Source organism: Camellia sinensis, chromosome 1, assembly GCF_055761805.1.
Source record: "Camellia sinensis isolate YWXY chromosome 1, ASM5576180v1, whole genome shotgun sequence".
In the NCBI taxonomy this organism is placed as follows: domain Eukaryota; kingdom Viridiplantae; phylum Streptophyta; class Magnoliopsida; order Ericales; family Theaceae; genus Camellia; species Camellia sinensis.
This window is the reverse complement of record NC_138961.1, coordinates 81636440-81708528: the sequence shown is the minus strand read 5'-3', so window position 1 is coordinate 81708528 and position 72089 is coordinate 81636440. Positions and strand designations below refer to the sequence as shown.

General features: G+C 37.5%; 1 protein-coding gene across 4 annotated transcripts; it reads left to right on the top strand.

Annotated features, from left to right (window-relative positions):
- Positions 1-14571: 14571 nt before the first annotated feature.
- LOC114303408 (uncharacterized) lies at positions 14572-46192 on the top strand. 4 transcript variants are annotated; one of them, XR_014336684.1, is made up of 9 exons: positions 14572-15113; positions 20601-20660; positions 37138-37589; positions 37702-37789; positions 37878-38117; positions 41203-41423; positions 44806-45212; positions 45305-45499; positions 45577-46192. XR_014336684.1 is itself a non-coding variant. In XM_082880386.1 (6 exons), exons 2-6 carry the CDS (start codon positions 20655-20657, stop codon positions 30603-30605), a joined length of 1173 nt encoding a protein of 390 aa, XP_082736512.1. In that variant the 5' UTR covers positions 15065-15113; positions 20601-20654; the 3' UTR covers positions 30606-30798. The 4 variants fall into 4 exon arrangements, 1 of the variants encoding a protein (XP_082736512.1); XR_014336682.1 differs by having other exon boundaries at positions 44806-45499; XM_082880386.1 differs by lacking the exons at positions 37138-37589; positions 37702-37789; positions 37878-38117; ... (2 more) ...; positions 45305-45499; positions 45577-46192 and adding exons at positions 29156-29323; positions 29417-29953; positions 30029-30127; positions 30243-30798 and having other exon boundaries at positions 15065-15113.
- Positions 46193-72089: the final 25897 nt, after the last annotated feature.

Below are 72089 nucleotides of genomic sequence, written 5' to 3'. Positions count from 1 at the left end.
GAGCTTGTCCTTACATGATTCATGTCAAATTTAGTGGATTGAGTCATGAAATAGCTTTATATGTTGATTTGAGTTAGAATTCATGCATGCATGTTAGTATTGTTGGATTTTGAGTTGAGTTCATGGCAAATTGTCACGTGCATGTCCATGTTTCGAGTGTAGGCCATGTTTTCATCTTATTTTTGGATCAATTGGCTCCTTAGAGCATCAAATTGAAGCTTTGAATTGAGTTTAATTCATGCATGTTTGCATGTTATTCTTGTTTATGAAATTGGTTTGAAATTGGTTTGAAATTGAGTTTGGATTAAACACCCTTGGGCTTTGATTTCTCAAATTGAGTTTTGAACCATGTTATTCCATGTGTTTACAAGTGTTTTTCCAGAAATTAGCCCAAGAGGATTGAAAATTATGCTTTTGAGCTTGAGTTTGAGCTTGGAAGTGCAATTTGGGTTTTCTAGATTTTGCACTTCCGCTCGAGCGGGGAAAGTGGCGCTCGAGCGTGGAATCCGAGCATCAAGTATTTCTATGCACTGTTTTACAGCCCGCTTGAGCGGAGTAATGGACGCTCGAGCGAAGGCATGTGTCTCATGCTTGAGTGGGCGTCGAGCGTCCGTCGAGCGGAGATTTCACACATCCAGTACTTTTACAGTACGCTCAAGCGGGAAAGTTGACGCTCGAGCGTGTACCTTTGTTGCATGTCCGCTCGAGCGGGGAAACCTGAGCTCGAGCGGGACTCTGTTTTTCTGAAAATTCTGAAACTGCCTTTTGAGTACATATTTGCATCCTCATCCCATCCTAGGCATTCTTAGGCCTAGTTTAAGGCATCTGTTGAGGATATAGATGTAGAACACACCGAGGCATTTAGGGATTAAGTTATTATCTTTCCCAGCTGTGTAGCTTAGTGTGTTCAATCTGTTACCTGTGTAGGGTTGACGACTGGGGACGCGCTCTAGCTTTACTGTAGCCCAGAACTCTATGAGTAACGATTGTGTAAAGATATGTTCACAAATGACTATTTTCTGAACAACTGAACTGTACTGTTTTCTGAACTGACTACTGTTAATTGAATGAATGTATGTCCTATATTCTGAATTGTACTGTGGCATCCTTAGCACCTACTGTTTATTGTTACTGTTACAGAGATCTTTGTCGGTTCTCTTGTTGGAACCACTACTGTTCACTGACTGATGGCCATCATTACTGCTCGATCTTTTAAGACCTACTGTTTACTGTACTGTTATGCTAATGGGTGTACCACATATGACTGTACTGACTGAATGACTGAAATACTGTTTAAATAAACTGTTTTCATACTGTAAGGACATTCATTCTTAACCTCTTTACGCATTATGTTATTCACTGGGCTTTAGCTCACTGCTCATATATATATGTAGGTGTTTAGGCACCAGACCGCGGCTAGGAGCGTTAGGGTTACTCCAGTTTTGTCAAGCCAGCCTATGTGTCTCACCGCGAGGTTCCGAGCCTATCATGCTAAGGCTTAGGGGTGTTTTAGGATTCCCCCTTCTGTACTGTACTGTTTTGGGGGATTGGATCCCCGATCGAAATGAATGCAAATATTGTACATACTGTTTTGTACTGTTCATGTATATATGTATGAAAAGTCTTTTTGCATGCAGACTGTCACAACTCATTGGGCATTGTTTATATACTGTATTGGCTTCCGCCAGGCCCTGTACTCTGTTTTACTGTATTACTGTTCAGCAGGCCTTCAATAATCTTGGATTACTGGCTGGTTACGGTGCTAAACCCATAGGGCCGGGTTTGGGTCGTGACAGAGTGGTATCAGAGCGATACTTACCACGAGTTATACCGCACACACGTGTCCAAATGAGCTATAGGATGTCCTAGAAAAGTGATTAGGGCATTTCATGAGCATGATAAGTGTGTGCCTGTGACATGACTGAATATATGTTAATATGTTAATCTGTTCAAAAAATGACTGTCTATGATAATAACTGTCATAACTGCTTATAGTGAAATGGATAATGCAAACGCTGCAAATGAAACTGAAACCTCATCCTTTGAGGCCAGAATGGCCAGACTGGAACGAATGATGGAACGGATAACTGAAAGACTGGACCAACAACTGAACCAATAGCCCCTACCTCCTCTTCCTCCGGTTGTACCGGAACAGAATGTGAATGTAAATGATGGGGACATAATTGCTCTCATCCAGAAGTTCAGCAAAATGAAACCGCCATCCTTTCAGGGAGGCCTTGAACCGTTAAAAGCTGAAGCTTGGGTTCTGGAGACTAAAAAATTGTTTGAAGTTTTCCCGTGCTCTGAAGCACACAAGGTACTGTTAGCCACCTTTACATTGCAAGAAGAAGCTAGAAGGTGGTGGATGCTCATCTGTGATGAAAATACCGTTCTGACTTGGGCTCAATTCAAAGGAGCCTTTTTTGAAAAATACTTCCCTCAGTGTGTTAGGGACAGAAAAGTAACTGAGTTTGAACAGCTGAGACAAAGGGCAAAGTCTGTGGCTGAATATAAGACGAAGTTCACTGAGCTTGCTAGATATGCACCGCATATGGTGGATACTTATTATAAGAAGGCCAGAAAATTTGAAGGTGGCCTTAATGTTGCAATTCTTGACCGGATAAATGTTCTGAAACTACCGAACTATGTAAATGTTCTTGACAGAGCCTTGATGACTGAATCAAATATTGAAGCACTGAAAACTGAAACACCATTGTCTGAATGGCGGGGTAAAAGGCAGAGTTTTAAGTTTAAGAAAGGCAAGCATAGTCCATTGAACAAGAAACAGAATACGGGGTCAACGACTACGTCTAGTCAAGGAAACCGGACAATACCGCTCTGTTATGAATGCGGCAAAAACCATAAGGGAGTTTGTTACAAATTATCCGGAGCTTGTTACAGGTGTGGCAAAGTGGGCCACATGGTTAAAGACTGTCCCTCTGCTCCACAGGCCAGTAGTAAAGCTACACCAAGCGTAGCAGCCTCGACTGTTGCACCAAAACCAAACCCCAAAGCTACCGGGAAAGAGCCTATGAGGCAAGGCCGAGTGTTCGCACTAGTACCGGGAGATGTGCAGAATACCGAGACCGTTGTGTTAGGTATTCTCTCTGTTTATACTCAAAATGCATATGTACTGATTGATTCGGGGTCTACGCATTCATATGTGTTGCATGCTTTTTCGCGAAAACTGAATAGACCCTTAGAACCCATGAACTATCTGTTAGCTGTATCTTCACCCGTCGGGGGATCTATGACCTGTGCATATATGTATCTTGCTTGTGAAATTATTGTTGGAGATGCACATCTGTTTATCGATTTGCTGCCATTGAACATTGATCATTTTGATGTTATATTGGGGATGGACTGGTTAACGAAATATCATGCCACCATAGACTGTGTAACGAAACAAGTAGTTTTTTGTCCACCTGGTTTGCCTGAATTTGTGTTTAATGGGGTTGGAGTAGTACCTCCCCCATATCTGATTTCATCTGTGAAAGCGGTTAAACTGATTAGAAAGGGATGTAAAGGATATCTATGTTCTGTATTGACTGTGTTTACTGATGATAATGCTAATGTGAACTGTATTCCTATAGCCAGAGAATTCCCAGATGTTTTTCCAGATAATCTGCCAGGGGATTTGATTGACAGGGAGATTGAATTTACGGTTGATGTGATTCCCAGAACACAGCCAATATCTAAAGCTCCTTACCGAATGGCTCCAACTGAACTGAAAGAACTGAAAGTGCAATTCCAAGAACTGTTAGACAAAAATTTCATCAGACCTAGTATCTCACCGTGGGGCGCACCTGTTTTGTTTGTAAAGAAGAAAGACGGCTCACTGAGACTGTGCATTGACTATCGTGAACTGAATAAGGTAACTGTAAAGAATAAATACCCATTACCGCGTATTAATGACCTGTTTGACCAGTTACAGGGTGCTAAAGTATTTTCGAAGATTGATCTCAGATCTGGATACCATCAGTTGAAAGTTAAATCAGATGACATTGATAAAACTACTTTTAGAACGAGGTATGGACATTACGAATTTTTAGTTATGCCTTTCAGAGTCACGAACGCACCAGCTGCATTTATGGACCTTATGAACAGAATTTTTAAACCATAGCTTGACAATTTTATTGTTGTATTTATTGATGACATACTGATTTACTCCAAGAGTATAGAAGAACATGAACATCATCTGAGACTTGCCCTACAAACCTTAAGAGAACAGAAACTGTATGCTAAACTGTCTAAATGTGAATTTTAGCTTGACCATGTTATGTTTTGGGGGCATGTTGTTAGCAAAGATGGAATTTCTGTTGATCCGCAGAAAATCGAAGCCGTAGTGAACTGGCCTAGACCAACCAACGTGACTGAAGTCCGAAGCTTTTTGGGTTTGGCTGGATATTACAGAAGATTTGTTAGAGATTTCTCCAAAATTACCTTACCATTGACTCAACTGACTCAAAAGAGGATATCATTTGACTGGACTGACCAAAGAGAATCTGCTTTCCAGGAGTTGAAAACTCGATTAGTGACTGCACCTGTTCTGACCTTACCTTCAGGTACGGATGGTTATACTGTATTTAGTGATGCTTCTCATAAGGGTTTGGGATGTGTTTTAATGCAGAATGGGAGAGTAATTGCCTATGCTTCTCGACAACTGAGACCGCACAAAAAAAACTACCCGACCCATGATCTGGAACTTGCTGCAGTAGTGTTTGCACTGAAAATTTGGCGTCACTATCTGTACGGGGTGACATGTGAAGTATACACCGACCACAAGAGTTTGAAATATTTCTTCACACAAAAAGAACTGAACATGAGACAGCGGAGATGGCTAGAACTAATAAAAGACTATGACCTACAGATTTTGTACCATCCGGGAAAAGCCAATACCGTTGCCGATACATTGAGTCGGAAATCAATTGGAAACTTAGCCTGTTTACTCACTGGACAGAAAGAGCTGCTTTGTGACCTTGAAAAATCTGAAATTGAAATTGTTTTGCGAGAACAAGGTGGAACCTTAGCTGCTATTTCTGCTCAACCGGCACTGATCGAAGAAATCAAAGAGAAACAGCAACTGGATGACTTCTTGAAAAAGATCATCGAAGAAAGGAAAACTACACCTAGACCGGGTTTCAAATTTGAGAATAATGTACTGAAATTTCAAGAAAGACTGTATGTACCGAATGATACTGAACTGAAAAGAAGAGTTCTGCAAGAGGGCCACAATTCAAAGTTTTCTATCCATCCGGGGAATACGAAAATGTACCAAGACCTGAAACTGAATTTCTGGTGGCCGAGAATGAAGAAAGAAATTGCCGATTTTGTATCAAAATGTCTTCATTGCCAACAAGTTAAAGCCGAACATCAACGACCCACAGGCTTATTGCAGCCCTTACCGATACCGGAGTGGAAATGGGAACATATCACTATGGATTTTATCGTTGGGTTGCCTCGCTCCAGTAAAGGTATGGACTCGATTTGGGTTATTGTTGATAGACTGACGAAATCTGCTCACTTCTTACCTGTTAAGACAATTTATAATGCGGACAAATTGGCTATACTCTATATTGATGAAATTGTTAGACTGCATGAAGTGCCTGTGTCCATTGTTTCTGACAGGGATTCGAAGTTTACATCGAGGTTTTGGCAAAGCTTACAAACTGCACTGGGTACTAAATTGAGACTGAGTAGTGCCTATCATCCTCAGACAGATGGCCAGTCAGAAAGAACCATCCAGACTCTAAAGGATTTATTGAGAATGTGTGTCCTTGATTTTCAGGGAAATTGGGACAGCCATTTGCCATTGACTGAATTCGCTTACAACAACAACTATCATTCAAGTATTGGTATGGCGCCTTTCGAGGCATTGTATGGCAGAAAATGTAGATCTCCGATTTGCTGGGCAGAAGTTGGAGACGGGCCTTTGCTTGGGCCCGAGATTGTGTATGAAACAACTAAAAAAGTGAAACTGATACAACAGAGACTGAAAACTGCGCAGAGCAGACAGAAGAGTTATGCTGATGTCAAAAGACGAGACAGAGAGTATAAAGTGGGTGATCACGTGTTTGTGAAAGTGACATCGATGAAAGGCCAAACTCGTTTTGGAGTCAAAGGCAAGTTAGCACCGAGATACGTCGGACCATATGAGATTATTGAGAAAATCAACCCGGTGGCGTATCAAGTTGCGCTTCCTCCTGAAATGGAGCATATACATAACGTCTTCCACATTTCTATGTTGAGAGACTACCTCCGGGATCCTTTTCATGTGATAGAGCCTACTCGTATAGTGCTGAGTGATGACTACACTTATGAGGAACGACCTATACAGATTGTAAACAGACGGATCAAGAAACTGAGAAACAAAGAAATCCCGCTGGTAAAAGTTGACTGGCAGAACCATGGTGGTGTGTATACCACTTGGGAAAGGGAAGAGGACATGGCTAAAAGATATCCTGAACTGTTTCCATTGAATCCTGTTTTCTTCCAGAACGAAGGTAACTCGAGTTTAGAGGACTAAACTCTTTATAAGGAGGGGAGACTGTAATAACCCTCACCACTGCTTACCGATAAACATTGATTACCATTGAACTGAACTGATTATGACTGACAATTGAACTGATTAAAGTATTGAACTGACTGACTGAAAACTGGAACTGAATTGACTAAGTATGCATGCTAATTTGTATTCTATCTGCTTGATTGATTATTTGATCTGTTCGTATTTTAGTGTTTAAACTGCTAATTGAAGGCCTTATCGGCGGTCGAATCCGGAATTGATTGATGTTCTACGACCCTCATAATTAATGTGATTTTATGGTGTAATTATCTGAAAACTGATTAGGTATGATTAAACTAGATTAATTGAGTTAAATTGCACCACTTGGACTTAATTACCATTAGACCACTTAGTGGCCACTACTTCACACATGTTGAGCCTTGTGTACACTTAAATCAAAACATTTCACCAGCTCCTTCATTGCTTAGTCGACCTAGAGAGAGAGAGTGAGAGAATTGTGTAGTTCTTGAGAGTTTAGCTTGGAGAGATTGAAGAATTGAAGTGTAGATTGCTAAATTGAGCTCCTAGTCTTCTAATTCAAGACCTAGGGTAGAGTAATTACCCTCTTGTTTATGAATTGAGCTTGTCCTTACATGATTCATGTCAAATTTAGTGGATTGAGTCATGAAATAGCTTTATATGTTGATTTGAGTTAGAATTCATGCATGCATGCTAGTATTGTTGGATTTTGAGGTGAGTTCATGGCAAATTGTCACATGCATGTCCATGTTTCGAGTGTAGGCCATGTTTTCATCTTGTTTTTGGATCAATTGGCTCCTTAGAGCATCAAATTGAAGCTTTGAATTGAGTTTAATTCATGCATGTTTGCATGTTCTTCTTGTTCATGAAATTGGTTTGAAATTGAGTTTGGATTAAACACCCTTGGGCTTTGATTTCTCAAATTGAGTTTTGAACCATGTTATTCCATGTGTTTACAAGTGTTGTTCCAGAAATTAGCCCAAGAGGATTGAAAATTATGCTTTTGAACTTGAGTTTGAGCTTGGAGGTGCAATCTGGGTTTTCCAGATTTTGCACTTCCGCTCGAGCGGGGAAAGTGGCGCTCGAGCGTGGAATCCGAGCATCCAGTATTTCTCTGCACTGTTTTACAGTCCGCTCGAGCGGAGTATTGGACGCTCGAGCGGAGGCGTGTGTCTCATGCTCGAGCGGGCGTCGAGCGTCCGTCGAGCGGAGATTTCACACATCCAGTACTTTTACAGTACGCTCGAGCGGGAAAGTTGACGCTCGAGCGTGTACCTTTGTTGCATGTCCGCTCGAGCGGGGAAACCTGAGCTCGAGCGGGACTCTATTTTTCTGAAAATTCTGAAACTGCCTTTTGAGTACATCTTTGCATCCTCATCCCATCCTAGGCATTCTTAGGCCTAGTTTAAGGCATCTGTTGAGGATATAGATGTAGAACACACCGAGGCATTTAGGGATTAAGTTATTATCTTTCCCAGCTGTGTAGCTTAGTGTGTTCAATCTGTTACCTGTGTAGGGTTGGCGACTGGGGACGCGCTCTAGCTTTACTGTAGCCCAGAACTCTGTGAGTAATGATTGTGTAAAGATATGTTCACAAATGACTATTTTCTGAACAACTGAACTGTACTGCTTTCTGAACTGACTACTGTTAATTGAATGAATGTATGTCATATATTCTGAATTGTACTGTGGCATCCTTAGCACCTACTGTTTATTGTTACTGTTACAGAGATCTCTATCGGTTCCCTTGTTGGAACCACTACTGTTCACTGACTAATGGCCATCATTACTGCTCGGTCTTTTAAGACCTACTGTTTACTGTATTGTTATGCTAATGGGTGTACCACATATGACTGTACTGACTGAATGACTGAAATACTGTTTAAATAATCTGTTTTCATACTGTAAGGACATTCATTCTTAACCTCTTTACGCATTATGTTATTCACTGGGCTTTAGCTCACTGCTCATATATATATGTAGGTGTTCAGGCACCAGACCGCGGCTAGAAGCGTCAGGGTTACTCCAGTTTTGTCAAGCCAGCCTATGTGCCTCACCGCGAGGTTCCGAGCCTATCATGCTAAGGCTTAGAGGTGTTTTAGGATTCCCCCTTCTGTACTGTACTGTTTTGGGGGATTGGATCCCCGATCGAAATGAATGTAAATATTGTACATACTGTTCTGTACTGTTCATGTATATATGTATGAAAAGTCTTTTTGCATACAGATTGTCACAGCTCATTGGGCATTGTTTATATACTGTATTGGCTTCCGCCAGGCCCTGTACTCTGTTTTATTGTATTATTGTTCAGCAGGCCTTCGGTAATCTCGGATTACTGGCCGGTTACGGTGCTAAACCCATAGGGCCGGGTTTGGGTCGTGACAATACTGTCATTTGCCTTCATTAACCTCACTTTTGCTGCTGTCAAACTTTTCTTTCCCAATTGGTTGGTCAACACTCTAGTTGTTGTTTAATGTAGTTTGGATTTTTCAGGTTTACACTAACATGTTACCCTCTAGTTGTTATTTGAAATTTCTATTGGGAAAATTTTCATCCACAATTTCTGCTGCTTGTACCAATTGTGTCCTTGTGCTTGTGTATGCAGTTTTCTCTAGCATTTGAAATTTCTCTGTCTAGCATAGACTCCCATTAATTTGTGTCTTCGTGTCCTTGTGTGTAAATTTCTTTGTTAATTGAAAATTATCTGGCTCGTCGCATTTTGTTGCTTGTCCCAGTGATGTCCTTGTGCTTGTGTATGTAATTTCTCTAGCATCTGAAATTTCTCCGGATATGATAGAATCCCATTAATTTGTGTCTTTGTGTCTTTGTTATTTAAAAATAATCTGGCTAATCACATGCACACAACTCACATAATTAATACCCTTTTTATAGCAAGATTGCGTGAAGAAGTTTTTGAAAGCATGCCATGAAAGAGAGGCACAATCATAACCCTAATTTAAATTGATCGATGCACAAAGCACAAATTGTAACTTTGTATATGTTGAGAATGCTCCACAACAAACCAATGATTCGTAAGTTTCATACAACATCTACTAATGATATAATTTAATTTGCATGTTTCTCAAAACTAACAATACTTATAATTTGTATGCAGTGTGGATTGTGGCATCTTTGTATGCTACATAATGAGACAATACATCAACCATAGACCTATTAGATTGACATTGTCAACAGAAGATGTAAGGTTAATGAGGGCAAAAATCATAGAAAGATTTGCGACCGAAGTTGCCGATCATGGACATAACCAATTGAAATACCACCAGAAGAAGTACCAAAAGTATAGTAATGAAAGAACCCTAGTAAAAAGAAGACTAATTAGTAAATGACTAATATAATTAGGAATATCCCTTCAATATTTTTTTTGTTATATTGAAGGAATGATAATGGTTGATATACATGTATATATATATATATATATTTTGACTAATGTAAACTTCAAAATTTCATTGTTGTCAATGGTTAAATATATTTTTTCATAATGCATGCTAAGTTGTGATCATTAACACAATGTACACAGAGAAAATTATATTTGTAAAGAAATTTCTCTGGCTCAAAGTTATCATAATTTCACAGAGAAAATTCTAGTAACAGAGAAATTTATCTCTTAGGGTGCTTATTTGGTCATGTAATTTGTAGTGCATTGTGTTGGTACAAAACAATGCACAAAGTAATTTACACTATCCAATTCAAAAAACACAATGTACAAAGTAATTTCCTCTACGGTTGGGAAATTTTTCTTGATGAATTTGACTAGTATTATAAATACACTCCCAAAGTATGTTTTGCATTGATCTAGAAATTACAGAGAAAATTCAAAAAATGTTCAGAGAAAATTACTAAACACAATGCACAATAGAGACATTATTTTTGTAATAAGATCCGTACGCATACAAATTTCTCTCTGTTAAGCAACATTAAAAAATGCAACATAAATTCCTCTAACATCCTCAAATATATTATTCAATCAACAAAATGTAACGTAAACAATTAAAACGAGTGAATATGCTCAACTATTTAATAAAGGTTCCTTACATGTCCTCTTATTATGGCAACCAATACTCCTACATCGACTACACTTGATCACACTTTTAAACTCTCCAATAGAAGCAATTATGTTCTTCTTCAGTCTTCTAGCTAGTCTCTTACTCAATAGAGATAAAATCATAGCATCATCAATGGTATAGAAAGGTATTTCAACAGTTAGAACAGGGCCAATCGAAAACAAGTATGCTTTACGATACATATCAGCATGAAAAAATGATTCAAGGAATGAATTCAAATTCTTTCCATTTCTAAAAATCGCAGCAATAACATGTTGATATAGATACCCATTTATTTCCCATTTCCGACATGAACAAGTTTTCAAACCTAGATTAACGAAATAATGCACTTCAAACACATTATCGGATGATAAACTCACATTCCACGTCCTTCCATCCATGAAATCCTTCTCCGACACACTATCCATATGAGGACAAAAAACTTTATTCCATTTACTAGAAAGTAGCCTCATATCAGACCTCATATTCATGATTTGCAATTATATCATATCCACCAAATTTGTTAGTGACATGTGCCGAGCTTCTCGTATCCATGAATTAAATGACTCAACAACATTTGAATACATTTCGCCATAATGTTTCCCCTCAAAATATGAATCACTTCAATTTTCATATGGTAAACTTCTCAAGAAAACACTCATAATGTCTCATCCCACACTTTTTAATTCATTTAACTTGAAATGAAACGACACCTTTGTTGGAACATATATACATTCTGAAAACTTGGACACGATCGTCTCCCTAACCAAATTTGTGTTTTCATATAATAAGTTATCCCTCAAATTTCTCTTTAGATATTCAAGGCAAAATGCATTATAGCAATTAGGGAAAAACCTTGCAATTCATTCTGCAATACCACAATGTCAATCTGATATGAAACTTACCACCCTCTCCAGTTTCAATAATTGACACAAATGTTCAAGGAACCAACACCAATTGTCTTTATTCTCAACGTCAACAATGACAAAAGATAGAGGATAAAACCCTACAAACCAAATAGAAGCAAGCATATTAGATATACACATGCAAAGAGAATTCACACATTGAACGACCAGAGAAAATTACAAATAGTGGCCAAATCAAGAGAAAATTTACACAGTGGCCAAATCCAAAGAAAATTCACACACATGGTGGCCAAAATCCAGAGAAAATTCACATAGTGGCCAAATCTAGAAAAAACTCACACAGTGGCCAAATCTAGAGAAAATTCACAGTGTTAGAGAAAATTCACAAAATTTACAAAAAATGACTACAAACATAGAAAATTCACCTAGTTTCCATATCTACAGAAAATTCACATACTTAGAGAAAATTAGATATATTTCTAATTACCTTCATTTCCATCTTTCCCTGTCGCAGCAAGCATAACTCCTTTGTATCGTCCTTTAAAAAAAAGCTCCATCAAGGAACAATAATGATCGACAATAGTTGAAACCAGCAATGCATGCATGAAAAGTCACAAACACTCTTTTGAAATGCTTGTTATCTTCAAAATCCAACTCAAAACGACTACTTGAATTATTCTTCCATGCCTCATCAAAATACTAACGTAATTAATCAAATGACAAACAAGAATCCCCATATGTATTACCTTTGCTTTTTCAACCCCCAACCAACCACAATTATAACTAATTGAGACCCCATATTTGTCTTTCATTTCTTTGATAACATCCATTGGACAAGTTAAAGGCTTCGCACTTGCCTCTTCAAGTATTAGCCCAGAAACTAAGCTGGAAGTCATCCGACCATGTTTACTAGTACAAACAGTCACACCACACATATGGTCATTGTTTAAAGTTCTTATGTAAAAGAACCCATTTGTTTTTTCAATTAAAGCATGTGCACGCCACATACATCCCCTTGATTCCTTATATGCACATTCTATTGTAACCCTTAGCTTGTCATTTTTAACATACATAAACTCGAAACCAACCTTAATAGCATATTTGCACAAAATAGTACTGAGCTCAACCATGCCACCTTTAAACTTTTGTCCAACACTTCTAATATTATTTCACCAACCAGCTGACAATAACACATTTTCTTGGCGAGAACAAAACTTAGAAAGTGAATTCCTTTCAATAGCCATAAGCCTATCATATTCACCATGCGCAACATCTACCCAACTAGACCACACTTCATCCTCTTGATTAGAAGTACTGCACCTAACAACTGAAACATTAACTATATCAACACCACGTGTACAAACAACCCTCAACATATTCAGAAAATCAATATTATTTTCGAATCATACAATTTGGATGCCCCACAATACAATATGAAATAGAGATTGTCTTAGGTTTCAAATTCTCTCATGTTTTACACAAAATGCAATCAATTCCTCAAAGTTCAATTCACATGAAACATTAATGATAATATTATCATTCCCATATTTGCACAATAACAACACTGCACTATCCATCTAAACTGGGAAAAAAAAACACGAAAAATAACTTGTTCAATATAAAAACACATAAAAAGCACAACATAAAAAATAACATAAACATACAAACTTATACAAAAACAAAAACACATTCACATCAAAACACAAAATGCTAACTATTTATTAAAAACACAGTAAAAATCACAGAGAAAATCAGATTTTATCATAAAATATTCAATTAATTCCCCAATCCATATATTTAATTTAGAGGACATTAAAAATAAAAAATAACAAACTTATAATAACATGTCCAAATAAAATTATGATTTTTTCTGGATTATAATAACAAACTTATAATTTTCTCTGGACTACAAGTAAAAGTCTAAAGAAATTTATGAACTTATATTCACTTTTAAGATCATAAAAACAAAAACACATTAACACAAAAAGACAAAAATGCTGATTATTCCACACAAACATAGAGAAAATCATAGAAAAAATTTGTTATGCTCACAAAACATTCAATTGAGAAAATAAAAATAAAAAATAACAAACTTATAATAACATGTCCATAAGAAATTATAATTTTCTCTGTGATTTTCATTGGACTATAAACTTACAATTTTCTCTGTGATTTTATCTAGATTAGAAACTTATAATATGTCCATATGAAATTATAATTTTCTTTATGATTTTCCTTGCATTATAAAAACAAACTTACAATTTTCCCTAGACTACAAAAAAAAAAAAAAAAAAAGTACAGAAAAAACAAAGAACAAAACTTATCATTGATAAGCATGTTATCAAAATCAATTCCACTGAGCTAGACTCTCTTTGAAATTGATCAAAAAACAGAGAATGAAAAATGAATTCCAAAAATCAAAATCAACTCCATTGAGCTGTCCTATCTCTAAAATTGATCAATAACAGAGAATGAAAATCAACTCCAAAAATCAAAAACAACTTCACTTAGCTGGCATTTCTCTCAAATTCATTAAAACTGAAAACAAAAACCTAATTTAAAATACATTTGAAAAACTAATATGAAATTGGAATCGTTACATATAAATCAAATCAAAAATCGAAATTCATATGGAATCTCTACCAAAATATACCTGATTCAACTCCACTGGAAATCAAAACAAAAACAATCAACACTACTGCAACACCTAGACGATTGCAGCAATCTCCTACAAAATCTCAATCGTCAAATCCACTACAACACCTTCAAAATCTCTATGAAATCTCCTACAAAATCTCCATCCTTAAGTCTATCCCCACGAAATCTCTTACAAAACAACAATAAAATCTTTAGTTTGCCAAAATCCAAAACAATGTAAGCTATAAAGAAGGGTAAATTAAATATTTTAAAACCTAAAATAAAGTTGAAAGACCTTGGTATTAAAAAATATTATTGTGAACCTTTACTACTACTAAAATTTGAACAAAGATCTTAGACCAATTTTTTCTAAAAAAAAATTTGTCATTTTTATTTTATTTACTATAAATTTAAATTAATAATTGTTTTTTAAACAACTATCCGTTCACATCAAATTCCCCCCCCCCGGGCGACTCTTCAAATCTCTCCCTATCCCCGCCTCTTCAAATCTCTCCGTAGTGGTTTCTTTATTTATTTATTGTTCGTTAAGCTCTACACTCTCACAATTTCTCTGTAAAACCCTACCTACATTGTTTGTTCTTCAATTTCAATAGCCAGTGTTTACATTTTGTACATTCTATATATATAGAAAGAGAGAGAATATAGAGAGAGAGAAACCAACAGACCAGACCATGCCCCCTCGATCGGCAACTCGTAAGAAATCGACATGGAAATCTAAACAATCGGAGCTCGAATTGAGTCTGGCCGACCAGAGCAACACAATGCCGGAGTCGGAGAACAAAGGACAAGAAGCTCTATCTGCTGCGGTGAAGGACGAAGGCGGCGAACAGGTGGCGCCGCTGGTGATCGCCGGAGTGGAAATCAAGCAAGAACTTGGGGTTTTAGACTCAAATTATGCAGACAGGGCTGTAATGAGTACAGCAGTGAAAACGAAGGTTAAGGAGGAGGAGGATGGAGAAAGAATGGAGGGTGATCATGACAAGTGTTGTTCCAACCCACATGCATGAAAAACATGGGAAGGCAACCAACCAAGTCAAGCTTGGCAGCCACCAACCATAGCAAGGGTCAAGAATGGAGGCTACCCAAGTCAAGAATGAAGGCTCTCCCACCTACTTCTTTTGTGTATAAATAGAGATGGGAGGGAGAGGATGTGATATATCAGAAATTGGAGAGTGAGAGCTGTGAGTTGAGTGAGTTTCATCTCCTCCTCTGTATTTTGAATTTTGCTCCATTTTAGTGAAAATTCTCATTTCTGTCCGTGGATGTAGGCATTGGGCCGAACCACGTAAATATTATGTTCTCTGTGTGTGTGTGATATTTTCTGGGTGTGTATTTGATCCTAACAAAGTGGTATCAGAGCCAAGTTGTACGTTTTTCGGAAAAACAGAGTATTGTTTCGAAACTGCCCAGAAATCGTATTGCTCGAAATCCAATTTTGAGCATACCAGGAGCAAGGACTCGACGAGAGGAGTCCAGAAATATAAAACAGACACCAAACGGAGGCCGCACGCGCTCCCACGCGCCCCTGGAAGTTGGCGCGTGAATCCCACTCTCACCACGCGCCAACACGCGCCGTTCAGGTACCCGGCGCGTGATCCCACTCTCAGACACGCGGTCCACGCGCGATTCAAGGAGGAAGACGACTGAGGAACCAGCGCGTTCCTTACACGCGCCATCAGCACGCGCGCCCCAACCCGAGCCGGAGCCGAGTTGACCAAGCCGCTGACCAAGCCGCTGACTGAGCCGCTGACGTCAGCAGAACCGGAGGAATAATCTGGTGCTTCGCAGGCGCACCAGATTCTGCCGATCTGAACCATTTAATCTGTTTTGGCTTGATCTAAGCCATTTGAGATCCGATTTGGGTGATCCAATAGTGGTTTCCGACTATTTGGAGTATTCCGGACACATCCGTACGGTCAGATTTTGCAAATAAGTTTTGAAAAAATTGAATTTTTTATTTTGGCAATCCGAAGTGCTTTTCCGGCTAATTTGAGCAGTCCGGACTTCACAGCAAAGCCTGTTTTTCAAATAGAGATCATTTTTGTATTATGGAGGAATCAACGTCGACTTCAGGTTTCATGATAAAGTTAAATGCTTCTAATTATGCCATTTGGAAGCCCAGAATGGAAGATGTCTTGTATTGCCGAGATTTGTTTGACCCCATTGATCTTAATGGTGTTAAACCACCAACGGAAAAAGACGAAGACTGGAAGCGGAAGAACCGAAAGACCATTGGCCAGATCAGACAATGGATTGATCACAGTGTCTTCCACCATGTCGCCCAGGAGACTGATGCCTATGCTCTCTGGATAAAGTTAGAAGGCATGTACCAGTCAAAGACTGCTCGGAACAAAGCCCTCCTGATGAGAAGACTTGTGAATTTGAAGTTGAAAGGCGGTATCTCTGTTGCTGAACATACCAGTGAGTTTCAAAATTTGGTAAACCAACTAACAACTGTCAAAATGGAGTTAGATGATGAGATGCAGGCCCTATTGCTGCTCAGTTCTTTGCCAGACAGTTGGGAAACATTGGTGGTGTCTCTCAGCAACTCTACCCCAGAAGGGAAACTGACCATGAGCATGGTTACAGATGCTTTATTTAGTGAAGAGGCAAGAAAGAAAGAAATGGGTGGAGATCAATCCCATGCCCTCGTCACAGAAAATAAAAGCAGAGGCAGGGGCAGGGGAAGAAGCAAAAGTAGAGGACGCAGCAGAGGAAGATCTCAAGACAGAGGGAAATTCAAAGAAGGAACGAGCCAGCCAAGGTTCAAATGTTACCATTGTGGCCAGGAGGGTCACATAAAGAAATATTGCTATGCCTTGAAGGGAGAACAACAACAAGGCAATAGACAGCCAAAGACCGAAGATGGGACCACTGCAGTTTCTGTCTCAGAGGATATTGCATTATTCTCTGTTGAAGAAGAAGAATGCCTCCATATGTCAGACAACGACACCGAGTGGGTGGTAGATACAGCAGCTTCCTACCACGCTACATCCCAGAAGGAGTTCTTCAGTACGTACCAAGCTGGAGATTTTGGTACAGTGAAAATGGGTAACTCCAGTTTTTCAAAAATTGTGGGAATTGGTGATGTTCATATCCAAACCAAAGTTGGGTGCACGATGGTGTTGAAAGATGTCAGGCATGTTCCCGATTTACGCCTGAATCTTATTTCAGGGATAGCCTTAGATCGACAAGGCTATGAGAACTACTTTGGCAAAGGCATATGGAAGTTGAAAAAGGGATCTCTCGTGGTAGCCAAAGGACAGGCAATTGGCACACTATACAAGACTCATGTGGAGGTGAATTCAAATAGTCTCAACGCAGCAGAAGATGAGACGTCACCAAATTTGTGGCACAAAAGGCTGGGTCACATGAGTGAGAAAGGGTTACAGATTTTGGCAAAGAAGTCACTTATTCCCTTTGCCAAAGATGCAAAATTAAATCCTTGTGACAACTGCTTGTTTGGAAAGCATCATAGAGTAGCTTTCCATTCATCATCCAGAAGACAATCAGAGTTGTTGAGCAGAGTACACTCTGATGTTTGCAGTCCCATTGAAGTGGAATCTTTGGGTGGTAGAAAATACTTTCTGACGTTCATTGGTGATGCATCACGGAAGGTATGGGTTTATGTCTTAAAGACCAAAGCTGAGGTGTTCCAGCATTTTCAGACATTCCATGCTATGGTGGAAAGGGAGACTGAAAAGAAGCTGAAATGTCTCCGAACAGACAATGGAGGCGAGTACACGTCAAAGGAATTTAAAGCCTACTGTGCTACTCACGGCATCCGGCATGAGAAGACTGTTCCTGGAACCCCACAACACAATGGTATAGCCGAGAGAATGAACCGAACCATTGTGGAGAAGGTCAGATGTATGCTCAAAATGGCAAAGGTACCAAAGCCATTTTGGGGAGAAGCTGTTCGTGTTGCTTGCTATTTGATCAACAGATCGCCATCAGTTCCACTGAATTTTCAGATTCCAGAAGAAGTATGGTCTGGAAGGGAGATCTTTTACTCTCACTTGAGAGTGTTTGGGTGCAAAGCATTTGCACATGTATCCAAGGAGCACAGACAGAAGCTGGATGACAAAGCCACTCCATGCATCTTCATTGGCTATGGAGATGAAGAATTTGGATACAGATTGTGGGATCCGAAACACAAAAAGGTCATTCGAAGCCGAGATGTGGTGTTTCAAGAAGGCCAGACCTTTGAAGACTTTGGGCAACCAGCCAAACCCAAAGTTGATGATGTTTCAAAAATTATTCCAAACCCTGCACCATCACAGCATGCCACTGATGAAGAAGAGTTACCGCAGTATGCAGTCAATAACGTAGAGTTGCAGGATGGATTTCTAGAAGAAGAAGATCCAGAAGCAGAGGGTGTTGAGCAGGGGGAGCCACAACCCCCTCTACCAGAGACTGTTGGTCCACAGTTACGAAGATCAACAAGAGAATTTAAGCCGTCAACCAAATACCCTGCTTCTGAGTATATTTTGCTTACCGATGAGGGGGAGCCAGAAAGTTTTCAAGAAGCTCAAAATCATAAGGAGAAGAGTAGCTGGCAGCAATCTATGCAAGAAGAGATGCAATCCTTGCAGAAGAATCAGACTTATGATTTGGTGAAACTTCCCCAGGGTCGAAAAGCATTGCAGAACAAATGGGTGTTCAAGTTGAAGAAAGATGGCAGCGGAAAGCTAGTCAAGTATAAGGCTCGATTGGTTGTCAAAGGTTTTGGGCAGAAGAAAGGTATTGATTTTGATGAAATCTTTTCGCCAGTTGTAAAAATGACATCCATTCGAGTAGTTTTGGGACTAGCAGCTAGTTTGAATTTGGAACTTGAACAAATGGATGTGAAGACAACATTTCTCCATGGTGATCTAAAGGAAGAAATTTACATGGAGCAGCCAGAAGGTTTTGAAGTCAAAGGGAAAGAAAACTTAGTCTGCAGATTGAAGAAGAGTCTCTACGGCCTCAAACAAGCGCCGAGACAGTGGTACAAGAAGTTTGACTCATTCATGGTAGGTCATGAGTACAAGAGAACTGTTGCAGACCAGTGTGTTTATGTCAGGACATTTCCCGGTGGAAACTTTATCATACTTCTGCTCTATGTTGATGACATGTTGATCGTTGGACAAGATGCCACAACAATCAGATCACTGAAGAAGGAGTTATTACAGTCCTTTGACATGAAGGACCTAGGCCCTGCACAGCAAATTTTGGGCATGAATATTGTGCGTGACATGAAAGCCAAGAAGTTGTGGCTGTCACAGGAGAAGTACGTTGAACGAGTGATTGAGAAGTTCAACATGAAAGATGCCAAGCCAGTCAGTACTCCGCTGGCTAATCATTTCAAGCTGAGCAAGAATTCTTGTCCCTCCTCTACGAAGGAAAGACAAGAGATGGAGGCGATTCCCTACTCATCCGCTGTAGGGAGTTTGATGTATGCAATGGTGTCCACCCGACCAGATATTGCTCATGCGGTTGGAGTTGTAAGCAGATTCCTTTCCAATCCAGGAAAAGAGCATTGGGAAGCAGTCAAGTGGATTCTGAGGTACCTCAAGGGTACAGCAAAAATGTGTTTGTGCTTTAGAGATGCTAAACCAGTCTTGGAAGGCTATACTGATTCAGATATGGCAGGCGATCTTGATGGTAGGAAATCTACATCAGGATTGCTGTTCACTTTTGCAGGGGGAGCTGTGTCTTGGCAGTCCAAGCTGCAAAAGTGTGTTGCTTTATCCACAACTGAGGCAGAGTATATTGCCGCAGCGGAAGCCGGGAAAGAAATGTTGTGGTTGAAACGGTTTCTCCAAGAATTGGGATTAAAGCAAGAAAAGTTCACGGTACATTGTGATAGTCAGAGTGCCATAGACCTGAGCAAGAATTCAATGTACCATTCTCGCACAAAGCACATTGATGTTCGGTATCATTGGATACGCGAAGTGATGGACAAGCAGTTATTGGAACTGACCAAGATCCACACAGATAAGAATCCAGCTGACATGCTTACAAAGGTGGTCTCGAGAGACAAACTCGAAATTTGCAGAGACATTGCCGGGATGGACTTCAAGTGAGAAGTCAGTCATGCATATGGGTATGGAGGGGGAGAATTGTTGTTCCAACCCACATGCATGAAAAACATGGGAAGGCAACCAACCAAGTCAAGCTTGGCAGCCACCAACCATAGCAAGGGTCAAGAATGGAGGCTACCCAAGTCAAGAATGAAGGCTCTCCCACCTACTCCTTTTGTGTATAAATAGAGATGGGAGGGAGAGGATGTGATATATCAGAAATTGGAGAGTGAGAGCTGTGAGTTGAGTGAGTTTCATCTCCTCCTCTGTATTTTGAATTTTGCTCCATTTTAGTGAAAATTCTCATTTCTGTCCGTGGATGTAGGCATTGGGCCGAACCACGTAAATATTATGTTCTCTGTGTGTGTGTGATATTTTCTGGGTGTGTATTTGATCCTAACAAAGTTTGACAATGCAGCTGATGAAAAAGAAGTAAAGGTTGAACAGAAAGAAGGAATACATGTTGGTAATGGTTATAACTTTTTCTTAGCGTTTGATTGATTGTTCTTAAATTAGAGTTGAGCTGAATTCAATTGCATTATATTGTATAAGAGCATCTCCAATCCTTCACCAATTCCAGTGTTTTAAAAGGCTCTAGGTGTACCGAGGCGATAAGTTCTCCAATAGCCTAAGCGCGAGGCGAGGCGCTTGCATCACCAAATCTAAGAACAAGTAATAGAAGAAAAGTGGAATTATAAAATAGGCAAACTTTTCAACATTACAAATATATATATAATTTCAAAAATTATAACTATTTTTTATAATATTTAAACATAACATTTAATCTTCTAAAAATTAGAAATATAATATCCAACAAAAAAAGATATAAAGCATAATATTCAATCTTTTATCACTTTTTGCTCTCTTTTGACCACGTTTGGTCATTTTATATTGAAGAGTCTTGAATCCCTGTGGTTATGCCCACAAAAGGCACTTAATCAACCGTTGGAGTAGACAAATAGGTAAAGCCCATGAAGCCCACGCTTCGTGCCTTGAAAAGAAGCCCTTGCCCTCAGCACCTAAGCTATGCCTTGCATATTGCACCTCATCTTGACCTGTTCGAAGTGCAAGGCTACGCCTCATGTCGCCTCGCGCTTAGGCTCTCGCCTAAGAGCGCCTTTTGAAACACTGACCAATTCTTTTATCAAGTTTTCAAATTTGATGAATAAAGAGCTAAAATGAGCTCCAATAATTTCATTCAACTTGTATCAAATAGGGATTGACAAAATTTTTACTAAATCAAGGATGAATCAAATCTTTTTCCAAATTCTCAACAGTCATCTTTTTACTCAAATTTAATGAAATTTTAAAAATAATAAGGATTTTAGATTATTTTCTTTCGTAAAACATGGATGAATTTTTTTATAGTAAAGATTGGAGTGTTCCATACCGGATCAAAACTTTTAACCAAATTTTCACTCAAATTTGATAAAAGAAGAGAGTAAGGATTGGAAATGCTCCACATACTACAAAGAATTAGGTCAAATAAAAAAAGAGATTAAGGGATGATGGTGTTTGTATATAAATTATCATCTATTTTGATGTTTTCCGAAAATTAAATTTCTTTTTTGAGTAAAGATAAATATATTATTATAGGATGATTGTCATCTTCTTTCCACTGAGGATTAATTTTGAAGATCCCTGTCAATTTAAAGATTTTAGTGGGCCTAGGAAATGTTATTGATAAGAAAAGATGATTCATGGATAATTTGACAAGGTCGTTCACCTAATTTCTCATGATAATAATAATGTTTTCAAGGCCTGAGGCTGTTAATTTTGCCTGAAAACTCTGTTAATCTCTTGCTGAGATTTCAGGTAGCACTAATCCCTTAAAATCTCAATTTGGAGGCACTATACTAGTCATGCAAAAGGGTGTCAAGAGGCAGCTTTTAAATTAAGAAAACAAATATGTAACAAAACAAATGGTTTGAAGTGTTCACGGATTTTTCTTTTGGTTCCAGATCATTGATTTGCAGTTAAGAGTGGGTAGTCTTTGCTCAGATACTTATAAATATGATTATATATATATATATAAGATCTTTTATCCTTGGGGGAGAGTAAATTTTGACTACACTAAAGAAGTGAACCACATGAAGACTTGAGTCACTCAATTGCTGCTATCTTAACCACATTGTGTTTCCTTCTCCTTGCTCAATGGTTTCTACCTTGGGCTGCAATTTCACCCAGCAATTATTTGAATTCTTGGTTGAGTGAGGCTCTATAACTAGAATAAGAATGGATGAAAGCACTATCCATAATTTCTCCACATCTTCTGAATTCCCAATCTACTCTTTTCCCTCCCTTTGCTGAAGAACACTATATGAATGAATAAATTGGAGCCATTTCTTGGTGGTGGTACAAGACTTGAGCTGTTGAGTGTGAAAATGTGAATTTGAGGCTATGGATGTTATTTTGTGCAATTAAAGCCAGTCGTCAATTTTGTAACTAGTCCACCACTTCCAACACCCTAGATTGATTGAACTATTCTGCACAATGGCCTCTTCTAATGAATGAATGGAAACAACCCGTGCTTCGTTGTTATTGAATTTGCCACTGTCTGGAACTAAAGAAAAATGATGTTGAACCGTAACAGTTTCACAAATAAGAGCATGCATTGGCAATTGAGGCACCATTGGGGGGAACTCAGTCCATGGCTTTTTGAGTTGAGTCCTTTTGTTTTTTGCCTTCGCTCCACTTCTCTTAAATTGTGTTATCAGTAAAAGAGATGAGAAAGATAAAAATAGATGTTTTACAGTGTTTACAAGAAATGACATAATTATGGTGAATTCAGTAAAGGTGTTGTGATAACTTATCCACTGCACTCAGCTATTACTATATTGTTTATCCCAAGTTTGAGCACTTGACTATTGTAGCTAGTTTTTCGCGCTCTTCGGCGGGGTTTAGTCTCCTCGGATACGATTGCCCTACAGTTCAGACTCTCGTGGTTCTGAATCTGATTTCACAAGTGCAATATGAAACAGAAAAAAACGAATGTGAGTCCAAATTCGGCAAATCCTAGAAAATCCATTAATCATCAAGGATACCAAAAATGGATTGAATTGTTAGATTTCAGAGTCGCCACCTAATATTTTTTGAAAAATTAGGAAACCCGTGACTTGTGCGAAAGGCTACTTAGCTATCATAATCAAAGTTGTCTCGGCTTGGGAACTTAGGTATGAGAGGGGAATGTCATGAATTGAGCACCTCACTCACCTGATCAAAGATCGGCCTCTATTAATCATGATTTGAATTTTATAGACATTATATGCTCATGTTCTGATCATTAATATACTAACATTACTATGAAAAACAAACAAATATAGACCACGTCACTTAATTTGGAATGCTTTGATTTCATGCTTGCTTGAAAAGAGTTTTTGAATATGCGTAACTCCAAGAAAAAGCGAACCCATATGTACAATAATCAAAGTCATTCCAATCTAAGCAAAATAGCCTCTATCCATAGGCATTCATATTCAAATAAGCAAGTAGCTTCATGGTAGTATGCTTGACGTGGCAGCACAAACACACGTGATATGCTAAGTAAAAAATGCTCACTTAGTACTTAACCGGAGCAAGCCAAAGAAAAGAAGATAGTTAGAAAAAATGCATGATCCTAATATGCAAAGTGGCTAATGCATTACATACAAGAATGCAATTACTAGATTCGGCTACTAACATGATATGTGAATCAACTCAAAGCATAAGGTAGCACACATAATCAAGTAGGAAATGTTTAACGACATCAAGTGTGATAAGCTGAACCTTAATGCATGCAAAAATGGATACAAAGCATGAGAATAATAAAAGAAAATATGATGCTATATATAGCCCCAGTAAGCATGTAAGTAAAAGGGAGAAAGAAATGGGGGTTAGAAGACATACATCGAGTGTTACAAATTTGCCCTTGTACAAGGGGGTCCGAATGTCCTAATTAACTAATTATTACAAACACAAATGAATTAACTAATTATTACAAATACGAATCTCAAAGCGACTAATCTAAAGGAATTGAATGAGCAGCGAGGAACCGCATATGCACAAGTAAGAACATCCTCTTGAAACCTCTTTGCTTGTTGCCATAGAAAACAGTCCTGTTTTGGTCTCAAGATTTGCTTTGTTTTGCTGAAAAATCACCACTGCCGTACAAAATAATTGGCCGGCCGGCTCGGTTAGATGGTCGGCCGTACAGAAGAATGGCCGGCCGGCCATTGTTTCTGGAGAAAACCCTGCTGTAACAGAATTGGAATAGAGCAAAACAGAGTGTTTCCAAAAAATGTTCATCCTTCGTGCTCCCTCCTATCATGAAGATACTAAAGGAGAGAATAGGTTTGTCTCACAAATCATCAAACATCCCAAGGGTACTTAGATGATGATTAATGAAGCAACAAGACGGAATAATTAATAATAACAAAGCTAAGGCTAAGTCAAGAAAGAAGCATGCAAAGAGATGGCTGAAATCTACTATATCTCATGGAAAATAAGACTAAGTGAGTACTCAAATTTAGAGAGAATAGGTTTAGATGAAGCCAAGGTGAAGCTTATTAACAAGAGATTTGCATCATTGAGGAAAGCAATTAGAGACTCTTCTTCCTATTCATGGAACATGGATTAAAATCCATTTCCATGCTTCAAAAGGAACTAGAAGAGAGTTTCTAATACCTCCGATGCAAGAGCTCTCATATGGCTTCCAAGCAAAATCAAAATAAGACTAAGTAAATGAAAGCTATGAAAAGTTGTTTTAGGCTCATCTTCCTACTCATGGAATAAGGGTGAAACATCCCTTCCCATGCTTCAAAGATGGAAATAGAAGAGAGCTTACAACATCTTTTGAAGAAGATAACATACAATAATAAGTAAGATAGACAACTAGTTAATCAAACTTGTGTTGGGGTGGCTAAGCTTTAAACCCTCCCCATGATCACAAGGGTCCAAATATTCTATGAAAAGCTATGAAAGCCAAAGTAAAACAATCAACTCAAACGAAATGGTTGCTATATCCTAAACGCACCAAATCCATGAGGACTTACAACAACACAACTATAGTATTCAAAGCATAAATTAACACATTAAACAGTCCACAAACAACACAAAACAGTGCTGAAAATCAGTTTTAAGAGGTGGAAAATAAGAGTAAAAATGGAAGAAAGCCAAGAGGTTACGTCTAGCAAGCAGGCCTAAGGAAGAGTGGCTAACCCCTCTACTTTTTTGTAGCCTTAAATCACATATTTCAATCCCAAAATATTCTGAAAAACAGTATGTAAAGACAAGAAAAAGAGAGAAAAGGTGATGAAAAAGGTTCAAAGCTCACCTCTTGAAAGAGAGGAAGATCTTCTTAATTAACAAACTCCAATCTAAACACCCTCAAGTATTTGAAAAATAGTTTGAAACTTCAGCAAAACGCTTCAAGTTTAAGCTTTCATGGTATATCTATAGTGTACCTATATTCCAGAGGGTAGAGAAGTGTGTTGAACAAGCTTCTAAGATTTTGACAATTTTTTCTAACCCCAAACTCTAGGAGAGAGGAGGAGGGGGGTGTGTGTGTCTTATTTGTAGAATTTCAGCTTCTCACGTCGGAAATATTTCCAAAAAAGATAGCCGGTCCAAATCCCGTGCATGGGAGCAGCCTGCTGCTGTAGAAATATCTTCTGCGCTGAACATGGCCGACCGGCCAATAGGATGTACGGCCGGCCGGCCATCTGCTGGCCTGCTGTTCTGTGAGTGGTCAGGGAAGAAAAAAAGAAGGTTTTGGTCAAAATGGGATGCAAGGTTTAGGTTTTAAAGTTTGAAACCATATTCTTTTGCCGAAGATTCAAAAGATTGCACAACGTAACATTTCATCATCGAGTGTTCAGAATGAAGCGCTCAAGTCTTAAGGGCGGTCAAAATGGGGTGTTTACAGTTGCCCCTCTTTCACAAAGCTCAAAGTCATTTCATGACTTAAGTGAATGTCAAAACCTGAACACGATCCATTTGACAAGGCCGTAAGACTTAGACAAACAAATAAAATGGAGATGCAGCTGATTGAACCCGAGGGTTGCCTATGTATCCTTTTGCAAGGAATCAAACTAGCATAGTTCAAGGGCAGGATACAAATGGCATAGCCGATTTTTTTGTGTTTTTGAAAATTCATGATTGTGCAAGGCAATGCAATGAGTAATAAACATAGCAAGATGACAACCTATGAAACAAGCCTCAAGCTAAATCAAAACAGGTCCAACTGTGCCTCACATGGAAAGGAGTAAGCAAACGTCAATTCCAAACACGTTTCACGTGAAAGGAGAAAGGATGGTGTAACCAACAGGTGTACCCAACTATATTTCATACGGAGAAGGGGAATGTTTAAACCAGGTAAAATCAATATCCTAATGCGTTTCATGTGAAAGAAGGAAAGGATGATGCAACCAACAGGCATACCTAACCATATCTCATACGGAGAGGGGGAAGGTTTAAGTCAAACTACGCCTTGCGTAGAAAGGTGAAAAGATATAAGCCAAACTATGCTTTGCGTAGAAAGGGTGAACAGGTACAAACCAAACTACGTTTCACGTAAAGGGTGAAAAATGCAAGCCAAATTACGTCTCACGTAGAGAGGGTGAAAAGGTACAAGCCCAAACTACGTCTCACGCAGAGAGGGTGAAAAGGTACAAGCCCAAACTACGTCTTAGGCAGAGAGGGTGAAAAGTGCACGCCAAACTACGTCTCACGTAGAGGGTGAAAAATGCAAGCCAAACTACGTCTCATGTAGAGAGGGTGAAAGATGCAAGCCAAACTACGTTTCACGTAGAGAGGGTGAAAAATGCAAGACAAACTTCACGTAGAGAGGGTGAACAAGCCTAGTGCATGCAATGCGAAAAGGGTGAATACAAGCCAAATCACACCGTCAGGTGATAAGGGTGGATACAATAAGATGAATAGGCACGATGCATATACATGCAATATAATTGCTGTGGTTGATGCGAAATACAATGCAATGCATGTTCCATGCAACATAATAGAAAATATAAACAAAAAGCGATGGCTTTGAAAACACTTCATGGGAGGAAGTCAAAGGTCCTCAAATGCTGAAAAGAGGGTAAAACCTGATTGAGCTCGAGGTTGAGGCACATTCACACTTCGAAGAAATGACGGGACCTAGGGTGGTGCATCTAGAATGGAATCTCGGAATTTTCTAAAGTTGAAGCAAACTCATATATTCCAATTTTCCATTTTTTAAGATGAATACAAGAACAACCATGCCCAATTTAGGCAAAATTCCCAGCAAAACACATCAAAACACACTTGAGCAGTCGGTCGGCCAAAAGATGAGCCGGCCATACAATATATTAGCCGCCCGGTCGTACAATATATTGGCCGCCCGGTCGGCCAATTGTATTGAGTTCGGGGCAGTTACGGGATTTCGCACCCGTGGCTCATTAAAACACGGTTTTGGCTCACTCTTTCACACATATGGTTCGAAAAACTCCTCTCTTTCTCTCTAGGCTCTCTCTCTCTCTAGATTTTCACTCTACTTGCTTTACCCAACAACCCTCGCAAACTTTTTTCGTGAAACCCTTTTGGCTCTCTACATTTTGAACCAATTGTATTTTGATTTGGTCGAGTTTTTGGGTTTCTCATCGTTTTTGACTTGTTTCTCACGGGTTCTCTCGGTTTTCGTGTACTCACTCTCAAGTTCACTTTTTTCCCTTATTTTCTCTGTACTAGAGTTTGGTTTTTTAGGATTTTCACCTATTTCTCTCATTTCTCTTGCTTTTCTCTCACCACCCATTATATTCTCCGTGGCTGATGATGTTCCATATGATGCCCCTTCTGAGGTACCTATTCCTCTGCCCGCCGCAGGTGTAGAGGACCCGATGCTAGAGGAGGTAGACGTCGCGGTAGGGGATATTGCTGCAGACATTGCTACGGAGGAGATTTATCCACCTGAGCCTGAGCCTGAGTTGCCATCGTTGAGGGTGAGACCATTTGACTCGGCTACTTACCACCCACGCACTCATGTGATGGTCCCCGGTGGCATGTTGAGATTTGATGATTTCGAGCAGGGCGCGCCAGAGGACTTTCTCTTACGAAAGCGCACATCGCATCTCTCCCACGATGCTTCTGAGGTAAGAACCTTTATCCCGTTATGTACTTTGCTTTGACATTCATTACAGTCTTTCATTTGACCATGTATTTAACAAATTCTTCTTTCACCACAGGCTGATGCTTATGCCTGGAGAGGTTACGGAGCTGTGACAGCGAGGGATTGGTATCAGGAGCTCCCTGCTAGAGTCCGGGAGATGGTAGATGAGGCAGGCTTCGGCTTATTTTGCTCTGGGCTCTCACGGCTACAGGCGAGCCGACCCTTACTTGGCGCCTTGGTGGAGAGGTGGTGGGACACCACCAACTCTTTCCACTTCTCCTCTACAGGGGAGATGACGATGACTCCCTATGATTTCTCGATGATCACAGGGCTACGAGTAGGGGGTGATCCGATCCCCTTTGATCTAGACATGGGCCAGTGGCGGGCCGCTTGGGTCTATCTTCTTGGAGCACACCCTCCGTTGGCCAAGCCATCTATGGTGAGATACAGTTGGTTCTACGACCACTTCCACGGGAGTCAGCCAGAGACTCAGGAGCAGGTGGAGCAGTATACCCGGGGATTTTTGATCTACCTTCTCGGCACCACCTTGTTTGCGAACAGGTGGAACACTGTTGGTTTATATCTTCTTAGTGCTTTAGTGGTGTTGCCACGGGTTCGCGACTACGACTGAGGTGGTGCTGGCCTTGCCACCTTGTACATTTATATGAGCTCCGGTTCCCGCAAGAAAGGGAACATGGTTGGCGGCTACTGGAGAGCTTGGGATGTATGTCCTGCATTTTCATTTTCAATTTCTGTTGTAATTTATGCTTTCGGCTTTGCATTTTCTGCCTTTATTTCTATTTCTACCTATCGACTCACAAACTGTTCTCTTCTCACAGCTTTGGGTCTATGCTTACTTTCCCATTCTTGCCCCAGTTCCGAGAGATGAGGTGGCAGCAGTTGTGCCTCACTCGAGGCTGTACGATGGTAAGTGCTACCCTCGTCGCCGCAGCGTCACCACATTTGCCTACTACCGCCGCTTTTTTGACATAGTGACGGCCCGCGAGGTAATCTGAAACTCAGACCCACTTCTATTCCATCTCTATTGCTTTAGCCCATACTTTCATAACTGACTTCAACTATGAATCCTCTGTTTGCAGGTTACTTGGCAGCCGTGGGTAGTCATGCCTGCCGGGACGAGGGATGATTATGTTGGCTCCTGGAATACCTCCCGGTTAAGGATTCTGTTGGAGGGTCCTTTCTGCAGAACCTGGTATTTAGGGGAGCGCTTTGTACATCAGACTCTGGGCCTTGCTGACCCCATTGTTCCTGCTCCTCCTCCTCTATCTATGAGGACCGCCGATAGTCTTCCTGCCGAGGCTATCGTGACATTCATGGTAGGGCAGGACGGTGATCTGCACCGTGGAGATGGGGAGTACACTGCATTTATCCGGACCCACCTTATGCCGCCTCTGACCAGAGTTCGCACGGGTGGCGCTGCTGACGTACCCCCTGATAGAGGTGCTATTCCAATGGCTGAGCCAGAGGTTGGAGGCGCTGCCCCTGCCGTTCATGTGGCCGGTCTTCCTGCAATCCCGACTGCGATCACTTATTGGCGGCCGAATGGGACAGCCCACCAGATTCCACTCGAGCAGCCAGAGGAGCGTGAGTATGTTCGGGACCTTGATGTCCAGCAGGTATGCACTTTGTCTTGTAGTTTTGTATTTCATATTCCCTTTTCTCTATATGCTGATGCTCAGACTCACTTGTAGGTACCAGTTGGCTACGTGGATGGCCTCCTCGAGCTAGTTGACTCCTTGGTCCACATGGTACGGAGGAGAGAGGCATTACTTGTTTACCACGGTCATCAGGTATCTCATTTGACGTTGCTTTCTTAATTGACATGCCCTACTTCCATTTTGCCATACTCATACTGTTTCTATGCCAAACTGCTCTGATATTCTGTTTCTTGCAAACTCTTTTCAGCCTCTGTTTACACCAGTGGCACCTATGGCACCACCTCCAGCTACGGGAAGGAGAGACAGGCGGGCACCCATATGTGGCGGGGGTGAGGGCAGAGGTAGAGGTAGGGACAGAGGCGCCCGGAGTCGGAGTTGGAGTAGAGATAGCAAGTCCCGGGTGCAGGGGGCTTCCTTATCCTCAGAGAGGACCTTGACTGACGAGGATACTAAGACCAGGGATACCAAGGAGATTGCGAGTGAGCATTCTGAGTCTGAGGACGGAGACGATGATTCTGGCTTAGAGTCACATTCTTCTGGTGATAGCGGTGCCGACTGTGATAGTGATCTTGAGTTCCGTCCTCCAAAGAGAACGAAGAGGGCTTCTTGACGCACCTGACTTGGCGGACACTGATCTCTGAACTCCTCTTTTTCTTTTCTTTTGCTTTGTAGTACAGAACTTATGTAGCTTTAGATAGGTCTTTCACTTTTTTGCTTATTGAAAACTTGTATTTTCTTTTGTAAAAAACTATGATCGAGGTTGGACCCTGCAGTTTATGAAAGAAAGAAACTGTTTTGCATAGCATCTTGAGAATGACACAACACTTTGCACAAAAAATAACTTATTTATGAAATTGAAACTGAGAATGATCGTATTTGAGTGAGTTCTTAATCGGATATTGAGCTTACAATTGACCAAAATACAAAAAACGACTTAACAAAGGAGAAACGAAGACATAAAACAAACAGGACAAACATAATACTGCTGCCAAATTGTTTGGTCGGCACAGTTCGTCGGCCGGCAATGAAATGTACAACCAATTGATGAAATGGCCGGCCGGCTAAGAAATGCGATTAGACAGCTAGCAACAACTGTTAGCCACTCACACACCCTTATCCCCTATAAAAGTCTCCTCTTGCTGCTTTTTATGATAGAACTTCACTTTTCTGATAGTTTTCTCTAAAAATGAAGATTTTCCTTGTTGATAGGCTCAAAGATTGGATGACCACTTTGGATGGCACGGAAAAGGTGAATTTCAACGGTTTTAGCATAAACGCTCTTTTGTCCTTGAGCCACACTCCACTTTGTTTTTTGTTTCTCCACGTTGCTGCCCGCTGTTGGGACCTGTTTACTCATGTATTTTGCTTTAGATCGCAAGAGATGTGTCCTACTCTTGAGGAGTTTCAAGCGCTAATGGAGTCTCGTCGTAATGAAGAGATTATGCCTTAATCCCTTTTTGGCCATGTACGGGCTTTTGAATGGATGTGTGGCCTCTCTTTCAATGAGGCTAAATCTTTGGCTCATGATGGAGAGTTGGACATTCCTGGCTTGATTCACCGTTTCGCCGATATTGGGAATAGGCGTGATCTTCTTTGGCAAGGTTGTCGCCAACACGCTCTTTGCATATGCTTGCTTGCCTATTATCTTCTTGCCCCTAGTGGCAGCGGAGTCAGTATTCGATTGATCAAAGTGGCTCAACGCCTTAAGGAGGGCCGAAGCTATCTAGGCTTGGCACTAGCTGAAACCTTAATAGGTTTGGATGCTTTCCACAGGCAAGAGACTTCTCGGTTTGCAGGGAGTACACTGCTTCTCTAGGTATTGTTTCCCACCCTTTCTCACTTTTGATTTCTCACATCAATTTGGCACTCAATCTCTATTTTCTCTCAAAAGCCCTTTCCTTACTTTTTTCCTTAACACATATCTCTCTATTCTTTAATCTCTCATATTATTTTATCTCTTTCCAGGTGTGGCTGATGAATGAGCTGAAAGTTGTTGCCCTGAGTACTCAGCTAGATCCTACTTTCACTCATAGCTAGTGAGCTTTCCCACAGAGGGGTTATAGTGCGATTGGATGTGCAGCAGATCCGCGACTGACATCGCTTGGCGATGCCCTTGGCTTAACTTAACTGAGATGAGTTACAACATGTCCTGCCAACTGGGTATACAATTGATCGGCCTTACACACTGTGTTTTCTACTTCCCATTCCGGTTCAGATGCCAGTTCTGGTGTTAGTAGACTTGTCCAGATGAGGGGGTTGGATATCCATTACCATTTCCAGTCCGTGCTTCACACTTGGCTCGATATCTTGCTACTTGGAGGATGAGAGAGCTTTTGGCCCCTACTGCTAGCTTCAGTTGTGCCTTTTCTGGTGAGTGTTTGGCTTAGCTTGAGGATGAGACACGGGTTGGGCCATCCTTGTCGGCAGAAACTTCTGAGAGTGCGGGCAAGAGGCAGATGACCACTACTTGACTTATTTGTGCTCCTAGTTTATTTCTTTGACTTTTCTTTTCAAGTTTTATGATGTAAAAACAACTTGGATTTAACTTGAGGATTTGATGGTGCACTTGTTTTGAAATTATGTAATTAAAGTTGCGAGTATTGAAAATTTTCCTTTTTGGTCCAAAGAATGGTCTGTTTTGCAAAAAAAGTGAAATTTTGAGAAAATCAACCTCATTAAAACCTTTCAAAACAAATTTTTGCAAGCGGTCATTACTTGACACATATGGAATCAATCCTCAAGACGTACAACCCCGAATCAAGAGGATCATAACTGCCCACAATTGCGTTCACCTTCACTATTGTTTTGTCCCTTGCTTCATCTTGCAATTGGCCCTTCTGCCCAATGGAGGTCAAACAATCAAGCTAACAGATGGTGAGATGGACCGATCAAACAATGGATAAGACAGTTGAGTTGAAAATGATTAGGGCCGAACTTCGAGATGAAGTTGCCTACGTATCCCGAAGATGGGAATCAGGCCTTACGTAGTTCTTGGTTAAGGTTCACTTAGGTGTCTCTCATTTTGTGCTCTAGCTTTTGTCAAAGCCGCCCTTTCGAGTTTTCAATCTTGCGTGCTTTATTTTCATTTATTTCCAATTTTTCACACTAACTTTTGCCTAGGTCGCCTTTCGGGTTTTCGGCCTAGCGAGCCTCTCAAAGATAGTACTTTTTCAACTTGTCCATATTGATCGGTTGCGAGAATTCCAAGCCATCTAAATCCATGAAAATGATTGCTCTTCCTAACCAAATGGATTTGATGATGTAGGGATCGATCCAATTGGATCAGAACTTGCCCCTAGGGTCATGGATAGGAGTTCGATTGTCTTTGAGCACCATATCTCACTCCTTAAGATTTTTGGAATTGACTTTCTTGTTGAAGGCCCTAGCAATTCTGCGCTGATATCCCTAGATGTGATACAAAGCCTTCAACCTCCTTTTATCAAACAACATCAACTCTTCGAACCTATTCTGCTGCCAATCTGCCTCTGCTATCTGACACTCAAACTTGATTCTCAGCAACGGTACTTCGATTTCGATCGGCAAAACAGCTTCCATCCCATATACCAAAGAGTAGGGGGATGCTCATGTAGAAGTTCGAATTGATGTTCTATAACCCCAAAGTGCAAAAGGCAGTTTGTTTGGCCAATCCTTGTAGGTTTTCACAGTCTTCCGCAGAATATTCTTGATGTTCTTGTTTGCGGCTTCAACAACTCCATTGGTCTGTTGCCTTGCGAAAAGCCACGTTGTACTTCTCAAGTAAATCTACCACCTCCTTTTTGAAGTGTGAGCCATTGTCTAATATTATTTCATTCGGCATCCCATATCTGCAGATGATGTTATTCCTAATGAACTTGGCCACATACAAAGCTTTCAACCCAGAATACGACTGCTTCTCTACCCATTTGGTAAAGTAGTCGATTGCCACTAAAATAAACTCATGTCCATTCGAGCCCTTCGGCGAGACTGCTCTGATGACGTCTATTCCCCAGACTGAGAAAGGCCATGGTGAAGTCATATTGTAGAGCTTTGACGGCAAAACATTCATGCGATTATCATGGATTTGACATTTATGACATCGCTGAACAAAGTTGATACATTCGTCCTCCATGGTTGATCAATAGTAACCTTGCGTGAGGATCTTCCTGGCTAACATCACACCATTCATGTGTACTCCACACTCTCCCCCATGAATGGCTTCCATAAGATACTTCGACTCTTCCTCTTCCATACAGAGTTTGTGCATTCCCAGATGCCCTCTTTTGTACAACTTACTTAAGCATATGATGAATTGAACGGCTAGACGCCGTATTCCCCTTTTATCCTTGGCATTTGCCTCTTGTAGACACATGTCCTTCTCCAGAAAGTTCCAAATGTCCTAATACTAGGGATTCTTGTCTTGAACCTCGTCTATTGCGGCTATTGTTTCGTAAGTGGGTGCATACTTTTGTTAAATGATAATCGGACGCATCTTAACCCCAATCGGTATGTCTACCATAGAGGATAGAGTTGCCAGTGCATCAGCAAACTGATTGTTCTCTCTTAACAACTGCGTAAATGTTAGTTTTTCAAATCTTGGAATCAGAACGTCCAGGGTTTGATGAAAAACTTTCATTTTCTTTTCTTTGACTTTTCAATCTCCATTGGCTTGAGAAACAACCAGGTTCGAATCTCCGATGACATCCAACCTTATTGCCCCTAATTCCAGGGTAGTTTCTAATCCAGCAATACACGCATCATACTTTGTTTCGTTGTTGAATACTTTGAATTGGAGTTTGAAAGCTAAGGGTCTATGGAATCATCGGGCACTACAAGCAACACGCCTATTCCATAACCATATTGGTTAGCCACTCCATCAAAATACATTTTCCACGCCTCTTCTTCTACTTGCAAGATCTCCTCATCTGGGAATAGGTACCCTACTTCTTCCTCTCCCTTTACTGGGTGGCCTGCCAGAAATTCCGCTACAGCTCTTTCTTTGACTGACTTACGAGTGACGCACTTGAAGTTGAATTCGGAGAAAAGAAGCAACCAACGAGGTAGCCTACCCGTAAGTGCCGGTTTCTCAAAGAGATATTTAATGGGATCCAATCTCGAAACCAGAATTACAAAATGGGCTAACAGGTAGTGTTTCAACTTTCTAGTGGCCCAAACCAATCCAAAGCTAAGTAAGCCTTCTCTAGAGGAGTGTAATGGGTCTCGTAATCCAACATCTTTTTACTCAGATAGTAAATGACCTTTTTCCGCCTTAGCTTCTGATTCTTGTAGCATGCATCCCATAGCATGGTTTTAAAAACCGGACCAGCAGGTTCAACCGGTTGAACCGCCGACCGGTCGAGGTTTCGGTCCGGATATACCCGCTGAACCAGTCATAGTGGAAAACCGGCCTATTTTGAAAGAACCGGAAAAACCGGCGGTCGAACCGCCGAACCGGTTCCGGTTCACCGGGTTGATAAAACGAGTTTTTTGTTTTTTTTCTCTTTTGATTTTTTGTTATTCTTTCTTTCTTATTATATATATATATATATCTTATATATATTATATATATATAATAAAAATTTAATTGGAAACTCTCTTTCAAGGGTCTCCTATTGTGAGGAATCCCATTGAGAGCTTGAAATTATTGTGAAAGTCTCTATCTATTTATAAAAAAAAAATTCTTCCAAAAAAAACTCAAGAAATCTATGTGGGATTCAATCAAATTTATTGAAGGGAAACTTAAAATTTTGATATCCCTCCAAAATTTTTGCTCTTCTTTCAATCAAATTATTTGAATTAAAATCATATGGAGGGAATATTGAATATTTGATTTCTTCTTCCAAAATTAAAATTAATAATATTTTTAAATATATTTTTATATTTTTTAATAAAAAAAGTATTAAGAGAAATATTTAAGATTATTAAAATTTTTAATTTATAATTTTATTACTTATATTTTTATTTAAATATAATTTTAATATATTTATGACGTCACGGTTTGATTCCGGTTCAACCTGACGGTTGAACCGGTGACCCGTCCACCCCATCATTTTTCCGGTTCGTTCACCGGTCCGGTTTTTAAAACATTGATTATATAGATATAAATATGTAGATAAGATCTTTTATCCTTTGGGGAGAGTAAATTTTGACTACACTAAAGTAGAAGTGAACCACATGAAGACTTGAGTCACTCAATTGCTGCTATCTTAACCTCATTGTGTTTCCTTCTCCTTGCTCAATGGTTTCTACCTTGGGCTGCAATTTCACCCAGTAATTATTTGAATTCTTGGTTGAGTGAGGCTCTATAACTAGAATAAGAATGGATGAAAGCACCATCCATAATTTCTCCACATCTTCTGAATTCCCGATCTACTCTTTTCCCTCCCTTTGCTGAAGAACACTATATGAATGAATAAATTGGAGCCATTTCTTGGTGGTGGTACAAGACTTGGGCTGTTGAGTGTGAAAATGTGAATTTGAGGCTATGGATGTTATTTTGTGCAATTAAAGCCAGTCGTCAGTTTTGTTACTAGTCCACCACTTCCAATACCCTAGATTGATTGAACAATTCTGCACAATGGCCTCTTCTAATGAATGAATGGAAACAACCTGTGCTTCGTTGTTATTGAATTTGCCACTGTCTGGAACTAAAGAAAAATAATGATGAACCGTCACAGTTTCACAAATAAGAGCATGCATTGGCAATTGAGGCACCATTGGGGGGAACTCAGTCCATGGCTTTTTGAGTTGAGTCCTTTTGTTTTTTGCCTTCGCTCCACTTCTCTTAAATTGTGTTATCAGTAAAGAGAGATGAGAAAGATAAAAATATATTTTTTACAGTGTTTACAAGAAATGACATAATTATGGTGAATTCAATAAAGGTGTTGTGATAACTTACCCTCTGCACTCAGCTATTATTATATTGTTTATCCCAAGTTTGAGCACCTGACTATGTTTCTCAGACTTATTAGGTGCCCATTCTAATCCATTCTAATCCTATCTGTTTAACTTCATGTGGTTTCTCTAATGTGTATCCACGTTGGTCATTCTTTTCCCTATTGATGCTGTTTTTCTCATTTCTATTTTGAACTACTTGTGTATCTGTATGCAATTCCTTGGTGTTACTATGATCAGGGTCATCAGTTGACAATAGGTAATTGTTATAGTTGCAGAACAGAACTTATCTGAAGAAGGAACTGCTGCTGCTCAAATTGATGATGCTGAGGCATTTGTAGACAATGACAGTTTTCCTGTTCTCAATCAGGGTAGTGATGGGCAAGAAGGAGGTGAGGTGGGTGGAAAGGATGAGGAAGATATCGGGGACAGTGAAGAAGATAATGTGGTAGATAATGAACATGAGGAACACCCTGCTGAATTTATCAATAATCACATCAATGACAGGAAGAAAAAAAAGGATTTCGAAATTTTTATTGGAAGACCGGATAAAGGGGCCATTGAGGACGATCTGATTGAAGTGTTTCGAAAGTTTGGGGAAATAAAAGCCGCTAGGATAGTAAGGAATCCAACTACAAATAAGAGTAGAGGATTTGCCTTTATTCAATACGTGACTGTTGAGCAAGCCAAGAATGCTCTTTCTGCATTGAACGAAGGGATCCAGGTTTTATATATTGACTTTTAATATGAAATTTTCTTTGCAAAGGAAATATAAAAGCATAATTTTCAAAATGTTAATTTAAGATGGCAATAATGTGGTCTTTTCTTCTGGCAAGGTGAGAGGCAAACACGTCATAATATCAGCAAGCCAGGATAATGACTCTTTATATGGGCAACATCTGCAAATTATGGACAAAAGAGCGTGTAAGCTTTTAATACACATCCTTGCATTGTTACTGAAGGTCATCCTTGCATTGATGATCTTACATCGTTTGTTTCTTTCTCTCTAAAGGTACTGGGAACATTGGAAAGCTATGGAATTGAAAATATTGAAGAAATATATTAGCCAGATAATCCTCAAAAAGAAGGGAAGATCAAAGGTTTTGCTCTTTTGGAGTTCAGCACCCACTCGGATGCAATGGCAGCATTTCAAAGACTAAGGAAGCCAGATGCTGTCTTTGGTTGTGATAGAAGTGCTAAGGTTGCTTTTGCACAAACCCCAATGCACCCAAATCAAGAAATTCTGTGTCAGGTTAGAAATCTGAATCCTGCTAGTGTTTGCGGAAAGTCATAAATTGATAAAAATATGTTGGTAACAAAAATACTTTAATTCTTGGTGATGAATTATATAAAACTTGTGCATTTGGACCTGAAATTTGCTCGGGTGCAAGTCATTCTTGGGAGGTACTTAGCCCAAAGGTGTGTCGTCGTGAAAGGTGCTCTATCTACTAGGATTTTTAATATTAGGTAAAAAATTGTGACATCTTAGCCATGTGTTTTAATTAGTGCTCTGTGTTGTGACGGTACACACCTAAATTTTGACATGGCTTAATCATCGTCCAATTGGTCAAGACCTATGAAGCACGTGTACAAGTATTGGTATTGGTACTGGTACAACGCGAGTACATTGATATGGTAATTTTTTTTAAAAGGTAGGATGTGCGTATGGCTGGGTGCGTTTGTAAAATATATATATATTTTTTATTTGGAGTAATGCGAAAATTAGTTAAATGGTTTAGTTTGTTAAGATCTAACCTACAATTAACATTTAATGCCAAAAGTTAGGTATAAACCAAAATTAAATATCGTTATATTAAATAATTTACAAACCAAAGTTTTAATTGAAAATCATGCTAAGCATGCAAAATTTTTCAATGAAACTAACTTCATCTCTGTATAGAAGAAAATATTATTCAAGTTAAGAGACGATTTGTGTATATACTAGGTATATCTGGGGTATGGCAAAATTTAAGAAGACAAAATTTAGCTACATGTTTCGCGTACTTGATACGTATACAAAAGTAACCATCTAAAGTATCAATACCTGGTATGTGTATGACATGTTTGTTGAAGTGCCCATGCTTCATAGGTACTAGTAAAATTTACTTGATTAACTAAAGTCAAGATGGTCAAAGCCTTCAAAGAAATGTGGGTCCCTTCAAAATTGTGGTACTTAACCCATTTCAAAATATGGTCGACACCAAGATACAATTGTCAACTGTTTTGACAGTTGAGTCAGACAGTTGAATCAACCCAGAGATGCAGGTCCCTTAAGGACACTTGTGAAAGTTTCTTAAGAAGTTGGAAATTGGGTTGAAATTTGAATTCAAAATACAAAATTGTACAGATTCATCTTTTTCTAGAAATTTAAATTAATTAAATGCTAATTTAATGGGGTTACTAAAATTAACATCCCTCCCTTGAGCCCATAAATAGAGGCTCTTATTATTGAGAAGGGGACCTTTTGGCCAATTATCTGCCAAGGCTCTCAAGTACCTTTTGGCCAAGAGTTCTCAAGTACTCTTTTTGTCAAAATTTTTTCTTAAAGTTAAAAATCTTCAAAAACTCTCAATACTTTCTTGAAGAATCATCAAGCGTTTCAACTACATGTTGATCCTTCCATGTTCTCTTCTCTCACATCATGTACGCTCTACGCATCAAGGCTCTCAAAGATACAACTTCAAGCTCTTATTTTAGAGATTATTTTGAAGTTTGGACTGAGATCAAGCTATTCAAGCCCCTCAATAAAGTCTCTTTTCCCTCAAGCTTCTCAGTTTGAAGACTTAAAGAAATCCATCAATTGGTTTGATTCAACAAGCTTTCTGTAGTTGTTGGGTTGCAGCCCTTTTTCCAAGATCAAATCAGAGGATTTGTTCTTTTGTAATAGGATAGATCATATAGGATTGTATCTATGCCTTTTAATTAATAAAATCGAATATTTGTGCTACGTTTTTGTGCCTTTGTTGCAGGACCTGGAATTTATGTGTATAATAGTGGCACTTGTGATATTAGAGAGGTTGCTAGAAGTCATTATGATAGCCTACTTCCATAAGATAATTAAGCTTTTAGGTCCAATTCTTTCGTGGCTCTTAAGTGTCTTACTGAAGTATGGGAAACTGTGATTATTTTTAAATTTGTCAGTTTTTTCCAGCATAAGAGATGCCTTCTTTACTTGCTGAACAGATCATTGAATCTACTGTATAGTGCTTTGTTAGGTTTTTATTCTTGGCAACCCCGTTTGACAATACTCCTTTCAGTTGTATTTATTTTTCGCATTTTTATTTCAGTGAGGTTATGAGTTTTTAGATGCGAATCCAACCCGAATTATGCCTTGTAGAGAAGTTTGTGATGTTTAATACTTTGAAGATTGTCACTTCGCTGATTATGACGGGGATCGAGCTGCCCGGTCAGCTCGCGGGGGTCGAGGGGGCAGTGCCCCTTGGCGGGTCCGGGGCAGCGCCTAGGCGGGGGTTGAGGGGCAGCGCCCCCGAAGCAAAATGCAAAATTGCATTCAAAGTTGCTTGTCCGCCCTTGCTCGCTCGAGTGAAGGAGTTTTCGCTCAAGCGAAGGCTGCGTCTGTGTAAAAACCTGAAAGAGATGAATGTACGCTCGAGCGAAGGGTGCGTGGCTCGAACGAAGCCACTTATGGAAAACACGCGTTTTGGGTTCCTCGCTTGAGCGAGAGAGTCTTCGCTCGAGCGAGCTTCGCAGTCCCAGATTTCTATAAGTACGGGTTTCTGTCAGATTTAGGATTACTTCTCCAGATCTTCTTCTTGGGTTCTAGGGTTTATATTTGGGGATATTTTGCTAGTTTTCTTTGATGTTTTGATTGAGTATTCAACTCATGGTTTAAAGAGTATACATCAAAGGATTATTTGTTTGTTCTACACAAAAGAGAGAGTTGTTCTTCGGTAGATTCTGAGGAATTCGAGCCTGAAGCTTTGGTGGATTCCGGAGTGGCTCATCGTCAAGACAATTCCGAGGTGAAGACGGGGTTGGAAGAGACACATAGAGGTTGGTTCAATTCGGACGTGGATTCGTTAGGTAATTGAGAGTATACCTGCGTAATTCCTTTATATCTTCTTAGTGGATTGTTTTGTGGCTGTTGTCTGTGGTTTTTTTTATCACAATTGGAGGTGTCCAATTGTGGTTTTTCCACGTAAAATCTTTGTGTCGATTTGTCTTGATTGTTTGATTGAGATTGTTGTTTACTACTTAAAATTGATACATAATCACAAATCAACATCTAGGGGATTTCTAGATTTTTCATGCTTGAAGTTACTTGATTTCATCATTGAAAGTGTATAAATGACAAATTTAAATTTTCCTGTTGTTAGGTTAAGACTGTCTATGTGGAAGGCTTAACTGATGCTGGGAAGGGAATAATGAGAATGTAAAAGAAATCTGCACACAGTATGGTGAGGTTGTGAACGTTCAGTTACCTCAGAGTCTAGGCAGCAAACACAAATATTTTGGCTTTATTACTTTTACTTCTCGAGAAAGTGCCCTAGCTTGTGTGGAGGGGATTAATGATGCTCATATTGGACAAGAAGTCAAGGTAGTAGAGTTGTTAAAATTCACCTACTCTCCACCTACTTCACCCACTTAAACCTACTCCACTAAACCTAACCCACTACACCACTACCACCTCACCTACTCCACTAAACCTAACCCACTACACCACTACCACCTCCACTTCACCTACTCCTTACCTACTACACACTCACCCTCTTCTATATATAGGAATCATGAATCATTGTAATAGATATCAATATAAATCAATCAATAATACAATTCTCTATTTCTCTTTATACATTAAATTTCTACATGGTATCAGAGCAAGGTTAAGCACTTAGTATTTTTCGTTTCACCGGCGGGCGGCAACCTCGCCTTGGCCGCCCGCCGGACCTCAACCTATTCCGCTTATTTTCTACACATACCTTCCCATCACTGCCTAAATCCTCTCTCTTGAGGCCAATGTGAATTCCTCTTCTTCATAATCTGCACTAACTGTGGCATCTTTTCCTGGGGCAAACTCTGCAACCCAACACTCAATCTATGCTTCTCCTCCATGCTCATTTGCCTCTTGTTAGGATCCTTCGCCTTCGGCTGTGGTTTGGGCTTCGCCACAGCCTTGAGCTTCACTGCAGCTTTCAGCTTCACGGCAGCCTTCGGTTTCACAGCAGCTTTTGGCTTCGCAGCTGGCTTGGGCTTCACAGCGGCTTTAGCTTTTGGCGCAGCAGCTTTTGTCTTAGCCGGAGCCTTCTTTTCCTTTTTCGCTTTTACAGCCTTCGGCTTTGCAGCAGCCTTCGGCTTTGCTTCCCTCTGGTGGCTCCCCAGGTTCCACCTGAGCTGCATGATTCATTTATAGCTGCAATTGATAAGGGAAGTATTAGAACAATGCCCAATAGAAGTATGCCAGCTGCTCCTTACCCTACTCCTGGAGCACTATTAATAGGTGATGCTTTCAACATGCGTCATCCTTTAACTGGTGGAGGAATGACTGGAGCCCTGTATAAGGTGTTTTGTGCATCTCCTGATCAAGCAAGGAAGGAAATGCGTGAAGCATGTTTTGATTATTTGAGCCTTGGAGGTGTGTGTTCAACAGGACCAGTGGCTTTACTCTCTGGTCTAAATCCTAGCCCATTAAGCTTGATACTCCATTTCTTTGCTATAGCCATATATGGTGTTGGCCGTCTCTTGCTACCATTTCCTTTCCCTAAGCGCCTGTGGATAGCAGCTAGATTATTTTTGGGTGCATCGGCTATCATTTTTCCCCTCTTTCTCTCACATGGGCTTGTCCCCTCTCTCTCCTCCGTTTGATTTCAAAATCCATTATTTTTATTTATTTTCTCCAAACCACTTTCCTTATTTCCCCCATCTTTCATTTTGATTTCAAATATATTTTTATTATTTCTTTCTTTATTTTTCTTTCACATTATTTTTTAATCTTTTTCAAATTCCATTCATACCATATAGCTTTGCACACCAAACCATCTTTTATTTATCTCAGGGATCAACCCCGATCACAATTTAAAAAAAAAAAAAAAAAAAAAAAAACCACAACAACACAAACCACAACACCACAAGATTTGTTTTCTTTTCTGCAGACGGCCACCCACCGACCTCACTTTTTCGCCTATTCCGCCGGTCTTTTCTTCTTGCCTCCGTCCGGGGCGGCCCTTGACGGTGTTGCCTCCGTGTTTCCCACTCCACTGGGCACGATCACTCCACCCTGCTCCTCCACTACAGCATATGGCGGACCTCCAAATCGGAACATAACGGTGGCCTTCCGCTTCAGCTCCTTGTTTTCTGCCTTTAGCACACTTATCTCTGCTCGCGCATCCTTATACATGCGTTGGAGCAGAGCCAGCTGGGAGTTTAACTGTTGCACCTCATTTGTCCTGCTCTGCAGCCGGTGCGACAAGTTTGTGACCGCAGTCATGGTTTCCACACATGACTTCAGAGTATACTGATTGGCCTCAATATCAGTTTGCACCGCCATTTTTTGCTCCACCGACCGCATCGGAAAGTTCAACGGAGCAAACACAGAGGTGTTTGGTTGAGGTTCACTGGCCACCGCACCAGTTCCCTCTCTTGTTGACTCATTGAGGTCGGGAAAGAGAGTGAGTAGACCACGGGATGAAGAGGCCATATTCTGGGTAGCTGAACGGGAAGAAGAGGCCATGTTTTTTGGGTTGCTGAGTGTTTCCGAGAAGGGTTGGATACAGAGTATTTACAGATTGTTTTAGAATAACAAGTTCAGAGGTTTCAGTCTGGTTTGGTTTCCTCCGCCTCCGCATTGGTTTATATTGACACAGACGACGCGGCCGACACGCCGCTCTGTCGCTCACGTGCCTCGCCGCGTCTCCGGCTCACCTTTTGATGGCTCGACGCTTTCTGTCGGGCACGACTTTTGATGAAGTGGGCGCGCCTTTTGAGGGCGCAACTTTTGATGGCACGCCTTTTTATGGATTGGGCACGCCTTTTGATGGCACGCCTTTTTATGGATTGGGCACGCCTTTTGAGGGCACGCCTTTTGAAAGATTGGGCACACCTTTTGAGGGTGCGACTTTTTAAGGGTCCGACAAGACTCTGTAAACTGTCCCGACATTGATTCCGGTTAGCTCCTTTATGGGTCCGACAAGACTCTGTAAACTGTCCCGACATTAATTTCGGTTAGTTCCTTTATGGGTCCGACAAGACTCTGTAAACTGTCCCGACATTGATTCCGGTTAGTTTCTACAAGGGTCCAGCAAGACTCTGTAAACTGTCACAACAACTGTCACCACATTGTCTGCTACAACGGTCCGACATGACCCCATAAACTGTCTTCTACATCGGTCTGACACCGCCATCCAGTGTCCTCTACACCGTTATGACACCACCATACAGTGTCCTCTACAACGTTATGACACCCCCATACAGTGTCCTCTACAACGTTATGACACCCCCATACAATGTCTCCTATCCTCTTTTATTTTTATGTATTTTCTTGTTTTGTTACTCTCTCCAAACTCAAGTTGGTTAGTTCCTATCCCCCTTGAGTTTGCGGGGGGCTGTTAAAATTCACCTACTCTCCACCTACTTCACCCACTTAAACCTACTCCACTAAACCTAACCCACTACACCACTACCACCTCACCTACTCCACTAAACCTAACCCACTACACCACTACCACCTCACCTACTCCACTAAACCTAACCCACTACACCACTACCACCTCCACTTCACCTACTCCTTACCTACTACACACTCACCCTCTTCTATATATAGGAATCATGAATCATTGTAATAGATATCAATATAAATCAATCAATAATACAATTCTCTATTTCTCTTTATACATTAAATTTCTACAAGAGTGTTTATTTTTTTCTTTTATCTTTCTTTTCTTTGCTTAGGGAAACAATATTCTTACCTGTCATAAATGTCTCAGGTTAAGGCTAACATTGCAAAGCCTCATTTTGAGGGTCGGCTTCAAAAGCAAGGTACTCGTGGGGGATTTAAGGTTAAGAAAAAGAGTGAAGTCCCATCAATGAAAGAAGAGACTGAAAGAAAAAACATAGCTGCACCTTCAAAGATGAAAGGTAATGCAAAGTTCAAACAGGCCAAAAAAAAGGGAAAGATGGTGACAGAAGAAAAGGGGAACGCTATTCTGAGACAGAAATTGGTGGAGGTAAACCAAATAAACCCAAAACTGTCACTGAAGGTCAACCTGTTCGAGCATCATCCAAGTTGGAAAGGACAAATCGCAAGAGAAAGAATCTACATTTAAAGGCTAAAGGTCATGGAAAGATAGGAGCTGAGCATGGTCATAATGAATGCCATCAAAGAAAAGACACAGTAAAGTGCCCTGTAGTGGCTTAAATTTGTTACCCTTTTGACTACCTTTATACAAGGTTCTGGAGTAGGATTTTTCTTTCATGAATATGCAGGCAAAATGCGGGAAAGGCAAAACAATAATTTCAAGAAGACAGAGAGATCCTCATATTAGAAAAGGGCCAAACTATGGTGCAGATTTCATCGAATACAGGAATCCATATGCACCAGGATATTCTGCACCTGCAGTTCGTTGCCAGAGTCATGCATACAACACTGTATCTGGATCTAAAAGGTCCCATGCAGATATGGTAACATTCTTTTTCATTTACTAGTTTTGTAATTATCCATTTTTCTGTTTTGATCATGTAAAATGGTTGCTTTGCAGGAGCCGCATGCTGGGTATATTGAGCCTGTTGCTCAGAAGCAAAGCTGAAGTTTTTCAGGGTACCTTGAACCTTCTGTTGGAATGCAGTATCAACCTCATGTAGGACACCTTGAAAGTGTTGTTGGGACACAAAGCGAACCTCACACAGGATACCATGTACCTGCTGTAGGAAATCACAGCATATCTCGTGCAGGATACCTTGAACCTATTCTTGGTACACGTGGCCAACCTCATGCTGGATACCTTGAGCCTGCTATTGGAAGACAAGGTCAATCTCATGCAGCATATTTTAAATGTTCTGTTGGGAAACACAGTCACAATTCATATGACATTGCACTGAGAAGGTTTTTTCTGTACACATTTTCGTGTTCTGCTTTGAGTTGCAATTTTGTTACTTTGATCAATATACTTGTCACTTGTCTTGTTGACAGAGCTGGCGGACATGATCTCCGTGGCAGTGGTTACTCTGCTTATGGGGCAGGTAATCCATTTGTCACTCTGACTTTTTTGTTCAGGCCCCAAGCCTCCAAAAGAAGTAAATATATAAATAAAAACCAAAAGAAAATAAAAGAAAGGAAAGAAGAATCTGATCCCAAGTTTCTTGATGGATGTCAAATTTTAATGCAGTTGGAAGTACCATAATGGTTTTTTTCTTTATTATAGTTGTCAAACAGTAAGTAGTTTGCTTGCAGCGATTTTTGTGGGGAGTGTGAATGATGTGGTAAGATTTGAATTACCTGAAATTTTAACTTTTGCCTAAAGCATAAGCTTGCCTGTTGGAACTTTTTAAAAATTGGAGGGAATACTAAAAGTTAGGGGTTACTGTGGAAGAACCAGAAATTTATCTTCTACTGTTATGCTTGGGTTAACACACAATAAATTCTATATAATTCTGTTTAAAATGATGCCTAATTGGGAAGTAAATATGTAATAATGTAAGAAAATAGACAAAACCAATCACTTTGTATTCATTATAAGATGACATCCAAAGCACGTGGACCTGAGTTTTCAGGTTATTTGTACCACAAGAAATTTTGGTCACCCGGATTTGAATTTCAAGTTTCAATTCACAATTGAAAGATCGATTTTTATTTGGATTAGAACTTGTTTGATGCAATCAGGTATTCTAATTGGAGCACAGTTATTATTCTTGATCTTTCCTTTTGGATGACTTTAAACAACAAATGTCTCTATATGACATTCTATTCGGGCTTTGCACGAGTTTTTCCCTTTTTGGTGTGTTAATGTTTAGCATACCTGAGTGGATCTGTTTCTCCAGCATTTTTAGTGTTTTCTCATTTGAGTGGCATATGATATATGCTAATGCTAGTAGAAAAAATAATATCATCATTTTTTGTTTGAAAATGATACATATATGCAGACTTAATATGTTCAGACTGTCTTCTTTTTCCTGGAAAAATAGGAATCTGAACATTTGTTGAAGTAATAGATTCTTGATTAGAATTATTACTCGATTCATCAATGCTTATTTTTGAAAATGCTTTGTTAGGAAAATCTTTTTCAAATATAGAAGTTGATCTTTTAATTTTTGAAACTGTATTTTGAATATATAAATTTTTTCCTGATGCTTGCATTTGTATTGGTGCAGGATTTTTTGTTTTAAAAGATTCTCTTTGTTCCACTAGGTCATGGAGTAACCAATGTCGAGGGATTTCTAAATCACTCCAATTTATTAGACGCAATTGGATTACTGTGTCAAATGGTCTAGGTTCAAAGATTTCAATGATTTTATTATCATTTGATCTTGTTTTTGTTTCAGGAAATTTGATCAATTCGTGAATTGTTTTCCAACGAATAGCCAAATCATAGGAATTCGATTTCATTCCTAATTCTTGTGTTTTAATTCTTATTCTGACTATGTCTTCAAGATTAGGATAATTTATGGAAATAAAGAAATTTGGCCTAACATTAAACCAAATTATTCCATTAGTCAAATTAGATTGAATTCCTCCAATGATTGCTTTCATTGGGTCGAAAATCTTTTATCAAAAATTACTGCCAAAAAAGGAATATTTTTACCTTGGTGGAATAAGGTTGTTATGGTTACATGTATTAATCCAATATGAATATATAGAATCTTAGGATAGTTCTTTTTCCGTCTTGTAACTTTTTCCTTATCAAAAAAAGAAATATCTATATTTCCTTCTTCTGATCATTTTGTTTGAGTGTTATCACTGTATTGTTCAAACATTCTTGCTGAGAAGAAGTTGAATTTTGAAAGTTTGTAAATTTCTGGCACCGCAACTTTTGCATTTTTTTGAATTTTGTTAATTCTTCTTCGGTAAAAGTTTTTTCTTTGCTGATTACATCTCCAAGTCGAATGACTTGTCATTCTTCTGGAGATATACTATCTGCTTCTTGAGATATTTCTTGACTATCAATATTAGTCATCATGAAGATTAATTCTTCATCTGAACTTTCTTCATCACTAGAAATTTCGTATAAGATTTCTTCTTCGTTAGAAATTTTTCCACCATATATTATTTCAAAATCTTGTTCTTCAAGGACTTTGATCATTTTTTTTTTTGCACTTTTTCCTCTTTTTGGACATTCGGGTGCATAGTGACCCTCTTCGTTACAAATGTAACATTTACAAGTTTTCTTTTTTGAAACACTTGTTGGTTTCTTTTTTCGAATATACTTTTACTTTTTTTAAAAAGTTTTATTCTTTTTCCAAGGTTCCTATTTATATTTTCTACGTTTTTTGGAAAATCCTTTTTCACTTGGGAAATGTATTACAATCAATTTTTCAATTTTCTTTCAAAATTTTATCATAACATTTTTGTCCATATTGTGAGTTGGAAATTTGATTTTTTATTTGTCTTTTCGCTTTTGCTTTTAGACACCGATTTGCTATCAGTCTTAGAACATAATTAATATGAAAACCAAGATTATCATATTCTTCTTTTCTCATTTTTAAAAAAAAAGTCAAGATATGTTTTAATACATAATTCATCACATGGATTAGGGAGTTTATGGAAAAATTGATCAAACTAGGGTTAATTCGCTGGTGGATCAAAAAGATAATAATATTTTTTAAAAGCTTGAACACAGTTTTCAAAAATACAAATATTACATAATTCTAATTTAGTTAAAATATAATTTGCATCAGCTTGCAAATTAGTATCTCCTGCAAAATCACATAAATTTTCTTTTATGATTTATGCAAACTCAGCTAATATTGTATCAAATGTGAGAAAATTTGCCAACAGAGTTGTTTTTTGACTTTTTCTAATTTTAGATTTTTTAACCATTGCAACACATCTCCTTGGAGAGTCGTTGCAATATAATCAAGGAATTTTTCTTTTGGCCAACTATTTATATAATTGGTAATAATGATAGACAATGATTGTGCCCAATCATCAATTGTTTGTGGCTGATCCTTAAATGGAGCATGAGATAAGTCTAAATAAGTACCATTTTGAGCTATTAGATACTTATGATTATTATCTTTTCTAGATATTACTGGCTCAAGTATAGGATTGGAGGTACTTCTAGTGTTAGTATCATTTTTAACTTCATTTGTTTGAATAAAGTCAAAGTTTTCTCTATTTCCCCATGTGCCAAACAATTCAAGATCAATTGGCTCTTCTGCCTTTCTTTTCTCCTTATTTATTTCTGGTGAAACATCTTGATCTAATACTTCTTCAAATGAGGTTGATTGGCTATCATCATCATTAGTTGCCATAATTAAAGTGTTGTAAAAAGGCTTCATATTTTAGATAAGTTTCTCTTATCTGATCTAGTAGCCTATTTCTGTCATCAATACCTAAATCTGGATTTTTATATAATTTTTTCCAATAATCCAATATTTCAACAATACTTTCATATTCAGTTCTATTATAGGTATTGGTTTGAAGTACCGGAATATCTTCTGTACCATAAAATAGCCTAGGAATAGAGTTATCTCCTGAACTATTCACTCCATCATTGTTTATGAATGATATAGTTTCTAATTTTGTTACCAAATTGTTTATTTGGGTTTTTATTTCTTTGTTTAAGTCAATATTTATTATAGAATCTAAATTGTCTATTTTAGATTCTATAAACTCCACTTTGGATTCTAAATAATTTGATTCATTTTTTGATTTTTATTTACTTTAGAAAACCAAGAACACATAATATCAGTAATATTATTTAAACTAGAACACACTATTTATATTTGCAGATTCTTTAGTAATATTCAAACTATAGTCATATTTATTATTAATATTATTTTTTGTATTTTCAAAACGTATTATATCTTCAGCGTTAATTGCCATTATAGATTATTGTTGGTACCTAAAACCCTCATAGTGTATTTATCTGGTGCCTAAAACCTCTCTTTATGATCGTAGAGACTTAAAAATGCCTAATTATGGTCAACAGTCAAAAGATCTTAATGAGTATATGGGCTTTGACATACAATAAGCATATAGGTTTTACAACAATTATAAATGAAACAAATAATTATAAAGATATAAAATACAAAGGATACATTATTAAAGACTAAACTTGATAAATTTATTATTATTTTTTATATCATTAAGAACACCATACACACTTACATATATATCAAAATTTATGCATAGACAGAAATACTTACATAGTTTGATCTTGTTTTCAAAAGCTCTTCACTAAGCTCTGATACCAATTACAATAATAAACAAGGAAATGAGCTTTCTACTATTTCTATTCTACTATTTTTTCAAGTTAAGCAATAAAAACAGAACAAGGAAAAGAGAAGTTTAGGCAATGAAAATGGAGAGAATTTACATTGCTTTATTATGTTGGCATCAATGCCAATTTATAGACTACAACTTTGTAGATACAAACAAAAGTCAGGCTATAAATCAAATAAGTCCTAACATAATAAATATAATGACTTTCTCTTTCATGTCTTCTGATAACCTTTACAATTATATACACCGCCATAATTATATACATTGTCTACCCTCCCCATTGGTCAAAGAGATAGACGGATATAGATAAGATTTGGCTGATCTTGTTTGTCTTGTAGCGTCGGTTGAAAGGATTTGTCTGACCACTTTCTGCCAAATAATACAGGTTGCTCCACGTGTCCTAGATAAGGTTGGAATCGATCATGAGACAACTGCATGTGATAATGGGGTCCACTATGCTTCCATCCTGTTGACGAGATTGTGATACTCTTCATCAATCTCTGACAGAGGGAAATGAGGATTCTAGCAGTATCGCTCATTCTGAAATTGTTCTACATCATCCGCGGTCATGGCTAGTTTCAACAGAAGATCCAAATTATTTCTCTTTTTGAGATTTAATAACATGTCAAGAGCCTTATTAATTTGTGTAGGAGACCTTTGATATGTTATGGGAAAATGAGTTACAAAAAGTATTCTACCATCTGTGACCATGAATGACAATTTTGCTGAACCATGGATATTAGAGGCTGCTTGTGTCACGACCTATCCCCAGGGGCTTAGGGCTGGAATCGTAACTTACTAATTAATTCTAATCTTAATAAATTAAATGGCGCAGGCAGAAACAAAATGAAAGTAAGAAAATAATTAAACAAAAAATTTACTGCATTCTATTATTTTGATAAAAGAAAGTACATCTATAGGGTTTTTATTATTCTGTGACCGCCTATCAGTAAAAAAATAAAAGAAAGAAAAGAAAAGAAAAACAAAATAAAGGATCGGCATCAAATTCTTGTGCGGGTTCCACTACATGAGATTATGGGTCTTCCTTACATCTTATCACCTGAAAAGGTAACAGTTATAAGCACACAACAAAGTGAGAAATATTATGCTAAGAGTATAGGGAGCACGAAATAGCCATGGATAGTTAGTTAAGCTAAAATATTTATATAACTTAATTTGAATAAATAAATTATTCAATGTGGCAGAAACTGAAATACGAAAATTATGTAAATAAATAACCATAACTACGATACAGAATAGAACAGAACAGAGGTTACAAAAGTGACAATCAGAATAGAGATCAATGGATCCATGACAAACAGAGGACCACAAAGTCGCCAAACAGAGGCCAATGGTTATTTAAGTCTCCCAAGGCATGGGACTCCCGTGGCGGTACTTATAGAAAATAATTGCTTACAAAATCATTGTCAAATAATTTCTAAAATTTAAACAAACATATCCATGGGTTTCGATATAAGCAAATGGAGTTCAGAAAATAATTAACGTAATTAAAATATAAATATAAGTTATAAAACATAACTTATATAAAATAAATTATGGTAATTCAAAACATACGTAAAATATATTATGATGACTCAAGGTATAATATTACTCACCTTAATATTGACCCTTAGTCTTTACTTTTCTATAACGGCCTCGTTGTTACCCGTAAGTATATTCCTTTCTTATCGGAAGCTTAGCGTTATCGATTACAAACGCTAGGGATGGCAATGGGGGTTAATGGGGTGGATATTAATTTCCCATCCCCATTCCCCTATAATAAGTTTTCCCCATTCCCCATGGGTACCACCCTCCCAATTTCTTAATGGGTTTGGATTTTTCCCAACTCACTTTAATCCCCATTTTTATTTTTTTATATTTAATGTTAACACCCACTTTTTTTTTTTTTAAAGGTTCACAACAAAAGCTAAATATACCTTTAATCTTTTTTCTTTCTTTTTTAATATATTTAGGCCTCGTTAATGCCAACAACTTTTTTTTTTTTTTTTTTTAAGGTTCACAACAAAAGCTAAATATACCTTCAATCTTTTTTCTTTCTTTTTTAATATATTTAATGTTAACAACTTTTCTTTTCTCTCTCTCTCTCTTTTTTTTTTTTTTTTTTAAGGTTTTAGCTAAATATACCTTCAATCTTTTTTCTTTCTTTTTTAATATATTTAATGTTAACAACTTTTCTTTTCTCTCTCTCTCTCTTTTTTTTTTTTTTTTTTTTTTAAGGTTTTAGCTAAATATACCTTCAATCTTTTTTCTTTCTTTTTTAATATATTTAATGTTAACAACTTATTATTTTATTTTATTTTATTTTCATTTTTTTTAAGGTTCACAACAAAAGCTAAATATACATTCAATCTTATTTTATTTTATTTGGTTCAACAACAAAATCAAATACACATTAATTAATTAATTAAAAAGTTTGTTTATAATAATCAAATATATAATTTTGAGACAATCAAATAAGTTTTAGTAATTGAAAAAAAAAATGTGGAAGAACGTGGAAGATTAAAAAAAAAATTACAACCATCTCTCTCTCTCTCTCTCTCTCTCTCACTCTCTCCCCTACATGTTATAAGAACCTGTTTATAATGTTATAACAGCCTGTTTGAAGAAATAAAATGTGAAAGAACCTGTCTGAAGAAAGTGTTATAAGACCCATATTAAATTGCATCAGGGCATAAACTAGGAATTGTTTGTTGATCTCTTAGCCATAGACATTTTAGACATTAAACCATTTTTCTCTTAGTAAATTTGAACCATTCATTTTAATTTATCCAAAATCTAATTATACCTTTTAACAAATCTGAACCACTCATTTTAAGATATTTATGCCTTACCACACCCAATGCATCCTCCATCTTCTTCCTTTAGTCCCCCACGAATTTTGTTGTTTGTTACTTTTAAAAAACAAAAAATGTTTTTTCAATTAAATTTTTACTAATTTCACAGCACCATCACCACTATTCTCACCTTCACTATCACACTACCATCACCATAGCCACTACCATCATCACTGCCGCCATCACCCCACCACTATGTCACAATCTCTACTTTCACCTTCGTTCCATCACCACCACCACCAAATATAAAAAAATATTTTTTATCTAAATAAATGAAGCATAACATTGGGAAACAAGCTAATTTTAGTTAAATCTATTCATAACTAAGAAAAATTCTTTTATTTTTAAAAAAATTATTTAGTAAGACTTTGTATTCCTTTTTTGTTTTTCCAGCAAATAAATCTTTGTACCCATGTTTTCTAACCAATCACGACTCATGCTTGTTTCGATTCTCTACAATTTCCTTATTTTCAAATACATTCATATATATACATATATATATATATATATAAATCGTGTGATAACATAAAACAAATAGATTCATACTCGTTAATTGAAATTTCAGAACAAGCAAACCATTCTGAAAATTACAATACATAACAAAATAAAATAACATAGAAAAGCAAATCGAAACCTGCACTAGACAGTGTCCTTAATTTTTTTAAATAAATTAAAAAAATTCTAGATATGTCTAAAATTTGACAAGAATAATGTGATAATGTTAATTAATGTGTATTTGATTTTATTGTTGAGCCAAATAAAATAAAATAAGATTGAATGCATATTTGGCTTTGGTTGTGAATCCTTAAAAAAAAAAAAAAAAAAAAGGTTGTGAACCTTAAAAAAAAAAAATTAAAAAAAAAACCAAATGAAAAAAGATTGAATGTATATTTGACTTTGGTTGTGAATCTTAAAAATTAAAAAAAAAAAATGGTTGTGAACCTTAAAAATAAAAATAAAATAAAAATAAAAGATTGGATGTATATTTAGCTTTGGTTGTGGATCTTAAAAAAAAAAAAAAAAAAGAAGAAGTTGGTTGTGAATCTGGATAAATAAATAAATAAATAAATAAAAGAAAAAAGATTGAATGTATATTTAGTTTTGGTTGTGAATCCTAAAAAAAAAAAATAAAAAAAATAAAAAAAAAAAAAACATATGGGGAAATTAGTGGGTATCCATCCCCAACCCATCCGCTGTGGATATTTAAAGAATATCACTTACCCTATCCAATGGATAAGAAAAAAAGTAGAAAACCCATGTATTTGGGTTGGGTCTCATGGATACCCACAGGGTAGGTTATCCATTGCCATCCCTAACAAACGCTGCCTATTTATAGAAGAGAATGAGGCATGGTTTCTTTGACCTTTATTTATTTATTATTATTATTTTTTATAATTTGATTTGGCCACCTGTCCTCACAAGTGGCCTATTCTCATTGTCCCTACTTCGTGATTCACCTAGGCTACATGTGTATAGTCACCACCCTATATGCTAGGGTGGTGACGGGCTGCTATATTAATTTTTTTTAATATATATAATCCCTAATTAAATTTCATTTTATCATAACATTTAATACTTTATTTTACTTTTACGGAATATGTAATTAAACATTTAGGATGTCATAATTCTCCTCTCCTAAATAGAAGTTTGTCCTCAAACTTCACGTACCTTGATTTTCGAAGAGGTGCGGGTATTTGGCTCGCATTTGACTTTCAGTTTCCCACGTTTCTTCTTCGATTCGATGATTTCTCCATAAAACTTTTACAAGAGGTATAGTCTTGTTTCAGAGAACTTGATCACAAGAATCGAGAATCTGCACTGGTTGTTCTTGATAAGAGAGATCCTCTTGAATTTCCAAGTTCTCATAATCGTCAACATGTTCTGGATCTCAGAGATACCGCTGAAGCATCGAAACGTGAAACACATTGTAAATGTTGGACAGTTCAGGTGGCAGTGCAAGGTGATATGCCACAAGACCAATCTTTTCTAGTATCTCAAATGGCCCGATGTAATGTGGGTTTAATTTTCCTCGCTTTCCAAATTGGATAACCCCTCTTGTTGGTAAGATTTTTAGGAAAACATGATCTCCTACTTGGAATTCCAATTCCCGTCTTCATGTATCTGCATAGCTTTTCTAGTAACTCTAAGCAGTGCGAATTTGCTACTGGATGAGTGGAATTTTATCACTCGTTATCTGTATGATCTTAGGGCCTAATAACCTCCTGTCTCCGACTTTTGCTCAACACAGAGGTAATCGACACCTCATTCCATACAGCGCTTCGTACGGTGCCATTCCAATGCTTGCATGGTAGCTGTTGTTATAGGCAAATTCCACTAAAGATAGGTGCTCATCCCAGTTACCTTTGAGGTCCAACATGCATATACGTTGCATGTCTTTTAAAGTTTGGATTGTTCTTTCGGATTGCCTATCAGTTTGCAGGTGATAAGCAGTGCTAAACTTCGGTGTAGTCCCCAAAGCCTCTTGCAATTTGTTCCAAAAGTGAGATATGAAGCGGGGGTCATGGTCAGACACGATTGAAACTGGGGTGCCATGCAAACGAATAATTTCCTTGATGTATAAAGTGGAAAACTTATTAAGGGAGTACATGATTTTGATTGGCAGAAAATGCGCCGACTTCGTCAATCGGTCTACTATAACCCATATTGCATCATTCTTCGAAAATAACTGTGGTAGCCTGACCACGAAGTCTATAGTCATATGCTCCCATTTCCATTCAGGAATAGGGAGTGGTTGCAACGTTCCTGTAGGTCTCTGATGTTCTGCTTTAACACGTTGACAATGCAGACATTTGGAGACATGGTTTGCTATGTCTCTTTTCATTCCTGTCCACCAGTAATGTTTCTTCAAATCATGGCACATCTTTGTGTTGCCAGGGTGGATTGCAAACTTCGAGCTATGAGCTTCCACCAATATTTTCTTCTTGAGTTCCAGAATGTTGGGTACGCAAATTCGATTCCAAAATTTTAGTATCCCATTGCTTATAGTGAAATCAGGATCAAGCATACTCCTTCGCTCCTCGTACTTTTTTCTTCAAAGGTTTATCTTCACATTGGTGCGCTTTAATTTCTTCAATCAATGTGGGTTCCACGATTATATTGGCGAGCAGTCCATTGATCTTGTGGGAAATGAGAGTAGATGCCAAACTTCTGGTCGTCTTTCGGCTTAGTGTGTCTGCCACTACGTAAGCTTTGCCTCGATGATGATTGATTTCTACATCGTAGTCTTTCATAAATTCTAGCCATCGTCGTTGCCTCATATTCAATTCCTTCTGTGTGAAGAGATATTTAAGACTTTTGTGATCAGTGTAAATTTTCGCAAGTTGCACCTTAGAGATAATGACGCCAGATCTTGAGGGCGAAGATCACCGCAGCTAATTCTAGATCATGAGTTGGGTAGTTTTTCTCATGAGTCTTTAGTTGGCGTTAGGCATAAGCAATGCCTTTTCCATTTTACATAAGAACACAACCCAAACCATTGTATGAGGCATCACTATAAATTACGAACCCATTTGCTTCTGTAGGGAGTGTTAGTATAGGAGCTGACACAAGTCGACTTTTCAATTCTTGGAAACAACACTCCTGTTTGTCAGTCCATTCAAAGGGTGTGTTCTTCTGAGTTAGCTGGGTCAAAGGTGATGCTATATTTGAGAAATCTTACACGAAGCGTCGGTAATAACCAGCTAGACCCAAGAAGCTTCGTATTTCTGACACATTAGTAGGTCGTGGCCAGTCCACGATTGCTGCAACTTTTGAGGGGTCAACCGAGATGTCATTTTTGTTAATGACGTGACCGAGTACACTAGTGATCCAGAATTCGCATTTCTTCAACTTGGCATAAAGTTTGTGATCACATAGTGTTTGGAGTACCGGTCGCAAGTGTTGCTCATAGGCCTCTAGTGACTTGGAGTATATGAGGATGTCATCAATGAAGATGATGACGAATTCATCAAGATAGGGATTGAACACTCGGTTCATGAGTCCTTGAAAGCTACTGGAGCATTTGTGATGCCAAACGGCATGACAAGAAACTTGTAGTGCCCGTAACGGGTTCTAAAGGCAGCTTTTCGATACTTTCTGTTTTGACTTTTAGTTGATGATAGCCAGAACGCAAGTCGATTTTAGAGAATACCTGAGCACCTTGAAGTTGATCGAATAAGTCATCGATTCGTGGTAGAGGGTACCGATTCTTGATGGTGACCTTGTTCAGCTCTCGGTAATCGATGCATAACCTCATCATGCCATCTTTTTTCTTTACGAATAGTACTGGAGTTCCCTAGGGTGAGATGCTAGGTCGAATAAAACCTTTGTCCAGGAGTTCCTAGAGTTGAGTCTTCAGTTTTTTCAATTTCGTCATTGACATGCGGTAAGGGGCTTTTGATATTGGTCGGGTATCAAGTTGAGTTTCAATGGTGAATTCGATTCAACCAGGGTACCAGGTAGATCTTCAGGAAAACATCTGGGAATTCTCGTACTACGGGGATTGCATCAACGGTGATGGCCTCTTTTTGTGTATCGATCACATAACAAATATAATTACAACGACCCTTTCTTAGAAGTCGTTAGGCTATCATGGAGGATATAATATAGGGAGGGTTGAAAACTCCAGTCCCATCAAAGACAAGCTCGGGTTGGTTTGGTAACCTAAGGGAGACATTTTTGGCTTTACAATCAATAGAGGCATGGTTGGCAGCCAACCAATCCATTCCTAAAATCACATCAAAATTCCCAATGCGGAGGGGAATCAAGTTTATGTATAAGGTTTTGCCTTTTAGGGATATAGCACAAGATTTGTATACATTAGCACTAAGAACAGAATTACCAAAAGGAAAAGACACAGACAATATATATCCTAAGGTTTTAGGTGTTGATGCCAGCTTGGTAGCAAAGTGTGGTGCAACAAAAGAATGAGTTGACCCAGAGTTAATGAGGACATGAGCTAAATGACCATAGATAGAAAGTATGCCTGACACAATATTTTTGGTAACTTCTGGTTTTCCAGGTACTAAGGCAAAAGCCCTTCCTTGGCGTTTTTGGTCCTTCCTCTCTCTTCCAAGTGCTGCGGGTTTTTTGACTGGGCCAGAGGGGCTGGCTGTAGGGTTAGCCAGCTTTAGACAATCTCCCAGCAAGTGTCCAACTTGATCGCATTAAAACATGCTCCTGTATCTCGATGGCATTGTCCCCAATGAGCCCTTCCACAAGTAGGGCAAGTTGGAATGGTGCCACCTCTAGGGTTAGTAGAACCTTGAGTATCTGAGCTGGTTGTGCCCTTATTCACCCTCTTGGGAGGCATAACACTAGATCTTCTGTTGTCTTTTCCCAGAATCGCTTCTTTCGGCTGGTTCCCCAGAATGTGAGGCTTTAATTCCTTTTTCTGCAATGTACGCTCGGTCTACCACTTCCGCATAGGTTGGCAGTTTCAAAACCTCAAGCTTATCTTTGATTTCAGCATCCAATCCTGCTTCGAATTTTCTTGCTTTCGAGCTTTGGTGGGGGATGAAATATGTCGCAAATCGAGTGAGTTGTGTGAACTTGCTCTCGTATTCGGCCACCGTCATGGTTCCTTGCTTTAGATGTATGAATTCCGACGCCTTCTGTTCCCGTAATGAATTAGAGAAGTATTTTTCATAAAATACTTCCAAGAATCTTGCCCAAGTTGCAATTTCTTCTTTCTCCAGAGTGAGAAACTACCATTCCTGTGTATTATCTTTAAAGGTGAAAGTGGCGAAAGTAACCTTCTATCTTTTGGTGCAGGTTAGGGCGTGGAAAATATTTTCCATGTCTTTAACCCAAGCGTCTACTATCATTGGGTTTGGGCCGCCGGTAAATGTAATGGGTTTCAAATCCTGGAACTGTTTTATGGTAGCCGACTCTTTTTGCCGTTCTAGCATCCCATTGTTGATGTTAGTCTGCAAGGCTTGCAAAAAGCTAGTAACTGCTCTTTCCATGATTCTTTCCATCGATTCAGTGCCACTGACTGATGACTTGCTTCTGTTACCATTTTGGCCATTCTACAAAGTAATAAATGAGGCATTACATCCATAACGCAACATATATATAAGCATATATAGCACAATATACATAAAATACCAACTTTACTATTTTTACAATTAATATTACATCCTTGTTCAAAAGTCAAAATATGTTAGTGTCTCATCCCTGTGGTACAACAAAAAACAAAAAACAACAACAAAAAAAAAAAAAGAGAGAAGGAATTAGAACACATCATGGTTAGTGTACAAAAAAGGTTTTCTTCTACTAAATCTAGAGTAGTGTGTCAAACGGGTCAAACAACCATGGGAAGTAGTGTTGCATAAAAAGCTCAAATTCCCATCCCAACTGTACCACACCAAAACACATCCACACTGCCTGGACTATGTAAATGGGGACGACTTGTATGTATCCCCAAAATGCTTGATCGACTATCCATCCCGGTTTCTTAATGTATGATAGGTCATTACTAAAATCAACATTTTGAATATTAATAATTTCCAATGGGTTAGGGATAGTGGTAAAAATGTAGTCCTCGGAATACGCATTTCCCTTTCTTGCCACAAAATTTGGGAGCAAAAGGCCAACGATGTAGTGCGGGTGGTCATATCCTGGGTCAAGGCCGAGGACACGGGTGGGTCCGAAAAAGCGTCTGCGCGTGTAGGCACAACTTTGCCTCCACAATAAGTATGGTACGTCAGTTAGGTCGATTTGTACATATATCGGCCGACCCATCAATTGGGCAAGGCCTGGATGCAGTCTCCTAATTATATTCTCCTAGTCTCCCCATCTTTCAGGTGAGACGGAGGCAGGGTGCTCTGCTAAAATATCCTCCAAATTAATGGCCTCAAGCTCCTCCCAAAATGCCTCATCTAGGTTAATCTTGGACATTCCTACATCACTAGAATAAACGTGAGATTTTACAAAAAAGGACTAACATTGCAGGTAAATATTCAAAAAAGAACTAACGTTGCAGGTAAATATTTATTTCTTTAATATGTCTAACCTTTGCTCTGATACCACCTTTATCATGACCCATCCCAGGGATTTAGGGCTAGAATCGCAACTTACTAATTAATTATAATCTTAACAAATTAAATGGTGCAGGCGGAGGCAAAATGAAAGTAACAAAATAATTAAATAGAAAATTTACTACATTCTACTATTTCGATAAACGAAAGTACATATATAGGGCTTTTATTATTTTGTGACCGCCTATCAGTAAAAAAACAAAAGGAAGAAAAGAAAAGAAAAACAAAAACAAAATAACGGATCAGCATCAAATTCTTGTGCAGGTTCCACTATACGAGGTTACAGGTCTTCCTTACATCTCATCACCTAAAAAGGTAACAATTATAAGCACACAGCAGAGTGAGAAATATTATGCCAAGAGTATAAGGAACACGAAATAACCATGAATAGTTAGTTAAGCTAAAACATTTATATGACTTAATTTGAATTACCAAATTATTCAAAGTGGCAGAAACTGAAATACGAAAATTATGTAAATAAATAACCATAACCACGATACAGAATAGAACAGAACAAATGTCACAGAAGTGACAATCAGAACAGAGATCAATGGATCCATGACAAACAGTGGACCATAAAGTCGCCAAATAGAGGCCAATGGTTATTTAAGTCCCCAAGGCATGAGACTCCCGTGGTGGTACTTATAGAAAATAATTGCTTACAAAATCATTATCAAATAATTTCTAAAATTTAAACAAACATATCCATAGGTTTCGATAAAAACAAATGGAGTTCAGAAAATAATTAACGTAATTGAAATATAAATATAAGTTATAAAATACAACTTGTATAAAATAAACTATGGTAATTCAAAATATACGTAAAATATATTATGGTGACTCAAGGTATAATATAACTCACCTTAATATTGACCCTTAGTCTTTACTTTTCTATAATGACCTCGTTGTTACCCGTAAGTATATTCCTTTCTTATCGGAAGCTTTGCGTTATCGGCTACTAACGCTGTCTATTTATAAAAGAGAATGAGGCATGGTTTCTTTGACTTTTTTTTTTTAATTTGATTTGGCCACTTGTCCTCACAAGTGGCCTATTCTCATTGTCTCTACTTGGTGATTCACCTAGGCTACATGTGCATAGTCACCACCCTATATGCTAGAGTGGTGACGGGCCACTGTAATAATCTCTTTTTCTTTTTCTTTTTTTTTTAAAATATATATAATCCCTAATTAAATTTCATTTTATCATAATATTCAACACTTTATTTTACTTTTATGGAATATGTAATTAAACATTTAGGCCCCATTTGTTTTTAGAGATAGAATGAAAGGGATTGATAGTGAGGGGATTAATAGTGAGGGGATTGTTAGTGAGGGGATTGATAGTAAGGGGATTAATAGTGAGGGGATTAATAGTGAGAAATTGTTAAATTATTTTTATATAAAATAATAAAACAAATAAAAAAATATAAAAATTAAACATTAATATTTTTAAAAAAATTCGCAATATATAAAAAATAAAAAAAATAAAAAAATTTCTAATCCCCTCACTATTTTTCTAATATCATCTCTACCTCTTCACTATGAATCCCCCTTCCAAGGGTATTAGTAATACCAAGGCATTAGTAGTCCCAATGCCATCTCTCAAAACAAACAAGGTATTAGTAGTCCCAATCCCCTTCCTATAACCCCAAACAAACGGGGCCTTAGGGTGTCATAGCCTGTGAAATAATTATTAGACTATCTATCTAATATTCTGTCAAATGAAATTTTTGAATAGTTTCCAATCGCTTCCTCCTGCGATCTTCATCCAAATAATCATCTTCAAATTCAAAATCTTCAGTTTCTTTGAGATACCAAATTTGGTATGGTTGGAAAAAAATATTCTCGTTCTTGCTAATCAATTGTGCTAGAGATCTAAAAAGTAAAATATTTACTCCATCGGAAGCCTTTTACTACCCATGAGAGCATTGCTTTTATGATCATTGGATATTCTATCCATTGGATTGGATCTAAAATTTGAAAAATAACTTGATTAGTTATTCCCCAATTTATATCTTCAAAATACCACATGTCACGATTTTCCATGATGATTATTTTGGAAATTCCATCTTTAAAATTTAATTTATCATAGGATCATTCTAAGATTTGTCTAATCTTATCACGATGATCCTCAACTCGGTTTTTGATTAATAGAAAATTTTCTTTTGGAAACAAAAAGACAAATTCATTTTATTTGTTCAAAAACTAGATCAGAAAAGTCATCGGATATAAGGTCTGATAGTTGAAGAAAATTATTTATTTTTTTGAAATTAAAATTTTCATTCCAATTCATTTGTTTAAGGATATTGAAACAAAGGTTTTGTAAATCTTTTAACTTAGCTGTTTGCTCAGCTAATTTGTTGGTCAGAATTCCCATGTGTTTTCGAAATTTCACTTTGTTGTCTATAATGTGAGTTTTCCAAATTCTATTGAGTTCTGTATAAATTTTTCTGGATATTCCAGGGTTAAAAAAATCTTTTATTTCAAATTCATCTGGTTTAGATCTCTAAATATTAGTTGAAACTGTGTTAGTTCTCATTTGACAAAAATTATTTTGATAAACATGCATAGCTGGTGCACTGTAAAAAGTTTTTTTAGTGTTGGTCATGCTATCATAAGATTTAAAACTTGCTCCTGAATATCCGCAAACTTGCTTATTGCACTCATTTCATTCTGTGTAGATCCCAAGTTGTTTTCCTACAAATACAATACAAACTTTTTCTTGTCTGGGGATTACTTTTTTAGCAATTGTCACCCAATCTCCTTGAGCGGGTTGCTTACCCTTGTCCATTTTTTCCTCTTGGTCTAGAGGTCTTCTGCAAAAATTAAAATTACTTATTTAGTAATTTAATTTTCTGAAACAATTCCTACTAAGAAAATCTGCAAGAAAATTTGTTAGTACCTTTAAGATATTTTACCTTAAAAGTATATTCAAAAATTTTATTATACTGGACTAATCTTCTTCCTTGCTCAATAGATTTTTTTATTGATAAAGAAATCTCTTACTGCCTTATTATCAGTGCGTACAATAAAATTTTCTTGAGCTAAATAAATATGAAAACTTTTTATTGCCAATTTTATTGCAAGTAATTCTTTTTTCAAAAATAATATATTTATATTCATTTGGTTTAAATGTTTTAGAATTATATCCACAAATTAGTTCTTTTTTTTGTAATTTTATGGGTATTGCATTTTTTCTTGGTCTAATCCCATTTTCTGAGGTATCTCTTTATCATGCTATAATTTACTTGGTATTGCTTTAAGAACACATCCCCAGTATGCTTCTGAGGCATCTGTCTCTAAAATTAATTTATCACCTATTTTAGGAAGATAACACTTTTTTAATTTGTTTAATTAAAGCAACATATTCTGCTTCCATTCAAAAATAACATTTTTCCTTAATTTGGTTAACCAAGTATTTCTATTTTTAAAAGATTTTTGATAAAATTCCGTCCATAATTTAAAATACCTAATAAACTTTGTAATTGTGTTATATTTTCAAGAGTATCAGGAAAATCTTGTACTTTGGACAAAATATGTTCTTGTAATTTAAATCTTTCTGGTCTAAAATTATTCTCAAAAATTCAATTGATTCTTTTTCTAATTCAATCTTTTTTGGTGATAACATAATTTCATGTTTTTTAAATTTTTCACAAAGTAATTTTAAATGTTTCTTATGCTCCTCCCGAGTTTTAGAGAAGATAAGTATGTCATCAATATAAACTACACAACAACCTTTAAGATCTTTAAAAAATGTATCCATCCACCATTGAAATACCAGTGGTGCTATATTTAACCCAAAAGGCATAATATTCCAGTGGTAATGTCCTCTAGGTGTACTGAAAGCTGTTAATTTTTTTTGATTCTTCAATCAATTGAATTTGCCAAAATCCACTATTACAATCGAATTTGCTAAAGATTTTTGATCCTTTGGTTAAGTTAATCAAAACATCTTTTCTTGGAATAAAATATCCATCAAATTCTAAATTTTCATTTAGCCGTTTATAGTTGATTACCATTCGCGTTTTTCCTCTTTCAATTTCAACGTGGTTTCTTGCTATAAAAGCTGGATTAGAGTGATGGCTTCTAATTTCTTTAATTAACTGTTTGTCTAAAAGTTTCTGAAATTGAATATCAAATTCATCTATATCTTGTCTACTATAGATCATTGGTCTTACTCTAATAATAACATTAGGGTCTTTTAATTTCTAACTACAATAACGCGGATTTGCCATAGTTTTAATGGATTTTCACTAAAAAAAAATTTCAGAATTTTAGAAATCCAATGTGATTCATCAATAGTTTTGATAATGGGAGTTAAATCACCACGCGGAACTAGCACAAACTCTTTATCACAAATATATTTATGTTGTTCTAACAATGGAATATGAATTAAAACATTGTTTATGCTTAATAAAATGGTTTTTTCCTGTATTTACATTGGAAGGTATATATATATAAAATTATTTCCAAAAAGAAAATCTCCATGCATATAAGGGAAACATAGAATTTTTGATGTAAGAAACTTGCTATCATTTAACCAAATAGCTATATTTTTAGCCTTGAATTGTATGGAAGTATGGTTTCTATCAATTCTAGTAACCAAAATTGGATGTTTCGTTAATGTCTTTCTTTTGGTATGGTATTTCATTTACATGAGCTTATTATAACTCCTGTATCTATGAGAACACTGAGACTATAGGATTTATAACCTGATGCTGATAATTCTAATTTTTACTGATAGTTTATGTTTTTACTGTAGGATCTTCCCATCCACCTTCCTATGTTCTGAATTACACAAGCTATACTGGATATGAGGTCTCTCTCTCTCTCTCTCTCTCTCTCTCTCTCTCACACACACACACACACACACATCCACATCTGCAGACAGGTATGACTAATCTGTCGAGGCAAAAGATCTCACGTCCTTGACTGTGGGGTCTTTGTGATTTGGGCCAATCTTGATAAGTATTTACAAATTGGCAGTTGTGGTTGGCCGAAACAATTGTTTAGTGTAGCAGGGGCAAGGTTTTAAAAAGCGGCCGCAACCGTTACGTAACGCCATTACGTAACGGTTTTGGCGGTTACTGCCACCCGTTACGGCCGCTTTTGCAGTGTGATTGAGATTCACAAGTGTGTCGGCCGTTGCGGCTGCCGTAGCGGTCGTAACGGTGCCGTAACAGTCGTAATGGCCTATTACGCACCGCTACGTAACGGTTCCAAACTGTTTCTTTCAAAAAAGCACACAAAAAAAGCTGAAAATGGGGGAAGATGGATAGAGAGAAGAGGGAAGTTAAATAGAGAAAATGGAAGAGCAAGAGATAGAGATAGAGAAGAGGGAAGATGAAGAACATGTTATTGATTTATTGAAGTTGTAAGACCTATGCTATTCTATTCAGCTGTTATCACTCAACCATTTTGTTTGTGTCTATTTATATATTGTTTGAAAATAATAATAATAATAATAATAATAATAAGTGTGGTCATTATCTATTTGGCTTGATTAAAATATGTATATATATATATATATATATATATTTAGTCTTTTATTTATTCTCTTACTTTTGTCATTGTTTATCTTATATATAACAGTTAGTGATTGATTTTTTGTATAATATAAAGTCATTAATTATTAAAGTAAAATGTAAAAAACTTAGTTTATAGTGATTTAAAAATATAAAATATATTGGATCATACTTAAAAATGTACAAAAATTGATCAATATTTATTTTTAACCTAATAAATAGGATCATGGAAAAAAAATATGCGTATCGGTAAGTTTTTTTCAAATTGTGAGAAAAATAAAAGAATTCACGGTTTCGGTTACCGCAACCGTTACACTACGGCCTTTACACCCCGCAACCGCAACCGCTTTTCAGAACCTTGAGCAGGGGTGATGGACTGGTTAAATTATTAGATCTTTGATCCCCTTCTTGGTTGATACTTGATCTAACATTGTTGTCTTCCTTGAAAATCTGGAATGTCCTACACTGAACATGCCCCTGAGGGCTACTTTTTTGACACCAACACTTCCCTCTTTGTGTGTTGAGCATTAATCATCTGCTTGTTAATGCATGCAGGATGGTAGCAGTGGAGCACAATTACCTCAACGGGCATACTACTAAAAGATCGAGAGAGAGATAATATTTCAAGATCAACCTATTCTTGGAGATTGATCTCTCTCTTCAGTGTCACCTGGTTATAGAATTTTGTTGTGTTTGGGGGAGGTGGGTGGTTTGTAATGGGAAGTGACTGGTAGTCTGTATATACAATATTCAGTCCAGAGATGGGTAGTTTTGTGACAGAATTATTTTACCTTATAGTTGCTATTACCTTTCAAAACCAACTTTCTAAATCCCGTCTTTTGTTTGTGTTTGATAATCTGTGGTTCCATGGATTTATATACCAAACCTATGAATGGCTCTCTCTCTCTCTGCCTCCCCATTTTGTTTACACTAGCAAGTTGGTCTTTGAGCTGTGATAATAACATAATTAAAAATAAAATATTATTCACTGATATGCAAACTATAGAATCCAGAACTAATAAGACATGCAAGTAAATTTCAAGAAAATTTCCTGTGAAAAGATTAGTGTTATGGGAATAGAAGTGCAATGCAAGTCTACTTTCTGGAAGGTCCAAACCTGCATTGATCTTATTCATTGCCTTGCAAAACAGAGGCATGAGGTGTGTCAGATAGTTCTGGACGATATTCAAAAGAGGAAATCTCAAATTAGTTGGATAGTCGCAAAAAATTACATTTTTATGAGGTGCAAGTCTGTCATGTATATGGTGCAAGTTCTTGCAAGTTTTTTTTCTTTTTTTGTCTGCCTTGCAACTAAAAATTTCATGTAATAGTGCAATTATTTTAAAACTATTTTACAGATGAGCAATTCTTCCTCTTTGAAACCCAGATTCTGTTGTATCTATATGCTCCCATAACCTACTTGATCCACGTAATAAATTTTGAAATTACATTATAAACAAAGGCAACTTTGATTCAAATAACATTTAAAGCTTGAGAGCGCATTATTTTTTTCTTTTTTTTTGAACAATTAAACCTTGAGAGCTTGACATGGCATTTTTTCAAATGGTTATTTTTTTATTTTTATTGAACTCTCTAAAAAATAGTGTAAATTGCGACAGTAATTCCTATATTTTGGTCTTTGTGTCATTTTGATCCCTATAATTTCAATTGGTTTGATTTTGACTTTGACTTTATGATTTTGTTTCAATTTGATCTAATTTATTACAATTCTTAACATTTTTTTTGTGAAAAATATGCATATAAGTAGCATATGTCATATTTCTTAGAGTAAAATTATAAATTTACTAAATTCAGTGAGTTAAACTCAACTAAAGCAGTGCTTCTTTTTCGTCAAAAACACTAAAAACATTATCGATTGGACCAAAATGACACAAAATTTAAAATCATTGGTGAAAATTGAGCCAATTGAAAGTTGAGAGACCAAAATGACACAAAGAACAAAATGTAAGGACTACCGGTATAATTTATCCAAAAATATTTTGTGTTAGTTCAAAGACATCTAAAATATGTTTTTTTAAGGCTTACTAACTTTTTTTTCTAGATGAAACTACCCTTAGTCTAGTTTCATTATTCCAGCACTCTTATCTACCACTACCACCTTTACACTACAAGAAAATGCATGTTTGGCAACTAAAATTGGCGACCAAACCAATTTTAGTCGCCAAAAACACCAGATTGTGCGACTAAAAATCTACTTTAGTCGGCATTGATTGAACCTTTTAGCTACTAAATTATTTTAGTCGCCATATAGTCTAATTGCCGACCAAATTTACCTTTAGTTGCTATTTGTTACCAATTTAGGCTACTAAAATTTGATTTTGTCGCCGTATAATTTCATTTGTGACTAAACATTTTTGTCGCCAAAAAATGGGCATATTTCTGATTACTTTTTGACGACCAAAGCTGGGTTAGTCGTTGTATATTCAATATTGCCGACGAATTTTTGAATTTAGTAGCCAAAGAAGCATCTTTAGGCGACCAATTGTTTGTCACCGTTAAGGTTTTTTGGCGACAAATAGTCGTTTAGTCGCTAAATCTTCGAAAAAAAATTTAGAGGGAAAATATTTAATTTTGGCGCCCAGTATATATATTACACACACACACTTTTTTGTTCTCTTTTGTCTCACACACCAACATCAACATACCAAACCCGTCGCTCACCACCGGCGATCATCACCATCGCAGGCCACCGGCGCTCGCCACCACGACCACTACAAATCGGCGATCATCACCATCACAGGTACGTTTCTGTCGTCTCTCTCCCTCTCTGTCGATCTGGTTCTATCTGTTTCTCGATGTCTCTCCCATCTCCTTCTCTCACGATGCAAGTAGGGTTTGACATGTTTTTTCCTTTCATTTTCCATTTATTTCGTAAACAAATTTTTAGGGCTTTTTCTGATTTCGTGAATGGGTGTGGTTGAAATTGCGGATTGTCGATTTGGATTTTGGATTGTGGATTTGGATTTGGATTGTCGATTTTGGATTCTTTTTCTATCGTTTAAATGTGCCTCTATTTCGGTGAAAATGCTCCATTTCTAAACTCTTCAATCCTGTGTATTACATAATTTCTAAATTCATTTTTTTTTGGCTCAGCCACTAAATTCATCAAAAAAAAAAAATTAAAATTATAAAATGTTCCAACTATCTTAATTTCTTGGCTCAGCCACTACTTGTGAGGATGACTCGATGTGGAGTCAAACAAGAAAAGTTTAGACGAGGCTTCAAACATAGAGGTAAGAAGCCAGTGGCAGTGGCACACATGACTAATGAACATGAGTCTCGTGTGGTGCCTCCTACTTACCGATGGTGTGACTCAAATTCGAATTAAGTAAAAGAATTTGTTTTTTAAAAAAAATCACAAATCGGTTCGATTCAATCCTAGTTCTTGACAGTTAGGTTCATGATTTTATAGTTATGATTTTAATTTGAAATTGAACTGAATTATTTAAAGATATATATATATATATATATATTTGTTATTTGTCATACACTTAAGTATCTTATCAATATCACTTATTTATTCATAAGTTTTTAACCCTCTTCTCTTGCAAATAAGTTCTTAACCCTCTTCTCCTGCAAGTGTGTTCTTATATAATGATAAGACTAATTTTAAACAATTAGTCAAATAATTATTATCTGTAAAATGATTATATATTGTTTGATATTTGAGAATGTTGTGATTATATTGTGCATGATGACTTGTTTATAGAAATCATAGTTCCAAATTGAAATGAATCCCGTTTTCATAGTTTGGTTTGATTTCAATATTTTCAAGATTCGGTTTGATTCCAAATTTCATAAAACCGTAACTAATAATTCGATATTAGTTTACTTCAAAACCAAACCAAATTGAACCTTGCTCTCCCCTAACTCGAATCCTAACCACCAAATCAATTGAGACTAAGCCTGATGATCATAGTATGAGATCATCTATCCCAATTCCTATCCACCAAATCACTTGAGAATAAGCCCCTGACCACTTTATGACATCGTCTGTCCAAATTCTTGTGTGATTCTATATCCCAATCCCTATCTTGATTTTCTTTATTCAAGAGACGAAAGACAAGTGATATGGTTAAGCTCTGCATCTAAATTGGGGTAGTTTTCGTTTGAAACACCTCAATTCAATATATTTTTTTTATAAAGAATTGCAAGTTTAAAATTATAAACTATCTGGGTTCTCTTTTTAAAACAATTAGACACATCCTAATTGGTTTGTTTTTGTAGTCTATACTCTTCATGACCCATAGATTATTGTCTGACTTAAAACTCAGATAGTTCAGTACTTCTCTCTAGACATTTCAAGAAGAGTAAGACAAAGATAAAAGTAGCATTTAACCAGTAGGGTTATGCCAGTTAGCCAAGATTTATAGGTTTCAAACATCAGAAGTAAATACTATCTTGCATATGTAAAATGAGAAACTACATATACTTCAAATGCTTAAGCTCGGTGATTATCTGGTATATATGAGACGAGAGATTTTTTTTTTTTTTTTTTTGAGAATAATCGAGGCCAAACACCCTTGTGAACACATACCCTATCACGGCGTAAGTTTTATTGCATACGAATAAATTTCAAAAAATAAAGAACTACCTTCGATGACCACAACGGAGAAACATATACATTATGAACACATACCCCGTCACGGCGTGTTGATGACCAATCAAGAAACACACTACGAAAAACTTAAGGTTTACACTGTCGTTGCTTTCTATAGTTGAAAATAATTTCTTTAAAAGTCATCCTTAGTTGAGAAATCTGTGGCCACCACATAAGAAATTAGGATTACAAAGTGTGATTAATCAATAGCCTAAATACTCTCACATCTTTCTACTGCAAACCTTTGGAACTCCATAGAAACAATAGAGGATAATCTGGTCAATATGACGATTAAAGAACATGGTCGTCCTTTCACTCATAATTTGTTGAAAAAAGACGAAAAATAATCTCTCTGATCTCTTGGGATAGCTGTACCCTTTCAACCATACCGTTGATTCTGAAAGCATCTAACTTTACAATCTAAGTTGCACAAGAAGTTGCACTATGTTACTGTAGAATAGGGACAATAATAGAATGGCAATGGCCAATGTAAGGCACCAAACCATAGTCTAACTACATTTTTTTTGTCTAGGCCCTCAATAGGCTTGAGCCATCTCTGCTGTAGACCAAACTGCCCTTATTGGAAGAACACGAAAGCCATCAGGAAGTAGAGAACTCATAAAGGGGTGCTAATTTATGTAAATATATCACATTCGAACATTCTAGACCAAATGTACAATGTAATTAGTAGTAGTTGTTGGGTTTGAATTTTGGATTTTACTAATTGATTATTAGATTTTGTTGACTTTTTTAACTATTTGAAGTTAATAGTCTATTTACATGAGATTTACATGAGTGGTCTCATTACTTTTGTTTTTTGGTTAATAGTCTATTTTAAGTTAATATTATACACCAATTACTCTATTTTTTTAAGTGTTTCAAAACTTTAAAATTTCATTACTTTTGTTTTAGCCATCTGATTTTCATAAAATTTATGTTTACAAAATGTATTTGCTATGATCTATTCAACGAAAGTTTATATTGAATATCAAATTTAATTTCTCTTTAAATTTGGTTAGAATTATTTCTCTCCCTCTAAGATGACTTCACATAGAATTGTGAATGTATGTCACATTTGCGTGTGAATACATGCCAAGTTAGTAGTGAAATTAGCCAACTATATGCAATTGACATAAAGGGGCAAAACATCCCGATCTGTTATTACTATTTTGTTCACTTCAAAAAGCAATGCTAATCGAACCCCTAAACTTACTTAAGCTCCCTCTGTTCCAATAATGGACAAGAGTTGGATGATGATAACAGATAGGCTAAAAAGTAAAGAGTATGTACAAGGTGTTCAGTCATTTATTGAGTTCGCTACGAAGAATTTAGGATCACAGGATGAAATCCGTTGTCCTTGTGTTGATTGCTTGAACGGCACGAAATTACCTTGACATGTTGTATGGTTGCACTTGATTCGAAGAGGAATCGCATGTTCTTATTGAACTTGGGTCCACCACGGGGAATGTGTTCCCATGTTTCGTGCTCATCCTATTATGTGAAAACGATGATACTCAAATCGACCGAGCTGGAATGACAACCAATCACGAAAATGTGGATGAACTTCCAACCATGTTACAAGAGATTTACATGAGTGGTCTCATGGATGATCATATCGACGAAGAACGTACTAGTTCGGAGTGGCACAATTTGTTGAAGTTCATGAAGTTGTTCGATGATGCTCAACGTCAAGTATATCCAGAGTGTGAAAAGTTCTCCATCTTGTCCTTCGTAATTAAGATGCTTCACGTGAAGGTGTACAATAAATGGAGCAACAAATCTTTCGATAT

Coding starts and splice junctions, on each gene's coding strand:
- LOC114303408 (XM_082880386.1), top strand. Junction 29,954..30,028: donor GGGACCTTGATGTCCAGCAG/GTATGCACTTTG, acceptor ACTCACTTGTAG/GTACCAGTTGGCTACGTGGA. Junction 30,128..30,242: donor TTGTTTACCACGGTCATCAG/GTATCTCATTTG, acceptor AACTCTTTTCAG/CCTCTGTTTACACCAGTGGC.